The 72,089-nt window shown below is 34.6% G+C and overlaps 5 protein-coding genes and 1 long non-coding RNA gene across 12 annotated transcripts; 3 read left to right on the top strand and 3 right to left on the bottom strand.

The window, feature by feature from the left end:
• The first annotated feature begins 1,181 nt into the window (after nt 1–1,181).
• Nucleotides 1,182–5,800, top strand: LOC108335129 (transcription termination factor MTERF5, chloroplastic). 2 transcript variants are annotated; one of them, XM_017571079.2, is made up of 2 exons: nt 1,182–2,745; nt 3,501–5,800. In XM_017571079.2, exon 1 carries the CDS (start codon nt 1,550–1,552, stop codon nt 2,681–2,683), a length of 1,134 nt encoding a protein of 377 aa, XP_017426568.1. In that variant the 5' UTR covers nt 1,182–1,549; the 3' UTR covers nt 2,684–2,745; nt 3,501–5,800. The 2 variants fall into 2 exon arrangements, with proteins under 2 accessions (XP_017426568.1, XP_017426561.1); XM_017571072.2 differs by having other exon boundaries at nt 1,183–2,745; nt 3,428–3,565.
• Nucleotides 2,121–4,298, bottom strand: LOC128194943 (uncharacterized). The gene is made up of 6 exons (XR_008246408.1): nt 4,171–4,298; nt 3,841–4,030; nt 3,411–3,708; nt 3,112–3,280; nt 2,355–2,547; nt 2,121–2,251 (listed from the first exon to the last, which is right to left on the bottom strand). It is a non-coding gene; the product is annotated as an uncharacterized LOC128194943 (long non-coding RNA).
• Nucleotides 5,801–36,129: 30,329 nt separating the features above from the next.
• On the bottom strand, nt 36,130–47,241 carry LOC108323157 (protein transport protein SEC23). The gene is made up of 12 exons (XM_017555524.2): nt 46,348–47,241; nt 46,062–46,235; nt 45,703–45,864; nt 45,236–45,378; nt 39,552–39,627; nt 39,235–39,407; nt 39,044–39,125; nt 38,261–38,338; nt 37,516–37,677; nt 37,156–37,419; nt 36,794–36,898; nt 36,130–36,611 (listed from the first exon to the last, which is right to left on the bottom strand). Exons 1-12 carry the CDS (start codon nt 47,086–47,088, stop codon nt 36,465–36,467), a joined length of 2,307 nt encoding a protein of 768 aa, XP_017411013.1. The 5' UTR covers nt 47,089–47,241; the 3' UTR covers nt 36,130–36,464.
• A 1,917-nt stretch (nt 47,242–49,158) lies between these two features.
• On the top strand, nt 49,159–50,691 carry LOC128194908 (protein Iojap-related, mitochondrial-like). The gene has a single exon (XM_052871361.1). It carries the CDS (start codon nt 49,359–49,361, stop codon nt 49,812–49,814), a length of 456 nt encoding a protein of 151 aa, XP_052727321.1. The 5' UTR covers nt 49,159–49,358; the 3' UTR covers nt 49,815–50,691.
• A 1,020-nt stretch (nt 50,692–51,711) lies between these two features.
• On the top strand, nt 51,712–54,946 carry LOC108332672 (70 kDa peptidyl-prolyl isomerase). Its single transcript, XM_017567989.2, has 11 exons — nt 51,712–52,094; nt 52,357–52,617; nt 52,706–52,780; nt 52,874–52,954; nt 53,035–53,229; nt 53,348–53,437; nt 53,532–53,707; nt 53,805–53,927; nt 54,044–54,190; nt 54,330–54,457; nt 54,589–54,946. The coding sequence occupies exons 1-11, from the start codon at nt 51,830–51,832 to the stop codon at nt 54,755–54,757; spliced, it is 1,710 nt and encodes a 569-aa protein (XP_017423478.1). The 5' UTR covers nt 51,712–51,829; the 3' UTR covers nt 54,758–54,946.
• Nucleotides 54,947–55,689: 743 nt separating this feature from the next.
• Nucleotides 55,690–63,670, bottom strand: LOC108319190 (pentatricopeptide repeat-containing protein At5g27270). Of its 6 annotated transcripts, none has more exons than XR_008247991.1 (9): nt 63,078–63,670; nt 61,063–62,479; nt 60,664–60,975; nt 58,462–58,566; nt 58,287–58,374; nt 58,078–58,199; nt 57,754–57,818; nt 56,678–57,474; nt 55,690–56,593 (listed from the first exon to the last, which is right to left on the bottom strand). XR_008247991.1 is itself a non-coding variant. In XM_052875260.1 (9 exons), exons 1-9 carry the CDS (start codon nt 63,615–63,617, stop codon nt 56,911–56,913), a joined length of 2,769 nt encoding a protein of 922 aa, XP_052731220.1. In that variant the 5' UTR covers nt 63,618–63,670; the 3' UTR covers nt 55,690–56,910. The 6 variants fall into 6 exon arrangements, 5 of the variants coding, with proteins under 5 accessions (XP_052731220.1, XP_017405721.1, XP_017405728.1 ...); XM_052875260.1 differs by having other exon boundaries at nt 55,690–57,474; nt 61,063–61,594; nt 62,039–62,479; XM_017550232.2 differs by having other exon boundaries at nt 55,690–57,474.
• Between the last annotated feature and the right edge of the window lie 8,419 nt (nt 63,671–72,089).

Below are 72,089 nucleotides of genomic sequence, written 5' to 3'. Positions count from 1 at the left end.
ATTTGTTTATCAATTATAAATTTAAAATTCTACTATATTAACCAAATTATCGAAATATTAACTTGAACATCAGAGTATCTTTGGTCTTGTTCAAGGAGTGTTAAGGACTTAGAAGAACAATATAACCGAAATTAAAGACCACGTTAAGAGGCTCAAAGAAAAGGATGAACGGGTGTTTTGATTATGATTTCTATTCTCACATCTGAAACAATATGTTTTCAGGATGTAGACGGTTCTTTAGTTTCACGAATAGCTAACGGTGGCAGAGCTCATGATTTTATTTCTTCTTCCGGTTTTCTTCCTGCAATTTTCTTCCTTGAATTGCAGGGTTGTCTCACTCTGAGGGGGTTGTCGTGTTGCAGGAAAAAGAAGATATGGAGAACGCTAAGAGCTGTTTTTGTGACATTTTGCCAGAAATTGTGAAAGGGAGAGACTTGAGTAGGTAGTTGTCGGATAAAGGTTGGAAGCCTAGTTTGGCCAGTACCATCTGAAAACTAAATTATGAAATAAAAGATGTGGACGTTTGGAAGTATTTTACTGAGCCGCAGTAGGCTAAAATTTTCCACACTTAAATCTAAAGTAGACTTAGTCTAAAAAATTCAATGTGTTTATTTTTTAAGTGATATTAATGGATTTTTATAGTGACAAAAACAGTTATTTTCTTATTCATTGCTTAGAAGTATTGAGGCAGTGGTATTGTGATTAGGATTTATTGTTATAAATGGATTTCAAATTCAATATCTGGGTCCAAATATTTAACATCATGTACTGGTTTAAAGACCAAAATTACACAATTTCTTATTAACGTACAATTGCGATATCAAAATTTTATGGGGCTGGAGAAAGAAAACAGTAGAGGTGCAGGAAGAAGGATCCAGTGGTATCTTCACTGTTAATGAGTTCTCACGGGACTCTAAGACGCATCTCAAATTTGGAGATATATTTCAGATAAAATTTATAATATATTATTTTATTAGAAAATACATTTTAAATTATATAATCTAGAATGTTTTTTATTTTTTTTATTTTAGAATCTATAATTTGAAATACAAATTTGTGTTCTATAATATAAAATCTGAAATATATATTTGTATTATGAAATATAAAATCTCATGCAATACAAATATGTAAGATTATACATTTTGGAAAAAAGAATTGATGTTTAACATTTTGAATTATATAGCTCAGAAGGTCTTCATATTACAAAATCAAAAAATGGAACTGAAAATCTTAAATAAGAGGATCAATTTAGAATTTTAAAATTCAGGGGGTGTAAGTTGAAATTTCAAGCGTAGAGAACAAAATGCCCTACTCGTCCATGACTGACGGTTATTTGGGTGCAGAGCTGAACTTAGGGTTTTGTTGCTTGTTCCTTCGTCTCCTCTCAATCAAACAAGGCTCTCATCCTCGCATAAACTTGGAAAACTTGGTAATATAGGAGACGGACAACGTTTTGGTCTCTGGAAATTCGAAATAGACAACCTAAGAAATAGTTTGTTTGTTCGTTGACGACAAACAAAACATTCATTCATTCTTGTTCACTAAACTAATGCAATCTCTAAAGTCACACCCTGCTCTTTTATTTTCTCTTTTCAATCAATTCTCTTCTCAGTCTCTGACATCCTTCCTCTCTTTCTCAACCAAATGCCGTTGCCTACACTTCAACGAAACCAGTTCAATAATTGATTACCTAAATTCCAACTTCCAGTTCTCCAAAACCCAATCCCTTTATATCTCCAAACGTGTTTCACAGGCCAAATTCCCTCAAAACCCCTTATCAGTCCTCACTTTCTTCAAACAAATTGGCTTTTCGCAAAGCCAGATTCTCTCCGTGATTCGTCAAAGACCCCAGATACTATTTACAGACGTTGACAAAATCTTAAGATCCAAAATTCAGTTCTTTCAGATGTCTGGATTCCAGGGTCGCGAGTTATGTAGCTTCATTTCAAAGAATCCCTCCATTTTGACTCATAGCTTGAAGAAAACATTGGTCCCCTCAGTTGAAGCTATTAGGAAAATTGTGTGCGACCAGAAAGATTTTATTCTTGTGTTGCACAGATGTGGCTGGATACTCCCAAAGTACAAAAGGTTTATGGACAATGTCTTCTTCTTGGAGAGGTGTGGCATTCTTGGGACTCATTTTGCATTGCTACTCAAACTTCACCCAAGGATTTTCATTGCACAGCAGTCCACTATTGAAAACCTTGTTTCTCGAGCTGTAGACTTGGGCTTCCGTGAAAATTCAAGAATGCTTGTCCATGCAATTCATACATTAAGTTGTTTGAGCAATAAAACATTTGAGAGAAAGCTGAAACTAATTAATAGTTTTGGGTTTTCCAACGATGAGGGCCTACAAATGTTCAAGAGAACCCCGACTTTGTTCAGAACATCAGAGATGAAGTTGAAAGTTGGAATGAAGTTCTTCTTGCATACAGTTGTGCTGCCCAAGTCAGTCCTTATTCACCGGCCTCAGATTTTAATGTACAGCATGGAGGATCGCGTGCTTCCTCGATATAAAGTCTTCCAGCTGTTGAAATCAAAAAATCTCTGCAAGAAAGTCCCCAGTTATATTCATGTGTTGTGCTTGTCTGAGGAGATGTTTTTGGACAAGTATATATCACAGTTCAGGGAAAATGCAGAGGAGTTATTAGTAGCATACAAGGGTCATTATCGGGAGGCATAACCATACCTTCAATTCTGATTTTTCACTCTTCTACGGGAAGCCTGGGCAATTTGGGACCAAAAGTAAGTATTTGAGAATTACTCATAATGTATGCCTCTGTTTCATTTGCTAGGGACAAGTTATGATCCCGTTATGATGTGTGAACCATCCTTTAACACTCCGATCGCATATATCAATCAAAGTAATGTTTTCTTTTTCGTATATGCTCCTACCCAAGGTTTTGAAAACGGTATGCAACTGTGATTTCAGCTGCAACATCAATGTTTTTGGAGTGTATGTGACTGAAATTATAGCCACATTATTATGTAATTTCTCTCAATAAATGCAACGAAACTGCAACTGCAATAATTTAAAACCTTGCTCCTACCAAAGGAGAGGCTACAACGGGGTGGTAGTGATATCTTTCAGAAGCAGACTGCAAATTTTACCCTGTTAACGTTTTCTTCCATTGCATAGTCTTCTGTGCAAATTCTGTTTCGTCTCTTTTCTTCGTTTTTTTTTCCTCGAGGAGAAAATTGTACTACTCTTATGATGTTGGATGGAGATACGGAGAGCAGCAGTTCTTTTTCAGCTCGATCAAGGATAGCTTTAACATTTCTGCAGACGGCCATAGTACTATCATAATCAACAAATTATTTGAATAACATATTTTAACAATTACAACAATTTTGTATACCATATTTATTTTCTTAAATTTTTAAGATTATGTTGATCTTTACAACCTGACCTTGTATTTCAATTCAGCATGAACTTCTGTTGATGCTTTCTCATGTGGCAAGAGCATTGGTTACTGAGTTCTCTAGCCTCTACAAAACAGGTGCTTGGACTGATCCAATTTATACTATCCAGTGGAGAAGAAGAAAATATACTCATGCTATGGTTACATGTTGAGAGCCCAGGCAAGTCTGGTTCTAATCACCCTTGAATCCGCAAATTGAATCTAGACATAATATATGCTTTTTCTGAATGGATAGCATATTAGATCAAAGAAGATGATAATGAGATGCAACAGTGTATTGAGGACTCTGTGGGTAACAACAATACACAAAGAAATAATATTATTTTTAGGAACCATAAACCCAATGGTGTGGAAGTGTTTATCTTAATACAAATTAAAACTTGAGCATATTGTGAATTATGGCTCATATTTCAACAACCTTCATATGAGCAAGATTTTGATTCATATTGTGGATCATCTTTTTGGAATTATGAACTTCCTATGCTGCAAATCTGAACAATGTCAGTAGCAACAATATGCCCACCAGTTGTTGCATCTATTAGCGTTGAACCATCTTTAGAAGATGATAGACCAAATGGTTGAGCAGGATAGAAAATTCGAGAAACAACCTGCTATATGACAAGAACAGAGTTTTTAGTTCTAGCTGCCACAATATTCTAACCAGCTAGTTCAACCACTAAATTCATATGCTCAATAGCCATACTGTGAGCAGTTTCACAACCATGTACTAAACAACCTTTGTTGTCACCTTTGCAAAAATTTCAACACCAACAACCTAAGACATCAAGTGTTGCACCTGTTAACAATAAGTAATATATAAATGATTGAACAGAGAGGGCAAAACCTGCAAAGGCTAGATTAAGACCTGTAGAAAATAAGGCAACAATAGATTGAAGATAACCAACAGAAGGGTGAAGAGTTGATTATAATTTAAGATTAATAAAAGAGAGAGAGAGAGAGAATGTGCTAATTGAGAAAGAAAAAGAAAAAGAATTTGAAGGATGTGTTGAGTTAGCTAAGTGCACATCGTCTGATGATGACCACTGTGATACAGATGTTAATGCAGAACACAGCAAATTGAGTCAAAAGACTCAATTACAAGATGATCTAATAATAGAGGCTGATCTCTTTAAGTCGTTGGGTGATTGTGATGTTGTTGAGATAGATTGTGATGAGAATGCAATGATGAAACCAAGTGTAGTAGTAGAATCACAAAGAGATGGATCTCAATTTCATATAATAAGGGATATTAAGTGATAGGAGAAGTTGTTGCATTGAAAACGTACCATTAGACCAAAAGATATAGTTGCTAATTTAGGTGCAACTCTTATTTATTTTGACTTAGTTAAACTGGTTTATATCACGGGGTTAATTGATGTTACCGACGATAATCAAATTGTTCATGATGAAAATCCCATTTATTTGGACTCTGCTACCCATTGCTGAATGTCCTTATCACTAGGCAAAAAATTATTGATAAGCACAACTTATAATTTAGATAATTTAATTTATGTTATGGAATAATTGATGCAACTTGAAGAATCTTTACATTTGCAAACCATAAATTAGAGTTTAGAAAGAGACATGATAATAAAGAGATTGATTTTTAGCTAATCTTGCCATTAATTGTTTTTTTTATTGCAACCAACCATTAACTTGAACTCGTGATTACATGAATGTGTTGCCTCTAGAAAGGAATAAAGAAAAACATAAGAAGTGTGGTTCTGTCAGACAGAACATAGAAATATGTGAAAATTTGTAGCAGTTGGCGCCTCTTTGACTCTGCCGCTGCCGCTGACACCACCATGGGAGTGGTTGTCGGGAAGGGCCGGAGGGTGGTAGTACTTGCGGCCTGTTTGGGGACAGTTAGAGTGAAACCTTGCGACAACCCTAACCCCTTGGTCAAGGATGCCCACAAGCTTCCCCATACCCCTAACTGCTCCCAATTAAACTCAAGAACCACACACCCCCTTTTCCTTTCTCTTTTCTCTCTAAATTTCTGGCGGGAATAAGAGAAAAAGGGAAGGCTGTGTTACAAAAAGACGAGAGACTTAAAAATAGTTTATATAGAGAGAGAGGTCGCTGTTTGTCGAGGAAGAACAGAGTGGCCTGAGATATTTATAGTTCGTGATTTTCTCACGCACTTTCTTCGGCAGCGGCGGTTCTTTGCTTCTTCGTATTTTTAATATTATTTGGTTTGTGATGGTTGACTTGTTGAATTTGAACCGCGTTTCTATCTTTAAGCATCCTATATTTGACTAATTGCTTCTTCTTTTTTTATTTTCTTTTTAAAGGGGCTTTCCTATTTTTGATTGTTTACTTTATTGTTATTACTATTATTAATGCGCACAGATTGAATCGCCGGTCAAGCCAGGTAAATAAAGCTCACTTATGTTGAAATTAACAAAGGCTTAGTAACTAATGTTGGTTACCTTTTAAGACTTCTAACGTTTTGCACGATTTTTCTGAAAATTTGGTCAAACTGAGTTATAATTCAGAAGTGAAGTTCTTATTAAGTCTTTCATGATTTACAAACTTAGTAGAAGATTCTTTTAGTTTCCTTCGAATACGAGTTTGGGAAAATATGTGTGTCACGCTTTTATTTTTTTATTTGAATATTTGTCACGTTTTTTTTTTCTTAAAAGGGTCCGTTCGCCAAATATGTAGTCTACAGTACGATGATCAAATAAATATATTATTTGTTATTGTTATCTTTCTCTATTATTCTATCATTATTTATATTGTTAGTAAAGAGATTTATAAGCTAATAAATATGCTCTCATTTAGAAATTTTAAATTTTTAAATGATTTTTGTGATTTAAAAAATTGTTTTGATTAAGTTTTATTATAATTATTTTATTAAATATGAGATAAAAAATATGTTTTTAGTTGTATAAATGTTTTTTTAACTATTTTGATATGTATTAATATATTATACATAAGTTAAGCAAACGGAGGTGTGAGAATAAATTGATTAAAGCTTTATAAATCTTATAAATAAACTAAAAAATAACAAATAATCAAGTCAAGTATTTGATTTATAGTGCATTTTTCAATACTAATATGATGTCCATAATGTAGATGAAGTAAGAAGTATTATTGTACAAGTGACAATATGATATCAGCTATTATGTAGCATAACATATGATACATATATTAGTAAATATGCAGGAGAGATAAAAAGTCGTGTGTGTTCTCAAAATAATGCATATTTCACACTATATAATGAATTTTCAAGTGAATTTGTGCTATATGCAACATATGATATGTATTTCATGTTAAACATGTATATTATAACATTTGAAACTTGTCCAGTAGTCCAAACATGCAGTTATAAGCATATAAATCCATATTTAGGCACTTAATCGATTACATTATTAATGTAACAAATTATAAACTACAGTAATGATCAATTAATAGATTATGACATCCATTTAATATGTTAAAATTCGCAGATATGGTCAAAAGCATGGTATATGATCATATAACCTGTTTTTCATCACTTTATAACCTGCAAAAATATTTTTCTCAACATTGTACACTGTTAGTACACATAATCATAATATGAACAACAATTGTATTTCAAAAACTATGATTAATGAATGATATAAACAATAAACATTAAAGTGCATCACAAAGTGAAATTCCAGATTTAACACTCAAAACATAGTCAATACACTCATTCAATGTATTCATCCAAACATTCATGATAACCATTATTAAACTCAGTTATCACATTTCTTGAGCAATAAACATCTATGAATTTAATCAACCAATAAATTAAGATTCAAGGCATTGTTCAACAATCAAAGTAGTTCCAAGAAGACAAATTCTAACAGCTAAAAAACAATAGAATCAGAGTTGTATAAACAAAAAGCCTAATGGCTTGAATTACAAAATTTTTAAAACTAAATTAGACTAAGTTAAGATCCTATTCTAATAAGATATATTTATATATCCTTCATTTTCCATGTCAACCTCATCCTCTATGTCGCTCTCAAAGACCTTTGTATTGTCAAATTCATCATCCAGTTTCCTATGAATTTTGACAATAGACCTCTCGACTTTATCCAATCTAGCATATTGAAGTTTCATCTGCTTGACCATGAATCTCTCAAAATTTGTCTTCGGTTGAAATGACAGTTTAGCATAAGAAGCATTTGACTTGTCCATATTTAGAGGCTCTACTTCTTCTCCTTCCATGGGCAATAGTTGATCCTTGAAGGTCCAACCTATTTCACTTTTCCTTAAAACCATGTGATGAAGAGCATGATTTAATATCATATTGGTCTTGTTGTAGCTCATTGTTACTTCACCAGTAAGGTCTACTCAATAATGGCGCATGAATCAAAAACACTACATATGGATGGCTAGCCATATTTTGCTTGGTGATCTTATCCATGTGATCATAGACAGTAGTTGTCCAATCAGTTTGCAACCTTCCCTTGACAGCATGAATCAAATACATCCTCAGTAGTAAGTTGAGCATGATTGCCCCCCCTAAGCAATAAAATCCAAGCAATGAAAAAGGTGCGCAATTTGTCATCCTTTTTTAGTTCCCCTGATTTAAACAGTGTATGATTGGGTTCATCTGGATTTCTCAGGTAAGCTTTATATATTGCAAGCTTGTTCACATCAGGCACTCCCAAGTAGGACTATGTCCATCAGGCCTGAAGCCAACAATGTTTGTCCAGATTCCTTCATTAAGCTTGATATTCACACCCCTTACTCTGGAGCAAATCATTCCATTTTCAACCCTTAGATTCGCATAGAAATTTTTTATTAGATCAAGTAGAGCTGTCAAAACGGGTCACCCGGCCCGACCTGACTCGGCCCACCACGGGTTGGTCACTTAATGAGCCAACCCAATCCGGCTCATTTATTAGCGGACCAGAAAAATTCGAACCTGCCTCGATACACCACGGGCTGGTGGGTAAACGGGTTGGCTCAGTGGCTCACTTAGTTACATTTTTTTTAAATAAAAAAAAATTACGAACTTTCTATAATACAAATCTAAACAAATTTCACTCCCAACATGGCTTTGATTCTTCACAAAGGATGAACACCTCCTCCGAATACTTCACGAAGGATGAACACCTCCTTCGAATACTTCACGAAGGATGATTCTCTTCCGAACACCTCCTTAGACACACCAAGGATGAACCAGCTATTTCCTCTGTCACCGTAGCAGCACTTCACCAGCTCCACAGACAAGAGTTTCACAAGCCGAACAAGAACACACAAGTCTCAAGAATTTCTGAGTATTTTGAGCACAAGGGAAGAGTTTCTGTGTCTCTGGATTGTTCTTCATGAGAGGAAATGAGAGTCTATTTATAGACTCATCCAAAGACTCTTCCATTTTTCGTTTTCAGCCTTTCTTACTGTGTTAATCGATTAGCTACAGTGGTTAATCGATTAGCACTCCAACGGATAGTCCAACGGCTCTAAAAACGGCTAGTTTTTCAAACGGTCCCTGTGTTAATCGATTAACAGCCCTTGTTAATCGATTAACGTTAATCGATTAGCACCCTGTGTTAATCGATTAACACTGCAATGCTGGGCTTCTTCATTGCGCACTGGAACAATCGATTAACACCCTCTGTTAATCGATTAGCACTGCACAGTTTTTGCTGTTTGGCTTATTTTTACATCTCTTTTGAATGCAAACATAAATCCACTCATAATCTAAGTCCTAGATACTAAACTATAATTATTACAAAAGCTTTCCATAGCAATACAAGTCTTCATAGCATTTTGAATCTTGATTTCTCTTGACTTGATTTGGACATCATCAAAACTTCATCTTCATCATTTTGCTAACAATCTCCCCCTTTTTGATGATGATCAAAACCTTCTTGATTTAAAGCTTTTGATAATAATCTGTATTTAAAATACAACTTAAGGAAGAAACAATTGTTAGTAAACTTAGAAATAAGTTTAAGACTTTAAATATTTCTCCCCCTTTTTGATCATTATTAAAAAGAGATGTATAATTGCTCCCCCTAAATTTATTAGAAAATATACTCCCCCTTAATACAAGCATGTATGCATATTAAGGAAAAACAATATATATTTTATTGAATTTAAAGAGGCAAGCATACAAGGAAATATAAAGGGCATACACTAATAAAAACATAGAACTATAAAGTACCCCTTTAGATATCCCTCCAATTTTGTAATGAGAATCCTCTAGGTTGTTTTCACATTTTGTTTGGATCTTCATCTTGAGGATTGACATCATTCTTCACTTCATTTGTTGTCTTCTACAAATCTTCATCATTGCCTGCAAATAATTTAAATGACTCAAGAGGTTTTGCCTCAAGGTCTACAATTTCATCAAAGACAACATTCACACATTTTTCTATTTCAATTGTTCCATCTTCCTTGGAATAAAAATTAAATAATTCTTCTTTTAGAACAAAACAATATTGTTTTTAAAGAAATTCTAAATTTTAAACAATAAGTACCCAACTATTTTGTATGGGTCCTTTGGGTTAGTTTGAAAATTTGAAATCATTTTACAACCCAAACATATCTACCACTTGGAACACCATAATGCTTAATTTTACATTTGTTTGATGTATGACCCTTTTTCATACAATAAAAGCATGATATAACATTTGTGTTCCTATAAGTTGTTCCTTTTTCTACCCAAGTTCTACGGGTTCTATGATTATGTTTATTTGTAATTCTAGGAACATACTTATTTTTAACAACCTTATTAGTTTTACTACATTCTCCTGAGGTTGTTTGTTCTAGTAGTTTCTTAAAATTTTCACAAGAAGCACATTCATCACTACTAGTAAATTTACCCTTTTCAAGAAATAAAACTCTATTTTTCAAAGTTTTATTTTCATCAATAATAGTTTCAAAATTTGTTTTTAAATTTTGATTTTCTTCAAGAGTATTTTCAAAATTCAATTTTAACTCTTTGAAATCCTTTTTCAATTTCTGATGGGTTTTATCTAATTTTTCAGATTCTACTATTAAAGCAGCATAAATTTCATGCAACTCATTTTCACTAATTTGACTAGAATTATCAGAATCGCTAGATGTACTTACTTGGCTTCCAGCGTCGTCGTTCACTACTAAACAGATGTTTGCTTCTTCATCTGAGTAGCTTGAATCTGAAATGGTCTCATTGTCGTCTTCCCATGCGATGTAGGCTTTCTTTTTCTTGAAGGATTTCTTTTCTTCACCCTTCTTTTGATTTGGGCAGTCTGCTTTTAGATGCCCCTTTTCTCCGCAACCATAGCATCGGTAATTTGAGGAAGATACTGGATTATCTTTCTTTTCGTATCTAAATTTTCCTTTACCTTTAGACTTCATGAACCTGTTGAGCCTTTTTATCATGAGTCTCAATTCTTCTTCTTCGTCTGAGTCTTCATCTTCCGATTTACCTTTGCTTCTTTCAACCTCAGATTTCAAGGCTAGACTCTTTTTCTTAGTTTTTGCTTTTGCTTCTTCTTCATCTAGTCTTCCGAGGTCAAGTTCATGTTCCCTCAACTTTCCAAAAAGTGCCGCCATAATCATGGTGTTGAGATTTTGTGACTCAGAAATTGCAGTCACTTTTGGTTGCCAAGACCTGTCTAAAGATTTCAGAATTTTTATATTAAGCTCATCAGTATCGAAAGATTTACCTAGTCCAATGAGATGATTGACAATGTTGGTGAAGCGTTTTTGAACATCTACTATTGTTTCCCCTTGCTTCATCCTGAACATCTCGTATTCTTGGATTAAGGTATTCTTTCTAGCTCTCTTAACATCATCTGTACCTTCATGGGTTACTCTTAGTACTTCCCACAGACAAGAGTTTCACAAGCCGAACAAGAACACACAAGTCTCAAGAATTTCTGAGTATTTTGAGCACAAGGGAAGAGTTTCTGTGTCTCTGGATTGTTCTTCATGAGAGGAAATGAGAGTCTATTTATAGACTCATCCAAAGACTCTTCCATTTTTCGTTTTCAGCCTTTCTTACTGTGTTAATCGATTAGCTACAGTGGTTAATCGATTAGCACTCCAACGGATAGTCCAACGGCTCTAAAAACGGCTAGTTTTTCAAACGGTCCCTGTGTTAATCGATTAACAGCCCTTGTTAATCGATTAACGTTAATCGATTAACACCCTGTGTTAATCGATTAACGTTAATCGATTAACACCCTGTGTTAATCGATTAACACTGCAATGCTGGGCTTCTTCATTGCGCACTGGAACAATCGATTAACACCCTCTGTTAATCGATTAGCACTGCACAGTTTTTGCTGTTTGGCTTATTTTTACATCTCTTTTGAATGCAAACATAAATCCACTCATAATCTAAGTCCTAGATACTAAACTATAATTATTACAAAAGCTTTCCATAGCAATACAAGTCTTCATAGCATTTTGAATCTTGATTTCTCTTGACTTGATTTGGACATCATCAAAACTTCATCTTCATCATTTTGCTAACACAAATCATTCCATTTTCAACCCTTAGATTCGCATAGAAATTTTTTATTAGATCAAGTAGAGCTGTCAAAACGGGTCACCCGGCCCGACCTGACCCGGCCCACCACGGGTTGGTCACTTAATGAGCCAACCCAATTCGGCTCATTTATTAGCGGACCAGAAAAATTCGAACCTGCCTCGATACACCACGGGCTGGTGGGTAAACGGGTTGGCTCAGTGGCTCACTTAGTTACATTTTTTTTAAATAAAAAAAAATTACGAACTTTCTATAATACAAATCTAAACAAATTTCACTCCCAACATGGCTGTTTAATTAATTCTGAAAATAAGAAACTTAAATAATTTTTTCAAGCAAAAACAAAATAATAAATATTTTTTTATAAAATTAAAATTAAATGTTAATAAAATAAAATTAGGTAGGTGGGTTGGTGGGCCAACCCGGCCCACCACAGGTTCAACCCGCATGAGTCGGGTTTAAACGAGCCGGGTTGAAATCTAACCCGCATAAAAAAATACAATTTTTTCTAACCCAATCCGGCTCAAACCCGTGGTGGGCCGAGTCTGCTCGTGGGTTGTGACCCATTTTGACAGCTCTAAGATCAGGATACCAATCTCCTGACATTTCTATGAACCTCTCAAGTCCCTGATATTTCAGTCGATCCTAAAAGACGAACCCTTCTTGCCTGAAGAAGTTTATACCCATATACTTGTGCGAAATGATCTTCCGAATGTGCCAGAAGCATTCGAAGTTCGTTTGTGCATCTTCGCCACTAATCCACCATGTGGGGCTTACAGACCTAACCTTTTGAACAACTCTCTTGTAGCATTTGGAAGAGGATGCCATGGGAATTGAGGATTTCAGATAATTTTTAGAAAATTAGGGTTGATTCTGGATACAAAGATAGAACAACGCGAGAACAATTTAATTTATTTGTGTTTTACCCTAATTTATTAAGTGTAGAGAGGGAAGCCCATTTGAAAATTGAAAAGTCCATACTGAAGCATATTTAATCGATTAACCTTTTAACATAACATATTAAGTTCATTACAAAACACAATTATACCAAACAGAGAGAACAGTGAGAATAGTCTAATCGATTAGATTACTGACATAATCGATTAAAACACGTAGAAATGGATAATTTTCAAATTTTTATACATTCTTCTCATGTCAAGCAACTAACATAAATCACACACATCCAAATGATTATGCAAAACATGAATGATGCATGTTTTATCAATACCACAACCAATTACCATATTTGATTATCTCAAGGAGTTATAAGCACTTGAAATAGGACTTATGTTTCAGCTTTGTGTTTTTGTTGAACCAGTGTGTAACATCCCAATAATTATAATATTAAACTATAATAGAGTTCTTACATCATTAATACAATAGAACAGTTGACGAAAGGAGGAATAAAAGTTTTCCTCATAAATATACAAACCACAATTAAAATTTTAAACTTAATACAATCCAAACTTAAAATGGAGATAAAAACATAGGTCTTGTCCACATAAACTAAACACCGATCGATTCTCCATCTAACATCTGCTCCACCGACATCTCATCACTTTTTGCTCACACCCACTGGATGAATTGCCGAGAGAAAACACACAACACAAAATATACAACCAGACAATAGACAAAGCAAGGGTGAGCTAATTCAATAGAAAACAACATGGTATATTTTAAAACTATAACATAATTCCAAAATTTACAAGTCAAATAACCCAAACATATCATAATCAACATAAACATCTCTCATTTGGATAATCGTATGAATGTCAAACTCTTAGCGGGTTCTACACTTGTAGTGGTACTTGCTGGCTCAATCCAAGCGACCACTAGAGCTACCTCCTTTCCTACTCTGTCCCAATATTGATCTTCGGATAAGGATTTCTCACTCTCCACCACATAGCTCTTTCTCTCCATCACGTAGCTTATTCTCTATGTGAGATTGAGAATATTGAGAGCATCGAAATGAACCCCTAAGTCAGAGCTTCTACATTCATACATACAACACTTGATACACAATCAACAAGAAGTCCCTCCTTGGAACTCTTTTCCACACTTTCCATACATACCAGATATCTCATCACAATCATCATATCATCAAAAAATATATCACAATCATTAACCATATCTCAAGAACAACTCACTCATACGCAGACATTACATACTATCACATGAAAACATTGCATATTAACATAGATTTCTTTATGACATCTTGATTCTAACACTTAGATAATTCAAACAGCTTGGAGACCTTCACCAATGGCTCCGGAAGGGTCAAAAACCCCCCAAAACAACTTAAAGAATGTCCAAAACGAACATCCAAAACCCCCAAAACATCAAAAACACGCAATTCGCCTCGTGTAACTCGCTCAACGAGTTCTTCACTGGCTCCAACGAGTTCTTCACTGGCTCCAGCGAGTTCTTCACTCGCTCCAGCGAGTGGTTCATTCGCTCAAGCGAATGGACCGTTCCAAAATTGCGAACAATTCATTTTCTGGTTTGTTCCTACGATTCCCTTCATAACCCAGACTTTCCAGACATCTAAAATTCATTCTTAATCATCACAGATATAAAAATACTCTCAAACATCAAGGATTCATATCCTAACTCTACAAATTCTCATTTCCAGTGTCAAAATCACAACCAACTATCATACACATATTTTATCCATGGCATACCAACAGTCCAAGCTTATCAAAATTCTATGAACATCTAAGATCAGCACCAAAATCAACATGCTTAGGAACGACAACGATTAATCGATACTAACAACATCAAATCATAACATACCTTAAAAAACCATCATCGATATCCTAATTCAACCAAAAATGGAATAAAGTTTCATTCTAAAAACATTTACCGGTTCAAAATTCATATTAGAAAACCTATTCTTCTTCTAGATCCATAAACAGACTCAGAATCATCGAGACATACTCATACCTTCATTTCTAAAACTTCCATCGATTAAAACGCCTAACAGAAGCATAATCTCTTCATAAACCCTCAAACAAATGCCAAACCATCAAAACAGAAGCATATCCTCATTCCAAACCGTTTACCGATTCAAAAATATATAATAGTAACAGAATTTCATTCTAAAACCATAAACAGAATCAAAATCGTAAACATAATCAAGAATCAAGAGCATACAAAACCAAAAGACTCAAGGTTAGCTCCCCTTACTGTTTTCTCTTTAGCTAGTTCTTCGAAAACATTGTGTCAACGTTTCCCCAACTTAGAATCCTTCTTCTATGATTCAACGAAGCTCTGAAACTCTTCCACCCCAAGGCTTAATTGTCTCTGGTCTTAAGTTCAGTTTTTGAACCTTTCCCAACCCTATAATGCCTCTTAAATAACCAAAAATGTGTTTAGAACGCGTTCATATCTGGTCAACTTGCTCAAGCTAATCCACTCACTCAAGCCAAAGGGTTAAATCGCTTGAGCTCGCTCAAGCTAATGGGTCAGCTCGGTCGAGCGAATTTCCAAGCGAATATTTAATTTTCGACAACTGTTTGTGCTTTCGATGCCTTTTCAAAGGAATCTTGACTTTCCAGGCTCGCTCCAGCAAATTTCCAAGCTCGCTCAAGCGAAAGAAAAAGTTGAAGACAACTTTTTTCGTGTCTTCGGGCACTTTTCGGAGGGAAAATCGACTTGCCATGTCAGTAGCTCGCTCCAGTGAGTGAAAAGGACTTTGACAACTTTTCCAGTCCAATTGAACCCCTTCCCGAAGTCGAAATTACGCATATGAGTACTACAATCAAAGCTCTTTGAGTCTAGTATCCAATGGAAAAAGAATCAATCAAAAATATAAAGCCTACAAAAAGTTATAAGTAAAATACTAAACCATGTCAAAGTTGACAGCATTATATTTTACACTATAACTTGAACTTGTGTTACAACTTGTAAAACTTTTAGAAATCATGCTAAGATCTCATATAAGCGGCCTCACACGACACTTATACATGTAATTTCATCAAGTGTATGCTACAAATCATACACCACCTATGAGAGATATGAAAATCTTTAAAACTTTGTTTAAACTAAACTCCTTACACCAAATAGAATTTTAATTACAAAGTTTAACCTCTCAATAGAATAGATATAATTTATTTAAAATCAATTTAGTGTTATGAAAACTAATAAGTGACTTATTTTTACCTATATGAACTTTATTTAATGTATCTCCAATCACAAAGATTGGTTTACTATTACTTGTTTATTTGCAAGTAGCTTAATCCTTATTCCTCTCGATGTTTCTAAAATCATGTTTCTTCCAAGGAGTTTTGTAGGAAGATATGTTAGACTCCGTTCTGATTTCACATAATTAATGGCAATAGTTTCATTCTTTAGCATCTGATTTATCAAATTATGATGTGAATCTAACGGGATAGAAGAAAAGGGAAGTGACATGATTTTTAATGAAGTCCAATTGTCATAATTTCAACTCAAAATGAATAACATTTGCTGATTTAGAGAGGCCAACAAGCATGTTTTTGTGTGCACTAATGTTAGTTTATTTTACTTTATTTTGTTGTAAATATGAATGATATGTTACAATACCAAGAATGTGGACAATGATTAACTTTGCAATTGTAAACTGAATTTTATTGGTTGGGTGAGTTTTGGTTGCCACAATTTAAGTCACAATCAACCATTAAGTAGAAACATCATTATATTACAATCAACCATTAAGTAGAAACATCATTATATTAGCTTAAGTGGATCATTATATTAGCTTAAGTGGATCACTATTAGTTTAAGTGAAATCATTATTAGTTTAAGTGAAATCATTATTAACTTAAGTAAAATATAACTGCAATTAATGGATCCTTTGTAATTGTTATGACTAATGTGCTATAAGCTAAATCGTTTTTATCAATAAAAAAAGTGAAGTTTTATTCAGAAATAATTGAGTTTATCTCTTTGTATATTTTGTTTTTCTAAATTAACATGTATGGTTATATAGTTATATAAAGTATTATTCCCCTATGGCTTATGTTTTAGTTTGTATTCTTAATTTTGAAAATGTCTTCGACATTTTATATGTTATATTTATTTGTCTATGAAGTGTCACACAGTATGACCTCATGTACCTACCAAAACTACATAGGTGGCAAACATGGATGACAGTTGTGAGGACAAACATGGACCTCAAAATGCCAGGTTATGTTTCATTTTCTTTTCGGTGTGGAGAGATGAGGAAATGAGTGTTACAAATTTTGAAGCTTGGTTCTCTATATCAGTAACAGAATTTCAGTGAGAATGCAACACTATTAGTCATCTATTTCTGCTTCAATTCTATGACATTACCTACCCTGCTATACTTATTTCCCTGACAATTTTATCTAATGCATGCAAAATGCAAACAGGTATGATTCTATTAAATGGATACTCAAAATTAGACATTAATCAACTTCACAATAACAATGTCAAGAAAAAATGGACCTAAACTACAAACAATGTGAGGGTTTAGCTGGCTTAGCCACAAAAGTTCAGTGTTGTATGGATATAGAGGTACTGCATTCAGATATCTATGTCGAAGTTTAAAATCAAATTGCCTGCAAGAAAATTGAGTAAAGAGAATGTGGGAGATGCTTCTTATATTATCATAATAAATGCAAAAGCTACAATATCACAGGTAAAAATGAGATTATTAATGAAAGTTCTCAAACAATGAAATGACCTTGTTCTGAGGAACTTCAGCTAATTCTGGGTTCGCAGGGGCTGGAGTGTTTTGAAATATCAAACATCAAGGTCTGTCATGCAAAAAATTGAAGACCATTTCAACAGTATTTTTGCCACGCTCGTCATGTTTGTGCAATGGTACAACCTTTGAAGAAAACAAATCAATAACCGCTAGACTAGTAGACACTAGGGACACACAAAAACACCCTCGGGGAGAAGATTCCACTGCGTTTATCATGTTGAACAGAGACATGGAGTTGCAAGAGAAGCAGTTAAATGAATTTTCAACATATTTTAACAATTGCAACAATGTGGTATTTATTTTATTTTATAAAACTTTAAGCTAATATTGACCATCACAACCTGAGCTTATATTTCAATTCAGCAGGAAAATGTTTCAACTTTAAGAAGCCTTGATCTGGGTTCAAATCTAGGTGTGATTATGGAAAAATTGTACTGAATTAATATCTATTACACAAGGTTTGGTATTCCTTTGAGAATACTGATCAACAAAATTTTGTCGTTGTCTTTATTAGGTCTATTGACCTGTTTACAGATTTTATAGAACAATTCTTGATGTCAAAATAAAATGAATAGGAATGAGTATGTAATTCAGATAAAGGGTACTGAAGTGTCAAAATTGTTACACGGAATTAACTTGAACTACATGAATGTATTGGCTGGCTACAAAGGAACAATAAAAAAAATAAAAAAGCATGCTTCTGTCAAACAGAACAAAGAATTATGTCAAAATTTCTAGCAGTTGCAACCTCTTTGACTCCGGCGGCATCGTTGGCACCGCCATGGGAGTGGTGGGCGTGGTTGTCGGAGAGAGACGGAGGGTGGTAGTACTTGCGGCCTGTTTGGGGGCAATTAGAGTGAAACCTAGCGGCAATCCTGACCCCTTGGTCAATAATCTCCACGAGCTTTCCCATGCCCCTGACTACTCTGGATCAATCTCAAAGGCTCACACCCTCTTTTCCTTTCTCTTTTCTCTGAATTTCTTGATTGTAGAGAAATTCGAACAACGAAGAGAGAGAGAGAGAGAGAGGGATTTTTTTTTGTTCGATATGGGAAAACAGAGTGGCATTCATATATATATATATATATGCTTTCTCAACTCTCTGGGGCAGTGTGTTTCTTTGTTTCTTCCTTTTATATTTATTATTTTGGTTGGCATACTTGAGAGTTGTTCAGACCGCGTTTTGGTCTGCTTCCTATGACTAGTTCACAAAAGACGATTCTTTTCTTCTCATTTAATTTTTCATTGAAATTATTATTAAAAATTAGTGATGAGAATTGATTAGTATATATTGTAAAACAAAATGTGGAGTAAAAGTTAAATAATAAATCTTTATATTAAATAGTATGACATTCAATATTATAACGCTGTGAAAATTTATATTTATTTCCTAATTTAGAAAAGTCATATTAATTTATGCTAGAAAATAATTTCGAATATAAATAGAAAAAAATTATTATGTATCTATAACTATATACAAAAAATTTCTTCGTACATATTTTATTTTTAAAGTAAAATATATAAAATCATTTGTTTTATTTTCTTATAGACTTAAACTGGTTATTTGTCATCATTTTATTTGTTTTTTATAACTTAAAACTTTGGTTTTGTAATATCCTATCCTAATTTAGTGGGATAAAATTAGTAAAGTAAAACGTAATAGATAAGAACTTATAAGAAAGTTGAGACTATTAGAATAATAGTTTATTATAATATTCCAGATTATATAGAAGCATATAATATAATAAGTCCACATTTTAATAGAAGAGAACAGTTAGAGTAGACTGTAAATAATAAAGTAGTTAAGCTTACAGTCATCCAAAATTGAATCATAATTTAAAAACTTTCTACTTAACAGAGTATTTCAAAATGAGAATGAACAATTAAGAGTCCTAACTAGACTAAGCAGCAACATCATCTTCCTCCAAAGCCTGCTCCAGAGGGACCTCTTCCACCTCTGCTCACATCCAAGTGGATGATCATTACAAAAGAAAAACATACCCAAGCAAAACACAAACACAGAAGCAAGGGTGAGCTAGATATACAAAAATCATGTTATAACAGTCACAGGCAACATGCAAGTAAAGACAGCTACACTCCACTACACAAACATGACTTGTTGTACTTAAACTTGACTCATCCGGACTTAGAATGATTGCCGAGCTATGACGGGTTATGCACTCGTGGTGGCCTCTACTGCTTTGCAAAGCCATTGCCAATGGGTTTCACCCTACCACACTCACGAGGTTAGTCCGTTATCACTCACCTTGGGCCATACTGGAAGAACCCAACACTAGGACCTCCTGCTACTCCTCACCACATGGATCAATCCTCTCTACTTGAGAATGAAAGACCATTGGAGCGTCAGGAAAACCCCCAAGATTGAGCTTTCATGCAAATCATTCTAAACACACTGAAAGAGCACCACCATGTATCCCCCTTGAGGATCATGGAATTACGTCCAATACTGATACTTTTCACTTTAACACCAACATGACAATGCACACATAAGCCCTTAAAGCAACTGGAACAATTAATTAAAATAGCATACTGTAATAAATAGGAATATATGCCGAACAGAAAACATCAACACATAATAAGCAAGACCGAACACCTTGGGAATGGTGGAGACCGAACAATATCTCTCTTCCCAAAGATAGGACCGAACGGTCCATAAAAGGTAAGACTGAAGAAGTGACCGAACACTATTTAGGACCGACCACTAAGAGAGACTGAATGCTACTACGACCGAACGCTACTTAAGAGACTGAGTGCTAATAAGACCGAACACTACCAATACCACCCACTAAGACCGAACGCTACCAAGACCACCCACTAAGACCGAACGCTACTTAAGACCACCCACTAAGACCGAACGCTACCAAGACCACCCACTAAGACCGAACGCTACTTAAGACCACCCACTAAGACTGAACGCTACCAAGACCACCCACTAAGACCGAACACTACTTAAGATCATCCACTAAGACCGAACACTACTTAAGACCACCCACTAAGACCGAACGGTTATTAGTTAACGTTCGTCGAAACTGCATAATTCTACAGAATTTCTGCAAAATTATAAACAGCACCTAACATAACCATTTCTAACCATTTTTACTAACTTCTAACACCCTTAATTCTTGTTTTATACTTGATTAAACTTATCTAAATGATTCTAAACATTCCTACTACTATTCTAACGTGATTAAAAGCCAATTTCAACTCTAAAACACCAATTTTCCCCAACTTAGGGACCCAGAATCCAATCCCACAGCTTTGCACCTATTTTGATCAATTTAGTGACTCAAACAAGTCACAATCCACTTGCTAAGACTGTCCCAACAGCCTAATTATACCTAGAATTCCTAACTCTCAAATTCACTACCTCACTTCCTCTCAAAATGACCTAAAAACTACTAAAACTCCAAAAATTTTATCCAACCAAAGTTATAATAGATTCGACACTTCAATCACCTCCAATTAATCAATTATAGCAGTTCAACTCATCCAAAACAATTCCAAACATCACAACACAGATTCATGGATTTCATTTTCAGCATAAACCAGACCATATACTTAAGACCCAAAATACCACTCTAAAACAGCACACCAAGTCAAATTTCAACATAAATATATATATATATATATATATATATATATATATATATATATATATATATATATATATATATATATATATATCATACCACAAATTTAAAGAGTATTCTAGCTCCCCTTACCTTAGGGTTTCACAGCTAAGCTCACAACTTGATTCAACAGTGCCCGACTCAGCAAGAACTCAACCAAACCCTACAAACCACCCAATGGTGATAGAACAACTCTTTAGATCTAAGTTTTGACAAGAGATTGAAGGAGAAGGTTTCTAGTTACATGAAATTAGTAGAATAACATGCCCTAGGTTCCAAAACAAAGGAGGAAAAGGGGAAAATTACTTACCGGTCTGAATGAAGGAAGTAATCGGTTCAAAATAGAGCCCTTTACGCTGTGGACGCTTGGGCACATCTTAAACGGACATGCACTGAGTCAGTGAGAGTGAAGGTTAGAGAGAAGGCAGAGGAACTTGGAGTTCTGAGTTTTAGAGAGAGGTTAGGTGTTTATGCTAATGAACCAGGATATATTTAAAATCCATTTATATTAAAATAAAATCTGGTCTCATTAGTATAATACACATATTTACTCTTTTAACCCATTTTCCAAGTTCTCACATTCTCCCACACATAAAAAAATTTTGACCTCGAAAATTAGACTTACCAGAGAACAAGTGAGGATAAGACTCCCTCATGACTCCCTCTAACTCCCAAGTGGAGTAACCGGTCCTACCATCCCAAACAACCTTGACTAGACTGATGGTTTTGCCTCTAAGTTGCTTATTCTGGCTCTACTCAATTCTGATAGGCTACACCTCCACAGACAGATCTTCTCTAACTTGAACATTCTCAGCTTCTAGTACATGAGACAGATCAGACACATACTTCCTAAGCTGTGAGACATGGAACACTGGATGAAGGTTTGCAAGCTGGGGTGACATGGCTATCTCATAGGCAACTGATCCTATACGTCTCAAGATCTGATAAGGACCAAGGTACCTAGGAGATAACTTCCTAGCACAAATAACTCTTCCCACACCAGTAGTAGGAGTCACTCGGAGGAAGACATGATCCCCAACTTCAAACTCCAAGGGTCTACGTCTCTGATCAGCATAGGACTTCTGCCGACTTTGAGATGCCTGCATCCTTTCTTGAATCAGCTTCACCTTCTTTGTAGTATGTTGTATCAACTCTGGCCCCGTCAACATTGCTTCTCCATCTTGAAACCAACACAATGGCGTTCTACAGCGTCTTCCATACAAGGCTTCAAACGACGCCATACCAATATTGGCTTGATAACTGTTGTTATAAGTGAACTCCACCAAAGGCAACACCTCATCCCAGACTCCCAAGTGATCCAAAATACACGTCCTCAGCAAATCCTCAACTGGTGGTGACAAACTCGTGGGCGTGAAACCCTTACTTTATGGAATGGGCGTGAAGCTTTTTTCTAAAGGTGGGGGACCCACAATTGTCAATATATTAATAATAAATAAGAAAGAATAAAATACCTACATAATGAGAATTGTTGATAAACTTCTTGATCCTCTAGAGGAGGTTTTTGTGAGTATGATAAGCCATTAAGAATAGAACTACTGCAGCTTGCTACCTTGCTTCTTAAATATCTTTATAATGATATTATCCATCATAGGAAGGAATTGATAAAGTTTGGGTGGAATCATCTTAAGCGAGAAGGCACAACCAGCAAACAATGGGCATTTGTGAATGTTTGCCATTTCTTGGAGGCATATCAAGCCCCAGAAAAAATAATACTCCAGGTTTTTGTTGCTCTTCTCAGGACTTGCCAACCGGAAAATAAAATGTTGGTCAAGCAAGCTCTTGACATTCTAATGCCAGCACTACCATGACGTTTGCCCCTTGGTGATTCTTGAATGCCTATATGGATAAGATACACTAAGAAAATCCTTATAGAAGAAGGTCATTCAATTCTCAATCTTATTCACATATTCCAACTTATAGTCCAACATTTCGATCTCTTCTATAGCTGCAGAGATTACTGAAAAGCACAAATAGGCATAGGTTACCATGTTCTTAATATTTTTAACAAACATTAATCATAAATTACCAAAGGTAGTTGAATCAAATTAAAGGGTATTGAAACCTTTGTCACAGTTCTTAGTTTTTGCATTTTGATAGTTACTCTTCTGGTACTTCTTTAGTCTTACATCTTTTTACAGATCAGAAGGACTCTTAAAATTGAATGTCATTACTTCAGCAAGAAAATCACCGGAAGTGATTTGGAGACTGTCTCTCTACTATTAGGGTTCATAAATTGGGGGTGAACGAAGGGAAGAAACTTTTAATTTCATAAACGGGTCAAGGAGTGGAAGACGATGAAGGTGTCGACGTTGGCGTGGTGGAGGAGGTTAGTGTTGGTAAGGATGGTGAGGTAGAAGACGAGTGCATAACCCACCACCACCCCCTTTCGCAAACCTTCCATGTGAAAAAAGTAGAGAGAGTTGACACGTTTGAGAAAAATAAAAAGTGACATGGCACACCGTTAGCCAGCTCAGCCTATTTTTAATGGTGTTGGTTTTGGAGGACGAAAAATTATAGTTTCCTTAAGGACAAGGATCAAAGTGTATCAAAGTTTGAAAGAGAGACGAAAAATAAAATCGCTTGATAGTTGACGGACTAAAAACATATTTAACCATATTCTTCACGGACCAAAGACTAGCTCATACCATTTAGGTTATCATTGCAAAAGAAAAAACATACCCAAAGACAAACAACACAAAAGCAAGGGTAAACTAGTGGATAAAGAATTCATCTTAATCAAAGAAAATTTCATCATACATTATATTACACACACAAGATAAACCTTCATCCTAAACATGTCACAGACAGAGACTTGACCATCTAGATATAGTATGAATGTCAAACTATTGGTAGTTTGTGCACTTGTAATGATAATACAGCTGGCTGCAACCAAGCTACCATACAAGGTTAATCCAGTTCAGTTGCCTATGGCTTTGACCGGTGTCAATAAATAAGGACCTCCCGCTACTCTCACCACATGTCTCACTCCTCTCTACTTGAGAATGGGTGATCATTAGAGTGTCGGAATAGACTGCCAGTTCAAAGCTTCATATATTCATACAACAACAACAATATTGGAAACCACCATGTAACCCCTCCACAAAGATCATGGAATTATATCCATCAATACCATTCACATAATCAACCACATATTCATTATCATCATATACCTCTCATAATCATATATATAATCCTATGCATAATCATATACATAATCTTGTTTCCAATTCATATTATAAATGAATTCATACTCCACATTAAGTAGTATAAACCAATCATTCAAACACTCACATACATTGAACACACTTTAAGAAAATATACAAAAACTTAGTAGAAAATCTGATATTTTTGCTCAGCCACCAAGTCTACTCGCTCAACTAAAAGTGTTTGTCAGCCCACTCGCTTATCTAGAAGTGTTCTGCTCGCTCAGCTATAAGTGTTTTGTTCGCTCTACTATAATACACTCGCTCAGCGATATTGCATAATTTCGCAACATCGAAACTGGAGAATTTGCACCCTTCAACCACTCATGACCTATTTTATGCATCTTTCTCAACTTCTAACACTCCTAGATTGTATTTTAAACTAAAATGGACCTAAACAAATATGTATCATCCAACTTAAACTAGTTATTAACTATTTTACAACAAGATTTTAACTTAAAAATAACAAAAACCTCACCTTAGAAACCAAAATTTCATTCTACTCATTCTAGTTCAATTTTAAGTAACTTAAGTACTCTAACAAGTCAGAAATGACTTACTAACACACCCCAAACCTTATATTTGGGCACAAAACCTTTGATTCAAAATATCACTAGTCCAAACCCTCAAAATGAATCTTAAAACTAACCAAAATAATACCAACTTAATACTAATTATTTCTATACCAAATTTAAACACATTCACCACTCTAACAAGTCTTAAACAACACCAAACCAACCTTTGAAAATCATATTACTCTAACCAACCCCAATCTCACTTATTTGCCCCTTGAAACCTCCAACTTATACCAAAATTAACCTATAATTCTCCTCACACCTTTACTCTTAAGCTTTTAATCAAAATTAACACCAACACAATCATACCAACCATATTCACAAGATTACTCTAAATTCACACAAAACTCACATAAGGAATGAAGCATCCTGCTACTTATTCTTCTGAATCAAACACAATTAACACTAAAGTGATTATTTTAGACATAGCCAACAATATACAATAACATACATACTAGTAGTCACATTTTCATACATTATAATCCAATTTAAAGACTAACACTAGATTCCCTTACCTTACACTTAAACTACCAAGCTCTATACACATCAAACCCTTGCTTAGAGCTCAAGGAACTCTAAAAACGCTTATAAACACCGAACAGATATCAGAGAGAGTCCTTAGGACCTCTGATTAACAGAAAACTAAGAAAAGACATTATAACTCACATGCGACAAGAGATCATCAAGCACGATCTCAATTAAGAACAAAAAGAGAAAAATTAGCCAAAACTTACTTTATTGAAGAAACTGATCGAGTAGAAATATAGACATTGTTGTCGTAGTCGATTAGGTACCTCCTAATCATCAAAGAGATGACTTAAGAGTTAGAACTCTCAGAGAAAAGGTGGAAAACTCTAGAAAAGTGGTTTCTAAAGAGATGGTACATTTTAAAATAATTAAACTCTTTTATAACAAAACTATTTATAAATAAATCATTTAATATTAAAATAATCTAGTCTTACTATTTTTAAACTACTATCACATCTAAAAGACTATTTTCTAGAATTTTACAATATTAACTTTTGTATCAAATTCTTTTAATCTTAAATTTCATTTTGGTTAAATACCATCTCAAATCTAAATAAATCAATATAAAAATTAGATAAACTGTATAAATATATATATATATATATAAATATATATATATATATATATAAATATATATATATATATATATATATATATATAAATATATATATATATATAAATATATATAAATATATATATATAGGGGTTTGCTAACGCGCGTACGTCAGTTGGTACATTTTAGCAATGTGTACCGGATTTTAATAGACAAAAATATCCTTATATATCATGGATTCTAAGTTTTAAGTAAGGGTATTTTAATAATTTTCATTCTCAAAACTAAAAAAAAAAAGAAACCCCCAAACCCTTACTCACCTCTCTCATTCCTCTAAACCCTTTCTCTTTCATCTTTCTCACTCCAATCTTTTCTCTGTCATCCCTACTGTAGTCCCAATTGAAAAAATCATAAATTTCTCTCAACCCTTTCTCTTTCATCTTTTTCACTCCAATCTTTTCTCTGTCATCCCTACTGTAGCCCCAATTGAAAAAAATCAAAAACACTTGCCGTTAAACAATCTTACAAAAAAATGATTTCATAATGAGTTTTCATCTTATAATTTTTGTCTTATGTAATTTTATCCAATTTTTACAAACATAAAGGAATTGGTAATTGACCTGGAAAAAATCAGAAATACTTGTTGTTAAACAATTTCTTACAAAAAATGATTTCATAATGAGTTTTTATTTTATAATTTTTGTCTTATCTAATTTTATCTAATTTTCACAAGCATAATGACATCAAAGGAATTGGTAATTGGCTTGGAAAAAATCAGAAACACTCATTGTTAAACAATTTCTTACAAAAATGACTTTATAATGAGTTTTCATTTTATAATTTTTGTCGTATATAATTTTATCTAATTTTCACAAGCATAATGACATCCAAAAGAATTGGTAATTGGCCTGGAGGGTTTTTTTAGAGATGATGATTCAACATATGCAGATGATGAAATTAGAGAGGTTAGTGAAGATGGTGAAATTGAAGAGATCTTGAATGAACCTTTGCCTGAAGGTGAATATGTCAATGACTCAACTCTTTACAAATGCAAATTGTTTAAAGGCAAATGTTTCTGATATTTTCAATTCAAACTACAGTAAGGATGACAGAGAAAAGATTGGAGTGAGAGAGATGAAAGAGAAATGATTGATAAGTTTTGAGAATGAAAATTATTAAAATACCCTTAACCTTAAAACTTAGAATCCATGATATATAAGGATATTTTTGTCTACTAAAATCCGGTACACATTGCTAAAATGTACCAACTGAAAAACAAGCGTACGCGCATTAGCAAACCCCATATATATATATATATATATATATATATATATATATATATATATATATATATATATATATATATATATATATATATATATATATATATATATATAATTTAAAGTTAATATACACATAAATATGAAGATAATAATAATAATAATTAAAGTTTAATTTAATAAAGTAAAACATCATAATAAATAGAGAACACATACGCAATAAGGAATGTGTTTTTGTTTATAAGTTTATCATATTTAATATTTATATTAATAATAATCATTGCAAATTAAAAAAATGATAACAAAATATTATAATATATTAATATTTTAATAACAAGTTCATGATATTTGTTGAGTGAATCTTATTGGATTTATTTGTATCCAATTTTATTGTTGAATGTAAACAATATATAGTAACGGTAATTTTAACGTTTCATATGCTCATTATCATTAATCAAATTTTAAATTGTTGAATGTAAACAAAATAAAACGGTAATCTTAACTTTTCCATATGCTCATTTTTATATATCATTAATCAAATTCCAAATAAAGTAGAAACTAACTGAGAAAAATTTACATTAATTAATTTCAAGAAATACTTTTCAACTATATGTTTAATATATATTTTTAAACTACTATTAATTAATTTACTTATATCTTAAACACTGTTAATAATCATAGTATATCATTAGTACTTTTATTTTTTATTATTAATTTTGGAAGGAAAGTATATTTATTTATTATTTATTTAATCAGAATCTTAAATATTTTTATATAATAATAGTAATAATTTAGTTTTTAGTCATCATTATTAATTTTTTTTGCATGTTTTCAATGGTCAAGGATAAAATATTTTTATTGAAATTTTATTAAATAAAATGTAAATAGACCCAATTACTAAATTAAAAAGCTTAAGACTAATCGTAGTAGCTATTTTGAAAAAATGACATTTTTATTGAATATCTTAGTTGCAAAACGAACATAAAATAATTATGTAGATTGATCATATAGGTTTCCAGACAAGATTTTAAATTCCTACAATATACAAATTTGTTTAAATTTTATATTTTTATTATTTAGTATCTTTTAAAAAAAAGATACGTGCTTAACTGTTATTAAATTTAAAATTATTATGTAGAGTATTACATTTAATCGCATTACAATTAAATAAGAAATCCAAAAGAAATAACTATAACCATTCATATGACTAACATAAGAAAAATTGTACAAATATTTAATAAGGACTCGAGCACTGAATAACATTCAACCATATATTTGTATAAGATGTAATAGATATAATTAACAGCATTAGATGAATGCATGACAAATGTCAAAAGAATAAATTTTCTCCATAAGTCATATAACTTAACTTTACAAATGTCAAAAGAATAAATACTACGAGACTTTACAAACCAAAAATAAATTTTCTAAGTCATATAACTTAACTTTCTCTAAAATTTCATTTATTTTAACTCATATTCGAGACTATATTTCTAAGTTCATCATTAACAATATTAGCATATCTGAATCTCCACAAATTGAAACTCGCATGTAGGTTTGTTTTATCATGTGTGTAAAATCAATTAATGGATTTTTTTAAAATCCCATTAGAGAGCTTAATTGTTATCTAAAAAACAATTTTATTGTAATTCTCTTTTCGATAAAAAAAATCTTAAATAACCCCTTTCTAGATCTTTTTATTCCAAATTATCTTGAGTCAATCTATCTTTGGTTAATTAAGTCTTCTTGAGTATACTACGGGATTGCGACGAAAACATGGTTTCTTTCAAACCCTTCTCAATTTTCTTGTCTTACATCCCATGCTTCTCTTAAACCTCATTTAAAAAAAAAAACTCGAAATCAAGACCCAACATGGATTTTTCACCTTTTTGTTTTTCCTCCAACACTATCTAGGCCTAAAATCATGATTTATTACCATTATGATTTTGATCATTATTGTTCTCAAGGTTACTTTTTCGCAACATAGTGATGATCAACGGATCTCTAAGGAATATTGCACTAAAATTAGTTTATTTAAATGAAAATTATATTTTTATTTCAATCTTATAAAAAGTAAAATAGCATAAATTATACATTTTTGTTGTGAATATCAAGAATTATTTTGAAAATAAAATATTTTGAAAGTATTTTCCTTGTCATTTCTAAAATGTTATGTTAAAAGCATCGTATAGTAAAAATAGTTATATTGTTCACTTCTCGATCCTTCTTCCACATTGTTCTTTTTTATTATATTTACTTTTTTTAGAAATCTTTTTGCTTGTTTTCGTGCTTTTCATAATGACCTATGGTTTCATTTATACGCTTTCCGATGAGCTTTTGAATGTTAGTGACCGCAAGTTCGTTCTAGAGTTGAGTTTGAAAGAAGTGCTCAAAAATAGTGTCAACACCGGTAATCCTTCACTTTTTTCCATTGGTATCATATGCTTTTGTGGATCTCTTAGATGTAGATCTCTTATATGTATACTTATTAAATCATAAGATCATTCAGTCCAATTTGTATTCAAATATTAAATTAAGATTCAATCGATTCTTAATTTGAATTATATCTCAAAAAGCAAAACCAAAATAAATAAAAAAAGATAGAAACAAACTCAAATCGATGTACATTAAAAATGTAATAAAAATTGAAAACAAAAAAAAATTGAAAATCAAATGTCAATATTTACATATTTAAGATTTATACAATTTTTTTTATCATAGTTTATGTTGACGTTAAAGGGTTGAAAGAATATCGATCAATTAAAAAAAAGTGTTTGAAAACTCAACTTTTTGGAAGAACCCACAAATCTTGTTGAAGCATGTATTTATGGCAATTAATATTTGCAGTCTGGAAAATCCATGTAAAAACAATAACAATTAAGAAAATAAAATAAAAGATTGATTGAGAAAAATATGGGTAGAACATACCACCTTTATAGAAAACACCAAAAAAATAATAATAGAAAAGTACCATGAGAATTTACTTAGAAACCTTTTCCAGATAAAAATCAAACTAAGAGAAGAACTTGCTGAAAAATAGAAAGTTCAAGAGGGGACAAGTGAATTGAACTTTGTAAAAATTTCTAGGTTTTTTAAAAATATAAAACACTTATCCGACTTTCTTTGAATCAATCAATTCAAGAAGTAAATCTTAAACCTGGTTTTAAAGTGTTACATCAAATTTTTATACTTAAATCAAAGAAACAATATATTTAAAATTGAACATGTATGTAAATAATAATAGGAAAAAAAACATGTTATTTATGTTGTAGAAAAATTGACAAAATCACAACAAAATTTTTTGAAGCATGTAGATTCATTGTCCTTAAGAAACTTATCTGCAGTATATTGTGCAACTCTTCCAAAATACAACATAAATTTATCGAAATATTTCTAGCAAGAAACTCTATAAGAGTTTATATCCAAAATATAAGAGTTAGAAATAAGAAAAGAAGAGAATAAATAAATTAAGAGAGAGAGCTAGAAATTGGAAGGTGTTTTGTGCTTCTAAATGTTAATGAGAAAATAAAAACTCTTCATGTTTAAAAGTAACGTTTCTTTTACAATAAATTCATATTTTACAACAATTTATACTAGTTCACTTTTTAGAGAAAGTTACATCCATTTGCCCATTTACACTAATCAAGTCACCTACTAAATTCAAGCTTTATGCACTCTACATAAAAAAATACAAACACTTGATTTTAAATACTACAAGACAAATAGTCACTTGTAAAACCCTTTCACAAGCTAACCTTAATCACCTTAAAATCGTTATTTGGAATTCTAAGCATGTGCTTAATTTGTTATACTGATTTATTTCTTCTGTTAGATATATTATTTTTATCTTATCTTTATATTTTATCTTTAGTTAGTTTGTTATTATTTTTTATTTGTATTTTGGGTTTAGCTTATATTTCTTTTGTTATAAATAAAGTACTTTATATGTATATTCAACCTAGGGGAGATTAATCTCATGCATAGTTTTTCACTATATTCAACATGGTATCTAGAGCCTAAGGTTCTTTAAGGAAAAAAATTATGTTCTCTATATCACTACACTCGTCGTTGTCGACGACGACGCCATCTACCGCTTTTGGCATGCCATCATCTATCGTTGTTGTTTACCGTTGTCACTAACGGAGTTTCAGTTTCAGTCAACGATTACACAGTTTTGATCATCTTGGCCAGGCGATCATCGTGTTGTCAATGACATCTTCATCGGAGTTCCTACGCGCTCTTAGCACCTTTTGAAGTTATGGATATGCTCCTTTTTTTGTTATGCATGATGGCACATCTCAGGTAGTGATTTAGAGCGTCGAGGTCACTCTTTTACCTCTTTCAGGTTCATCATGCATGATTGCACGTTTTGTCTCCTATCAGGCAGCTATTCAGAGCATCGAGGTTGCTCTTTTTCCTTTTTCAGGTGTCTTGATTGAATAATCTTGAATTTTTAAGGTTTCTCTCTCCTGTTCATCCATGACTTCTTCTGTTGTTGTCTCTTTTGACCCCCTTTTGTCACCATTGTGTTTGACCCGTCCACATATGCTTTTTCTCCCATGGCAAAGATGGCTTTTGTTAGTTTATATATAACCATGGTGGCTCTTCAACAATGACCTATTTATCCACAAGATGTCAACAATGTATTCATTAACGACGATTTGCAAGAAGAGATTTACATGGAGCAACCATCCAGACGGGGGAGTTTTCTAGATTTTTGTCTTCTATATCATCTTCACAAATAATTAATAATTTGGTGTAATTCGAGTGCAGAAGCAAATATTTTCACTAAGTCTTTATTGATTATATTAGTAACAAGCTTGGTACATATGATTTGTATGCACAAGCTTGAAGGGAGTGTTAGATATATTATCTTTATCTTTTATCTTTAGTTAGTTTGTTATTATTTTATTTTTTTTTTTGGTTTAGCCCATATTTCTTCTATTATAAATAGAGTGTCCTATGTGTATTTTTAAGAGAAGGGAGATTATTCTCATACACATATGATTTGTATGCACCAGCTTGAGGGGAGTGTTAGATATATTATTTTTATCTTTTATCTTTAGTTAGTTTGTTATTATATTTATTTTTTGTTTAGCCCATATTTCTTCTATTATAAATAGAGTGTCCTATGTCTATATTTAACATAAGGGAGATTAATCTCATACATAGTTTTTCACTATATTCAATAGCTTAAAAAATGTGTAAGTATTCAAATGTCATGTTGTTCTATGTTGTAGAGTTAGGTTTTACGTGTTTCATGTATGTGCGCTAATATATTGATGTCTTAAGTGTCATTGTGTTCCATATATACATACATACATATACATATATATATATATATATATATATATATATATATATTAATGCTCAAAGATGTTGTTATGCTAGTATGTGTAAATGTTTATCGAGTTGTTCTTGTGTTTGCCGAGCTATGGGTTGGAATGCCCATTTCTTGTGGTAATTGTCATGTTGTTATTGTGATGTGTTGGGTGATATGTTATCTTGCCATACCATGTAAAGCCGGAGTTGCACCTTTCGTCTGTGAATGTGGTTCTCTTCATCTATGAGAGGTGGTCGAAGAGAAGGTGTTTGAGTGTTGTACCTTTCCCTTGAAAGGCAGTGGAAAGGGAAGGATGTTTCGCCTGTAGGTTTTCGGTTCATGCTTAGTATAAAGCTCAGTGTGAGTCACATTGAAGTTTTTACTCCTAAGTCCTTGAGAAGCAAGAGAGATAGATCCTTGTTGTGATGGCAGGACGACTTGAATTGTCCTATTTTCGTAAACAGGTTTTGTACGATGGGATATGGGAGAATGACATACGTTTTGGAATCACTTGGATGTTATGTGATTTGGTTGGTTTTGATTGATGTGACATTGATTTTTTTTCTTTTGGTACATTGGTGATGCTATCTTAATGTTTGAGATGGGCGTTTGGTGTAGAGTGCGTTAGTATGACTTGTATATTTTATCTAATGTTGTTTCTGTTTGCTCATCGTTGCTTTTTTGTTTGTATTGTCCAATGATCATATAAATTGTTTTGTTATACAAAAGTAGATGATAATACAGATGTTGCTGGTTCCGAGTAGAGCGAGGAGATGTGTGAGAATCTTTTGGGAAAAATTTATGTTTTAAGACAATCTTTATTTTTTATTATAATGTAATGTTTATGAATTATTAATTGAAGGTTTTGAACTAGGTTTAATATGATGTTCGCCTAGTTTATTTAAGTTGTGTGGTACATAAGTAAAGCTTTGTTAATTTCGTTTGTCCACGATGGTATCAGAGTTATGATTTTGAAAAATAATGAACATTTTATAACTTATAACTCACGCGTAACATCCTGAAATGGGTGTTACAAAGTGGTTCTCTATGCTCTAGCTCGAGTGGGCCAGAAGTCAAAAGCCTTTTTTTCCTTTTTCAAGTGAGTGAGCGTGAGTGTGAAAATTTTTGATGGAGAGAGCAGCGCTAAACTTTAGTTTTAATTTTTAGTAATTAATTATTTTCAAATGCGTTTGTAAAATCAGTACGTAAACTTTTTTTCACTTACTTACGAATTTGTACTATTAGTTACAAATAATATCCTTCGTAAAAATTTTCACTCTAACGTGTCAAATGTATATACGGATTTAACATACGGAAAATAAGTGAAAAATATTTTTTTCATTACCTATGAAAAAATCTGTATATAACTCAACTTTACTTACATATCCAAATTCGTATATAATTATATGTAGGTAACTCACAATTTTATAGTAGTGGTTGATTAGTAGAATAGTAGTTTATTAGTAGAATATCTTAAGTGCGTAGATTAAGAGATTAAATGTAGCTCTTGGAGTATAAATTTTTGTGTCTGCTTTCTATCTTTCACATTTATATTTTATTGTTCATATTTGTGCAAAATATTTAAATAGTCTACAAGTTTTAATCATCTCACCCCTTCTAGAGTCACCTTGTACCAATAGACTATGGATGAAGGTTAGATTAAGAAGTTTGTCTCAGAGGTCTTCCTCCTAAACAAATACTTTGGTGTGCTTTCTAGGGTTACCAAAGGAGGCCATGGCTTTTTGAATAAAAGGAGAAAAGATACGAAACTCAGACACAATCAAATTATATGAATAAATCATAGAATGCTGGTGATTTTATAGGATAACAGATTTTAGAAATTAAGGAATTAGTATAAAAAATAATTCATATGTTGATATGCATAGTAAATGATAGGAATAACAATTGTAGTAAAGAATAAATGCTTAAGGATTTCCTATGCAATAGAGATATGAAGGGAGCAAGATAATCAATTAATTAAAGATTGCAAGGTTTTCTTAGAGAGAGAAGGGAAGTATGTGTGTTCTTTTGCATATAAGATGAAATAGGAGTCAAGATTCTTAACCAATTGATTTGCAACAACTTGGGTGAAATTAAAAATATAATATGAATAACATCAAATAAAATCAACAATTGAATCGTTTGGTTGATTTTATTGATTGATTATGTCATTGAATTACAAAGAAATTATAATTTGATAGAATCAATTGATTAATTTTCGAGTTAGCAAAATGAATATGCACAAAATGTAACATTTTCTGGAATAATTTAGGTAAGTCAATCAATTGTTTCTATACTTCAATCAACTAAATTAGAAAGAAAGAAGGCATGACACTTATCAATTAATTGCTTTTGCGAATCAATTGATGAACCATAAAGGATTGCAAGATTTGATGTGTTTTAAGTGAAATCAATCGGTTATTTCATGATTCAATCTATTGAACCTTAGAGAAATTGGCTTGTTGACACAACATGAGAAGATTAAACTTGTGTTTGTGCATCAATCAATTTATCATATGATTAAGATATATTGGAGTTTGGTTTAACAAAATGAAATAAGACACAACATAGTATAAATCAATCATATCAAAATCCATTTGACACATCAACAACACCTAATTCATTTTTCAAGGGATAAAATCTATCATTTGCATGAGGTTTGGTGAAAATATCTACTAATTAGTTATGTTTTTCCACAAATACAATCATCTTTTGTATATAATTTCTAATAAAATGATGTCTTATCTTTATGTTTTATCTTAGTGTAGAATTGAAATTTTAGTGAGATTAATTTCAATTGTGTTTGTCACATTTAAGAGGAATGTGATCCAATTTCAAACCATAGATTGAAATTTCTTTCTTAACTGCAGTGATTGTAGCTTCAGTTGTGTATTTCTTCTGTTATTTAAACCAAAATTAAGGGCTAGGTGACCAAGAGAAAGAGTGTGATTAACTTTTCATGGGAGCAAAGGGGGGGAAAAAGAAATCATGTGTTAAAATTTATCAAGGAAAAATGACCAAGACAAGCTCCTTGCCTTCTCATCTTGAGCCAAACTTTGCAAAGGACTTCAAATTTTGAATTTCAAATTGTTCCCCGTTTCCTTTTAAATTAGCATTTATTTAATGATTATTTGACTCTAGATATTTGTATTAGAATTTATTTTATTATTCCACATATTTATTCCAGATGTATTTATATTTTCATTCTGATAAAATCTTTCTATCAGAAGAGATGGATATATTTAAACTTATTTATGAATATTCATATCTTAATATCTCTAGTCGGTCTTGAACTATTAGGCTTGCTTGAAGTAGATCTTGCTTAAGATAGATCGGCATTCTACCTACCACTACAATGCACATCACATTTTGAGGTCAGCTGGAGAGACTATGGAAATAAAAAGAAAAAGTAAGCCAACTAACTATATCAATTTATAAAACAATAGAAAAAATGCTATATAAAACTAACTTTCTCCCTCATTTGCTTTGCTGCATTCACGCAAGTAGCTCTTTAACCTACATTTCATTATCCTTAGTTTCCGCAACACCCAAACTCAACACCTTCGGGGCCCTTATTTCTCCATTAAAAAAATCCGACCGTAGCCCTAAAGAATAACACTTCACAACTTTCTTTGTTCCACAACTGATATGGCCACGACCTGCTCTCCTTTAAAAACAGAAAATTACTGAATGGAACAGCCAAAGTCAAAAATCTGTCAGTTACTACTATTATCAGGATTGGACAGCCAGCCTCTGCAGATGGTCAAAGAAAACTTGGAGGCTCACGTCGTCAGTGAAGATTACGTCTGAACCAGCAGCCATTTCATGTGCATTATTGTATGTTGCTGACGGGTTCAGCTTTGCTAATAAAAATCTAGCCTGTTCAACATCAATGAAACCCACTAAGGTTCCCATCAAGAAAGTCTAAGCCTACCAAGCAAAATGGATTAATGAAACATAATTCTCCGAATACATTGTGAAAGTGGTAAACATCAGCAACACTCAGTAATAAATGAACTTCATACTTCATGAAAAGTGAACAATAAAATACATGTACTTACTTGGGAACCATGTTGATCACACACTACCAATCTAGGGACAGGGAAACGTTCCCTAATTATGATTTGGGCATCATCTTGGGGTGCTTGTAATAGTTGTGCAAAAGCCTGCCATGTATTAAAGCTATTAGCAAAGCCAGAACAGGAACCAATGACAAATCCAACACATGACTTTAGTCATAAAAAAGGCTCCAAATAAAATAATTTCCATCATAAACTGGCAGAAAGCTATAATGCGCCCAATAGAAGACTATACATATTGTATTAAACAATCTAAATGTTTAATCGTCAACCATTTTGAGAGCAGATATCACATGTTGACAGTAACTTGTTTAGCAGGAAATCTATGAGAAGTGTGTACATGCCTGGTGCTCTGGCTGGTTATGGTATCCCATGTTGCGCCATTGGGCTATTGTCATTCCATGAAAAATAACCACACTAAAATATGAATCAAGCAACAAAATCCGGTCTGCTGAAATGGAAGCCACATCTAACAATGCTGGTGCAGGCAACGAATTAAATGAATATGATATTAGGGATGGCTGAATCATGACGACGGCATTACTTATATTTTCCCTATTTAACAACATGCGGAAGTATGCAGTCTCATCCGGACTGTTATTAAAAACCTGCCAATAAATTTTAACACCCAAACTCCACAATTTTAAAATAAGTTTGGAAAGCAATGGTAGGTAATACAGAAAGAAAAATACAAGAAATGGCACCTGTACAAACTGTGATCTTCGCAGATTGAACATAAATTGGGGGAATAAGGAAAATGATGGATTTAACGTAAAAGATGACGGGTCATCCTTGCGGTAGTCACCAAATTTAGAGCAGAGGCGAATCAGTAAACGGTCCAACCATCGTGTGGCATCAAATGCTTCCTGATTGAACACATGACACCATCTAAAGTCCGAAAGAGTATGTAAAACAACATTTTCCACAACTACAACTGTAATTTACAGCTTGTTATTTATTAGCATAAAAATATCAATTGAAATAAGCTGCCATTGAACAAAGGGGAAATCTACTCGCAAATCTGAAAAGATGAAAAAGAAGTTCAAAGATAAATCATAAAAGTCATTTTGCTAAAGTATTAAATAAGTCCAAACAAAGAAATTAAAAATAAATCTTAGATGACAAAAAAATATGAATAGTCAATCCATCAGTTCTTGGTCACATGAATATAAGATTAAAGATAAATCCTTCACCCACTTTGAACAAAATAGAACTTATCATAAAAATATAACGAAGAAATACCAGATCAAATAGAACGCATTGCCACTCTTAAGGAACCTAGTCTAACCAGATTAAACAAGTGAAAAGTTCATAAAAGCTGTCACTTTGGAAGACATCAATAATCACCCATTTGGAGTAAGAAAAACTTTATAGCCACTACAAATAAATCTAGTAGTGGTAAATATATTTACGAAATAGTGGAGAATAAAAAAAAAACTTGAGATATACCTCTGTCTCCATTTTTATAGACGCAAGCCTTGCCATTACTACTGCACCAGTTTCTTGGTCAAATCCTTGGACCAATTCCTGAAGATAAAATATATTACCTTTTTGAGTAAAGGCCCTCTTAAATAATGAAAAAGCATTAATGGAGACAAAAATAAAGCCACATACCAACAATGTAGAAAAGCATAACCCTAAACTACTACTTTCATCAAATATACTACTGTAGTCATCAATTTTTGGTTCATCCTTCCCCTTTTGTAGTGGGCTCTGAACTAGGATAAAGCACAAACTTGTGTGCTAAAGGATGCCTACCAAAACCCACAGATTGGAGTACATTTTACTTGGCTACTGTACTTTCAGAGACCAATATTCCCATTGTTTCTGCCAATCCCAGACTTGAGCAAAAGCCTCACAAACCATCATCACCTCCTCTTAATATCAACCAACATAGGACCCAAGTAACTAAAATATGGGTACGAAATAGTTGTTTTGAAATACTTCCGGTTGTACCTATGAGTTGTACCTACTTCAGTACCTAGGAGTCTAGTGCAGTATTTTGATTTTTCATCTTCTCATTTTATCAAATTTATATCATTATATATAGAAGATCATAAAAGGGGTCTTTAAAGCACTCTAAAATATCTTTTTCTCACTTTTTTTAATCTTAAGTATTCCTAACTAACACTATATTTTTTTTATAAAGCATTTCAATTTCTCTTAAAAAATGAATTACCCTCTTAAAACTTTCCATCTAGCCACAAATGTAAAAACAAAAACTGAAACTACCTCAGAGCTGATAGCAACATCTACCCATCTTCTAGTTATAGTGGTGACCCGTAGCACTGATTGACCGTTTGGACTCTGGTAACTGCAATATGAACATGACCAATATATTCAGTGACCAGCAATGAAGGAAGGGAAAAGTGGCACAACATGGTAAATATGATTTCCTATTCATGAAAATTTTCAAACATAACCTTGTAAGAAATTGCAGGTACAACTGTGGGTTAGTAATAGTTGGAGTGTTTGAATGGTCACTTGACGAAAGATCAAACAGCACAGTCAAGCATGTACTCTTGTCAAGGCCACACAGTTTCCAAGTTGTTGTGTTTCCCTCCCCTATGACACTATCAGCAACAGAAGGCCCTTTCTGCAATTTGTGATTGATTGTAACCATCAAACTCCAAATATAATAGGTTTAGTTCAGTTGTAATTTTTATGGTAAGTCCCAATTTTAGTGCTACTACACAGCAGAAAATTAAGGTTTCAAACCTAAACATGATCCAAATCCAACCTTTTCCAATGATGTGCAAGGTCCAATTATACCCTGAATTTTGATTTCCTTGGAGCAATTAATCTCAAGTGTTCCACTGTTAAATAAACAGAATAGGTAGTGAGCATGTTTGCTAGAGGAAAAAAGAGGACAAAAAAGAAATTAAGATGTAAAGTGGCAATTAGAAAATCTTTTTAGCAGTAACATGATAAGAAATGAAAGATCAAATCAATAATCATACATATAGATACACAAAATGGTAGGATATAAGGAGAAATTAGTTAAGATAATTACAATATTAATGGGTTAGTTAGTTAACTAGAGGCTTAGTTAGATATAAAAAGGGGGAGAAGTTAGGAGGAAAAGGGAGATTTTTGTGATTGTAAATTCAGCATGGACTCTTTGACAAAGGCAAAATCCTTTGTGAAGGGGGAAACCCTAGGAGGAGAGAGTGATCTTGTAAGATACGTAGAAGAGAAATTAGTTAAGATAGTTAGAATATTAATAAGTTAGTTACTTGAGGTGTTAGTTAGATATAAATAGAAAAGAAGGAGAGCAAAGGAGAAAAGGAGGTGAACTTTCATAGATTGAACCTTAGCTCTATGTGAAGAAAGCCCTTGAAGGAGAGAGTGCTCTCCTATTTTGTTCTTTTCAATCTATTCAATCGCAAAACCTTTTTTTCTCTCTCTTTTCGATTCTTGGTTCCTTACAAATTGGTCTGACCTAGTGGATCTCCTGCAGAGGGGCATTATGGAAAGTCATGGGCCAGTGAACAATGGAAGGTGGTTGCAGAACTAAAATCTGATATGGCTATTATTAAAGAAAGTTTGCAAGACAAGAAAGAAATCAAAGAACTGTTACAAGAGATCAAGAAAAGCAAGAAACTGTCTGAAGGAGGAAAAAAGATATCTACATAGTAGTAGATTGGATGAGGAGGGAGAAGAATTGTTGAGGCCTTGGATTAAAACAGTGGAGTGTCCCGTGTTTGAAGGGAATGACTCCTCAAGGTTAGTATCACAAGCAAATCAAACATCAAAAGATCAATTGCAAGGATATTTCTTTCTAGGACTGCAATCTAACATTCAAAATCAGATCCCACCCCAGGATCCAAAGGACTTGATTATAGCTATGGAAATTGCTCGAGATATGGGAGAAGGTTCACCAATGAAGAAACGCACCCTCTATAGAGTAGGAAAAACCAAAAATTAGAGATTTTCAAGAGATAGAAAAATTATGATGGAGGAAAAAGTGGATGCATCAATAAAGAGAGTGAAGATTATGGGCTATGAAGATTAGTTTCTTGATAACCCAATTACAGATTTAAATAGGAAAGTTCAAGGCTATGTAGCACGGATACTAACACGGACATTACACACAACATAAATCTATATATTAGATCCAAAATGTAGGACACGGGAACACGGATCTATATATTAGATCATTATGTATTTACATTCTCAAAATCATCTATAAACAAGATTAGTCAAATATAATAATCTAAACACATTGTCGGCTAACATAAAAATGAATCTAATCTGTCTATCTAATATCCAAAAAGCAAAATATAGTGATCATATAAGATTTGTTCCTTAGTTCTATAATCATAATAGAAACTTATATAATAAGTTTATAAGTTTATGGATTTTTTAAAAAAATTATTGTATTTGTGGTTAACATTGTGTTAGAGCCATGTCAAAATTATGTCGGAGACAAAAAAAGTATCATTCAAATTGGACACTTCACGAATCCATGTGCCGTACAAGTATAGTGTGTCAGAGTCTGAAACGTATTGGACACATGACACGCCATTTATGAGGCGTGTCTGAGCTTCATAGGTTGAAGGTGAAGATGCTGCCAAGAATTAATTTTTCCCAGATTCAGATTTACTTAATGTGAATAAGAAATTATTGTTGGATTTAGATTTGATAATGAAGGTGGTTGGAACATCAATGACATTGGAATATTGGAATTTGAACTTACTGGATTCAGAGACTTTTATACAAAAACCACTCTCATACCACCCAAGCCTCTAGACCTGAATTTACATGCAGTAGCCACAAGCGGGTTCCCTCCCTATGATATAACAGTATCACAATGGTTTCAAGAAAGTTAGATAACAATCACATTGATGGAGATGAGCCATGACATCAAGTGTCAAAATATATTTTAGGAAACTTTAGATATTATTCCCATGCATTTAATTTGTTATATTCTCTTTATCTTGCTATTATTATTAGTATAACAATCCCACAATTTTAGGGATTTGTTCCATAGAATAGGCTGCTCATTCAATAAGCTCTTGTATATATATCCAATGCATGTAAGGAGACAAATATATAAAAAATATATTATCTCTTCTAAATTTAAGATGGTATCAGAGACATGGTTAGAGTCTATCCTAACGAGTTCTAAGTGGGCATTCTATTCTTCTATTACACCTGCTATCGGGCCGTTATCGGACCACCCATTAATTTCTACTATCACACACGAGATGTTTATACCTCGGCGTGAAGGGAGTGTGTTGGAAGTCCAACATCGACTAGAGATAAGGTCAAATTATAATATATAAGTGAGGTGTAAACCTCACCTTACAAGTCGGTTTTGTGGGGTTGAGTTAGGCATAAAAAACTCACTTTCTAATAATCTCTTCTAAATTTAAGATGGTATCAGAGCTCCTGAACCTTGGGAGCCTCTGACCGTGTGATTTGATTGCAGCTTTCATTGCTGCCCAACCCTAGAGTTCGATCACAGCCTTCATTGTTGCCCAACCCTAGAGTTCCATCACAGCCTTCATTGTTGCCCAACCCTATAGTTTCATCGCAACCTTCATTGTTGGCCAACCCTAGAATTTCATCGTAGAATTCATTCCTGCATGATCTCAAACACTCAACATCAGTCTTTGTTTTTGTGCCTTAATTGCACATTTTTGTAATGGCTGAAATGGAAAATGTAGACAAGTTCCAGAGTACGGGAGAATTGCATAATGTTCATCCATCTTATCAATTGAATGGAAAAAATTATCTTAAATGGTCTCAACTCATTAAGACCATTCTAAAAGGGAAAGGAAAGGTTAGTCATCTCACTGATGATGCCCTTGTGAAAGAAGACGCCAGATTCAAGTCATGGGAAGAAGAAGACTCCATGATCATGGCATGGCTATGGAACTCAATGCCTCACTTCTACAAAGGCTATATGGATTGCAATAGAGCAAACCTACTCTAAGGCAAAGGATGTGCCCAAATTTATGAGGTGAAAGTAAAAACAATGGCAGCCAAACAGGGCACTAAAACTGTCACGAAGTATGCTAATCAACTCAAATCTTTATGAATGGAATTAGATCATTACAAGGTCATAAAGGCCAAGTGTTCTGAAGATTCAGCAATTCTAAGAGAATACATTGAACAAGATCGGGTGTATGATTTCTTGGTAGGCCTAAACCAAGAATATGATCAAGTTAGAATCCAAATATTAAGCAAGGAGAAGGTTCCTGGACTCAATGAAGTAATGGCGATTATTTGGAGTGAAGAAAGCATGAGTCTAATGCTAGAGACCCCAATTGCGGATAATTCAGCTATGATTGTTTAAGGAGCAATAGCCATGGTTGCAGAACAAAAAAAAAGTAAGCCCTCTTCCAAGAAGAGAGAAGAAAAATGAAGGAGTTTGGTGCACCTATTGCAACAAGTTGCGTCACACAAGGGATAAATGTTGGACGTTACATGGAAAACCTCAAAGCAAAGATTGAGGACACAAAGGAGGCCTTCCAAGGAGAAGGGGGCAAGCTCATGTTGTTGCTGGTCCTGAAAGTCAAGAAGGATCTGTACAACTCAACCATGAGGAGTTAGAAAGAGCAAGGTCCTTTCTTAATAAATTGGAAAAACCCACAGGTATTTGTTCATTTACATACTCTGGTAAGTTACCATTTTCTTGTGAATTTAATGTCTCAAATACCCCATTTATAAGTGGGTGCAAATGTTAGAAGTGGACTTTAAGCCTAACTCAACCCCACAAAACTGGCTTGTAAGGTGAGGTTTGCACCTCACTTATATATTATAAATTGGCTTTATCTCTAGTCGATGTGGGACTTCCAACACACCCCCTTCCCCCCTTCACACCGAGGTATAGACATCTCGTGCGTGATAGTAGAAATTAATGGGTGGTCCGATAGCGGCCTGACAACGGGTGGAAACAGAAATGCCCACTTAGAACTCGCTATGATAGGCTCTAATCATAGCTCTGATACCATATTAGAAGTGGACTATAAGCCTAACTCAACCTCACAAAACCGGCTTAGAGGGTGAGATTTGCACCTACTTATAAACTATGAATTGGCCTTATCTCTAGTCGATGTGGGACTTCCAACACCCATTATTGGATACTAGACTCTGGAGCCACAAACCATATGACATCATTCCCTAAACACTTCTTCATATATTCCCCATGTCCCAACAGCAAGAAAATTCATGCAGCTGATGGAAGCCTCATAACTATAGCTGGACAAGGAGATGTCCAAATAACCCCAACCATAATACTAAAAAATGTTCATGTCCCTAAGTTATCCACAAGTCTGATATCTATACAAAAACTTACCAAGGACCTCTTATGTAATGTAGTTTTTCATAGCAACTCCTGTATATTGCAAGACAAGAAGTTAGGAAGGACGATTGTACATGCTAGAGAATGGAATGACCTTTACTACATGGAAGATTTGAGTCTGCCCATTGAGAGTCACTCTCTAATATCTGAATCCTCCATGGCCAACAAAGAAAATCCAATTGTTTCATTGTCGTTTGGGACATCCTTCATTTTGGGTCATAAAGTTAATATTTCTTTCCTTGTTTAAAAATCTAAATCTAGAAGATCTTCATTGTGAGGTGTGTGAGCTTGCCAAACACAAGCGTGTACCTTTTCCTATCAGCAATAAAGAGCTCTCCTATTTTTTGTTCTTTTCATTCTATTCAATAAAAAAAAATTTCTTTTCTTTCACTGTTCACTTCTGAGTTCCTACCAGACCTCCTACTTTTTTTTTTGTTCATTCTATTCAATAAAAGTCTTTCTCATTTGTTTCTTTTCAATTCTTGATTCGTACTAAAACTCATTAGGAAGCTTTAAATTTCTGGCAATTGAATGACATTCAAACTAGAAGTCTTTCAAAACCCAAATTTACTTCAAAACGATTAAAATGTTTCCTAAAGTGCAACTTAAACCCAATTTCCCCCATACATGGATCATTAGACAAGACTAAATTTACTTGCCCACACCATCCTTTTCTCTCTCATGAGTCCATATTTTACAATACATCTATAGAAAAATTATAGTTCTCTCCTTAGTCATAATAGAGACACCAAACTAAGCCACATAATTAAGGGTTTTTAACAAGTTCCACTAGGATCAACACATGTTGGAATAATGTCAAAAGTTTCTAATAAAACAATAAATAACCCCTTGACCAGTAGGTACTAAAACACCGGGTGGATATAGATTTTATGCTAAAGAATACAGAACGAAAAGCATAGCAATTCAAAATCTCCCAACAAAAAATTCCAGGCATCAATTATGATTCATACTGAAATGGGGAGACAGGGGAGCAATAAGTTTATACAAAATTAATGTGGATGAGAATATAAACAAACCAAAATAAATAACTTCCTCGGGTGAATTGAATTTAAAATTGAAGTATTGAACAAAAGATTGAAATGAAGACCCACTTGAAACAAAGACCAAGAGATTGCTCCCCATCCTCAAAAACACGCTTAAAAGAGTCCTTGAAGACCGAATGACCAAAACTTTCAGACAGGACAACAAGGCCACCAGTTTTTTCAACTGCAACTTTGATTTCTGCTACTCCAACCTATAGATTCAAATTTCAAAACAATAATGTCTATCAAACAGAAGAAGATCAATTGAGCACACACAGGTTGTTCTTAAGTGTCACAGTTGCAACATGATCTGATAACAATATCAACTGTATTCTAAAATCCTCACAGGATAAATAAGAACTTCACTATGTATACAGAAGAAAATTCCCAGGTAAGAATTACGATAGTAATAGCTTAAACTAAGCAGGTGAAAGAAAATGACAATCATAAGGACATTAACATGACATGACTAACAACATATCAAGAAGAAAAATACGCAGCGAAATGTGTACAAAAATTTGCAAGCTCCCACATACCTGATCAAGGGCTGATGCAAAAAGATCTAAAACGTGACCCTGGATAACCAGCTGTTTCGCAAGACCCTCATAAAACTTAACTGCTTTCTTGAAGTATGGTGCTGCATCCTTATCAAGATCTTTATGAGAACGCAAAGGATCAGATAGATCTTTTGACACAATCTACAGAGAAAGTATAAAATCAATATCTACAGCATAAAAAATACTCTATGCAAGTCCTTCACAAAAATATTTTTTTATGAAAATCCCCATAATCCCTCGCCAAAACATAAATTCCTTCGACCCCATTAGTAATAAAATCTACCATCACCAATGAACAATGCCCAAAGCAGTATAGCGAAGAACATAAATTCATTTACCGAACCAGGTCCTTCAGTGCAGGGACCACCAACCAAAGCAATGATCCTAGCCCCAGTCCCGGGATTACAAGCACCAAGCAACCCCGTTGCTACGCTCAACGCCACGCCGGTACACCGTGCAGGGCGCTTCCCGATCGAAACCGGCCACTGGTCAGTTTGCAATTCATCCAACACCTGAAGAGTAACCCATAAGTCAACAACAACCAAAGCTGAGAGTAGTTAGTTACTATTGTTATCATTACTACATTGAGACAATGCAATTTGCAAGCATTCTCCCGAAACGCACCGAATTGAGAGTGTATTCACAATCAGAAGCAGGCAGCAAGAACCTGGTGACAGCAGCAGAAGGTGGCTGAGCCTGCGTCGTCCCCACCTTGGGATAGGCACTCCTGGCGGCGGTGAGACCTAACTGTTCCAAAATCTGATCTTTGGGAATGTCCTTGCTCCCACGGAACACGTAAACCTTGGAAATATCCGAGAAGCCCAGCTCATGCACCTGGACCTGCGTGCCAAATGACACGAAGCCAACAAGCGCGTTGTCGGGAAGAAGCCCGAGGGCCTGGCGGAGCGCGGATTTGAGAAAGTGGAGCTCTTCGGCAATGACGCAGGTGTCGAGGAGGAAGAGGAAGACAGGGGGATGGGTAAGGTTAGGGTTGATGTTGTTGTTGTTGTTGAGTTGGTATTCCAGAGTGGTGTATTGGGGATAGAGTTCGGCAGGGAGATTCGTTTCCGAAATTTGGGCGTAGTGAGGGGGAAAGTGGTTACGGTTGTAGCAGAAGGGACAGATCCAGATCTTGGCGGTCAAGTCGACGCGCGAGAAGGGGTTGAGGACGGAGAAGCAGGTCTTACAGCGGAGAGGCGCGTAAGGTAGCGTTGGGGGAATGTCTGGATGGGGACGGAGGAGGGCAATGGTTGCGGCGAGGGGTATGACGCACTTGCTCGCCTCCACCTTGGTGCGCGGCCACAGATTCCACGTCATGCGCACTCCGTCCACGCCTTCGGGATCCGTCTGAGCCATCTCCGACATTGAATTCAATCGGCTCAATCAATGCCCGACTCGGAGTGAAGATTGAGGAAGCGTTCTTTCTCTGACTCTCTCTTGCCACCAAGGGGACCACCGTTACCCAAGTAAAAGTAAAGGAAAATAAGGTTTCACCACCTCGGCTTACCTCCATTTCTTTTCCTTCAAATTTTGCAAGGTTTAAACAAATAAAGTTATACTTAAAAAAAATCATTTTTTTCCCTTTTCCAATAACTTTTCTATTATCTATTTAATTTTGATTAAATCATGTTTTATTTTTATTTTTTAATACTGAAGAAAGAAGGAGGAGAAAAAAAGTTCACAAAATTAAAATGTTCTCTATTGTAAAAGTTATAAAAATAAAATATTCACAAAAGTTTTTAAACTACAAAGTCATGAGTTTTCTTTTTAATATATGAGAATATTAGAAATCTAAATGTGAAAAAATTAAATAAAATATTATATAAAAATGAAAAATTTATTAATTTATTGTTTTAAAATTTATAAGATTTGAAGAAATGAATAATGTTAATTCATTATATAAATCTCATAAATGTTTGTCTTTCTATCTATGTCTTTTAAGTTGTTCTTAAGTATTTATATCACCTACATACACATTATTATTTTCTTGGTTCATACATAAATGTTTCTGCATTTTAGTACAAGTTTATATAATTCAGTAACTGAAGATTTTTTAAACAGAATTTTCAAATAGATAAAAGATATTGTTGTCTTAAGGTAAAGTTTTTGGTTTTTACAATGTTTTTTTTTTGTTTTATTTGCAAACTTAAATTCAAACTCAATATTGTATATAAACATACTTATGCTTTGTTCAAGTGAGAATATTTGAAAGACATGATTTAAGAGAGAGTGGTTGAATGAATTTGAGAGAATTTGAGGGTAAATTTTTTGTTGTTTGTTTGAGTAGATTTGGAGGTAATTGAGAGTGAATTTGAAAGTAAAGTTTGTGAGAATTAGTCTAGAATTTGATTGATGTGACAAAATAAAAAAATTTGTTTAATGGATAGAAATTGAAGATTACCAAAATGCCCCTAGTTATTAAAGTAATATAAAATGGTAATTGTTAATGTTATATTTAATTGTAAAAATGTTTAGTAAGAGTAAAAAATTAACATTAATTATTAAAATTAATTTTAATATTGTACAAAAATTTTATTTTAGTAAAATGAATTTATTTATCCACTAAACAAGTTACTACCGATTTAATTAAAGAATCATAAAAAAAAATTAGAAGATTACAATACAATGTATTGTAGAGCTTTCAAAACGGGTAACTCGGTCCGACCTGACCCACCACGGGTTGGCCACTTAGTAAGTCAACCCAACCCGACTCATTTATTAGCGAGTTAAAAAAATTCGAACCTAACCCGACCCACCACGGGTTGGTGGATTAAACGGGTTGGCTCATTGGCTCACTGGCTCACTTAATTAACTTTTTTTTTACTCTCTTCTTCTCAGATTCTTATAACATATTACTTTGATCGATCAAATTGAAACAGTAATAATTGGACCAATTGATATAATAGAAAATGAAACAAAAGAAATATATTGTTATATATATATTATAAGCTATCAAGTATTAAAATTTGCCAATTTAATTTAATGAGACATACACAACTGTTTGACCAAGAAACTACATATAGCCGTTAAGAAACTACATATAGCCGTTAACAAAAATATATATCACAAGATAAAACTGTCATGCTTGTAGATAGATCTAAAAACAGCATAAAACAAATGATATATTCCTGAATTATCCAATCTATAATATTATCCATCTATTAAATTGGAGTCCTGAATGGATAAATCCACAGTATTATGCTCTCTTAAAGCATCTTCTTTTTTATCTCCATCTATAATATTATCCAATCTATAATCTTAGGGTTTTATTTATAGAGGGGTAAAGGTTGTACATTTTGAATAATTAATTTGATTTCAATAAAAAAATAGGATTTGAATAATTAATTTAATTTAATTAAAAAATAGGTGGGTTGGTGAGCCAACCCGACTCACCACGGGTTCAACCCGTGTGAGCCGGGTCAAAATTGGCTTGCATAAAAAATTTTGCATTTTTTCCCAACCCAACCCAGCTCAAACCCATGGTGAGTCGGGTTGGCTCACGGGTTTCAACCCATTTTGACGGCACTATAATACATAATTTGATAATATGAACAAAATGGTATTAGATGATTTAAATATTTAATCAAATTCAACCCAAAATACAACATAGAAAAATTGCAAATGTGAATAGATCAATGGCAGTGGAAAAGAAAACTAGAAATGAAAACGGCGTCGTGCGTTACCAAGGGGTTATTCACAAACTCACTTGTACTGCTCTAGTTTTCTTTGAGCATGCAACTCGAATGTGGGAGCTTCTTCAAACTAGAATGTGTTTGCGATATTCAGAGGCCCTTCTTCTTCATCAACCATGGAAGAAGAAGGTAGGGTTCTGTTCATTGTCCATCGTTGATGGCCGTAATTGCCTTCTAAATCTGTTAGAGATCGAGAAGGTTCTGACGAATATCAAAGTTAATGACGTTAAGGTGATACCGATTCCCAAGCACTGTGATTGGGATGATTTCATGGTTCTCGCCACTGGCGGGTCCACTTGGCATGTCAAGAACATAGCCCAAGCCCTAATTTACAAGGCACCACACCCTCCTTTCTTCGCCCCCTTTATTGCTATATTTTCATTATCGATTTTCGATTGAAACTTGAAAGTGGTTTTCATTTTTGTTTTTCTTCCGACTTATGTATATTTGTTTTTGTCCATGCAATTGTCTCTGTCGGTTCTCCAACCTCCTCGTTATCTCCGAAACCCCTTCAATTCTTGTTCCCACACCATTGGGACTTGACCCCGGAGGCTGCGATCGTGAGTGGCTGCGTTTCAGGAGGAAGACATTGTATACAACCAACACTATGGCGGCGGTTCCCACCACCACAAGACCGTAGTACAACATGGCATGTTGTTGTTGTTGTTGTCAAAAGAGGAAGAGGGCGGAGGAAGGGATGAAATTGTGAAAGGGCTTAGAACACATAGTAGAACCGAATACGACGCGCAGAACTGAATACACGATGTATGCAATTTCTTGTAAGCACTGGAACCAGATACGTGATATCTGGAACCGAATACACGTGCTTTGCAATTTCTACTAAAAGCTGGAACCGGATATGCCATAGATAGAGAACCGAATACACGACCATCTTCTTGAAGAACTGAAACTGAATACATGAAGAACAACTTAACTCTTCTTCAACCGCTGCTTCAAGCTCCTTCTTCATCTGCTGCTTCAAGTTCCTTCTTCATCATCCATGAACCCCTTTCTTCGTCATCTCAGCTCCAACATGCAACAACCACATCAAAATCTCAAAGAAAGATTACCTACATGACTTTTACAAATAAATTAGTGCAAATCTACGCACTTAAGCGAGACAGTTAAATTGGTTATATCTTGCAAATCAGCAGTTTTCTTCCCTCGCAAATCAGCACAAACAAACAAGAAAAATCACTCAAATCATTCTTCAATTTTTTTATAAATAGTACTTTCCCTTCAAGTAAACACGGTCTTTAAATGAACACATTTTACTCCAAAATTTCTTACAACTATGAATTAAATATCAATTACAACTATGAATTAATCATCAATTACAACTATGAATTAATCATCAATTATACCTATGAATACATCGATAAAACAAAATGGTTGAGGGATTTCATCTATCTCACAAATTATTATTTTTAAATCAAGAAGTGAATCTTTCCTTTAATTTCGCATTCATAATAAATAATCATAAATATGTTTACATTAAAAAAAATCCAAATTAATGAATACTAGAATGAGAAACTGTGCTAATAAATTATAATTGAGAGGAAAGAATAATAACTAATTTAATTTAGAAGTCATCTCATCTTAACTTTGTCTTAAATCATTTTATGAGACTTTAGAAGTTAACATTTTAGAAAAGTTTTATATTAAGTGAACCAAACAAATAAACTTAATTTTATAAGGGAAGACATCAATCATGGTCATTAGACAACTTAAGTTATATAATAATAGGTATTTTTCTTTTGGATAAAAGTAATTTTATTTTGGATAAAAGTAAGATCACTAGCAAAAGCAATTTTTTTTTGGTTTAAAGGTTAGAAAATTTTTAGAAGCAGATTTGTTCCAAGTGAATAATTACTGATTGTGCATTCCCATACAAGGAATTCAATTATTTATTAACTGAAGTTTTTTTAACAAAGAAATAATTGAATAAATCCCTTCTCATTTGTCTCTTATAGATAAACATACCAAATTACATTTGAATAAATAAAGAAAGAACAGTTCAATGTTTAGTTAGTTTCCCTTTTGAAACTAACGAACAACTGCTTTATTGTCGGATCCGTTAGATTTTCTTTTTAAAAATAAATAAAAACCTTGGTTTCAAATGTTGAATGTTAGACTTGTTTCCTCATTCTCACATTCATAACCACAACAAAAATAATAAAAATGAAAAATTAGATGGAATTGACGTGATAATTCTGGAACCATCTTGATACCTTTGGTTTATAGAAATCTCTAGACACATTCTCTTCTTTCATTTCTACCTCTATATATATATATATACATAACTTTCTGTGCGATCGTGTCGAAACATAGAAAATCGTTTCTTGTGGTCGTGTGATATCTGAGTTATAAGGTCTGACTTCTTTAGTAGGCATTTGTTAGCTTGTTGGTAAGTTATGGATGAGGATTTCGAATTCCCAAATGCTGGCAACATGGAATTGGCTGAGGAGGAAATGGAGAGTTCCAACCTTAAGGTTGGGGAGGAGAAGGAGATTGGGAAAATGGGACTGAAGAAGAAGCTGCTGAAGGAAGGTGAAGGTTGGGACAGCCCCAACAATGGAGATCAAGTTGAAGTGCATTATACAGGAACCTTGCTTGATGGAACCCAATTTGATTCTAGCCGTGATACGGGTACACCTTTCAAGTTCAACCTTGGCCAAGGTACAGATTCATTTACCAATGATTCACTTTTATCCTCTAATTTTTGTTTTTAAAATTATTAGAGTTTAATTATCTATCTTTGCCATAATTGTGTTAGGTTTTATATTTAGAATGACTGTTAGAGAATATCTTCAGTTAATTCAATCACTTTTATCTTCGTCATAATGCTATGAGCCAAACCTTTGGTAATGCATGAGAATTAATGTTAAATGAGTTTGATGATAATTATGATAATGAATGCTTTGTGACATGATTAACGCAGGGCAAGTGATCAAGGGATGGGATGAAGGTATTAAAACTATGAAGAAAGGTGAGAATGCCCTTTTCACCATACCCCCAGAATTGGCATATGGAGAGTCTGGATCTCCTCCCACTATTCCCCCAAAGGCAACTCTGCAGTTTGATGTGGAATTGCTGTCTTGGACAAGTGTGAAAGACATATGCAAGGATGGAGGAATTTTGAAGAACATAATTACTGAAGGGGAGAAATGGGATTATCCTAAGGACCTGGATGAAGTGTTTGGTATGGGACTATATCCACTTTTGTCTGAGGTTCACCTGTTTGAGAATTACAGTTCTAAAAGTTGCCTAACTTTTTCTGCATTCTGCAGTCAAGTATGAAGCTCGGCTTGAAGATGGAACAGTCATTTCAAAATCTGATGGGGTGGAGTTCATTGTGGAAGAGGGTCAGTCTCACTCTTTGTCAATTTCAATTTTTTTTCTTGATCATGTTGTTAGATTCTGATGGAAGTAACAATCTAACGACTATTTTCATACAGGGTATTTCTGTCGTGCCTTGGCTGAGGCTGTGAAAACAATGAGGAAGGGAGAGAAAGTTCTCTTGAATGTGAAGCCACAATGTGAGTTAAAGTTCTATCATCAGCAATATCTGAGTTCCAATTTTGCTTGTGCAAGTTTATTGACATTCAAAATTTAACAGATGCATTTGGTGAGAGTGGAAGGCCAGCATCAGGAGAAGAAGGTGGCGTACCTCCAAATGCTTCGCTTCAAGTGGATTTTGAGTTGGTCTCGTGGAAGAACGTGTCTGACATTACTAAAGATAGGAAGGTTCTCAAGAAAACTTTGAAGGAAGGAGAGGGATATGAACGGCCAAACGATGGAGCTGTAGTTCAAGGTATGGTTTTGTGGGAACCTTACATTTCTGATATAATTTTATCAAATCCTCTTCCTTGGTTAAATGTTTTGTATGTTGGATGGGAAATTGAAGATATGCAATAATTCCTTTGCTGCAGTGAAACTGATTGGCAAGCTACAAGATGGAACTGTTTTCACTAAGAAGGGCTATGACGATGAACAGCCATTGGAGTTCAAAATTGACGAAGGTGACTGAAACAATCATATTAACCTCTTGAATCGCAAGTCCCTTTTTGCTTACATTGATATTTACTAAGCTGTATATTTTGATCGACCATTTAGAGCAAGTAATTGATGGACTTGAAAAAGCTGTGAAGAACATGAAGAAAGGTGAAATTGCATTGCTGATCATACAACCTGACTATGCTTTTGGTCCATCTGGGTCCCCTCAGGAATATGCTAGTGTTCCTCCCAATTCAGTTGTGTATTATGAAGTTGAGCTGCTTTCCTTTGTAAAGGTGAGAGAGCTATGTCTTCACCTTTTTAAAGGATCTTTTAGGTTCGAATAAGTTTGAAATATAGACTTTAATTACTGAAAACGGGGGTGCAATGTAGGAGAAGGAATCATGGGATCTGAATACACCAGAGAAGATTGAGGCAGCTGGGAAGAAAAAGGAAGAAGGGAATGCTTTATTTAAGGTTGGAAAATATGAAAGAGCGTCAAAGAGATATGAAAAGGTATCGCTATAAGGGCCAACAGATTTTATTTATGTTATTTATGTTACTTGGCTATTGACAGTTATGCTATGGCAATAATGAACTAACGACAGCTGTTCGCGCTCTGTTGGTGACAGGCCATGAAATTTATTGAATATGATTCTTCCTTCAGTGATGAGGAGAAACAGCAATCCAAGGCATTGAAAATCACATGCAATCTCAACAATGCAGCCTGCAAGCTGAAGCTAAAGGAGTACAAACAAGCAGAAAAGTTGTGTACGAAGGTAATTTTTTTATTCGGACTAAAGCTGTTTCTTCTTTTTTGCATCGCTGAATTCAAGAAAATGAATTCAAGAAAATGAATAAGGAATAGTGTGAATTGTCAACTGGTGACATCTCTGAGAATTTCGTTTTATCATGTAGGTGTTGGAGCTTGATAGTAGAAATGTAAAAGCATTGTACCGGAGGGCACAAGCATATCTTCATCTTGTGGACTTGGATCTAGCTGAGAGGGACATTAAGAAAGCCCTGGAGATTGAGCCAGAAAACAGGTATGTCTTTGTTTCGAGTGTGATCAACTTGAATATGCAGTTATATGCTTAGTTCCAGATACAACACTGTAATAGTTGTCTTAATGTATGGAATTTCTTTTTGTATTTACTCTGTTGGATGATATTATCAGGGATGTAAAGATGGAGTACAAAATTTTGAAGCAGAAAGTTAGAGAATTCAACAAGAAGGACGCACAGTTCTATGGCAGCATGTTTGCTAAACTGAATAGACTAGAACAAGCAAGAACAGCAACATCAAAACAGGAGCCTGTGCCAATGACTATTGACAGTAAAGCTTAATCTGGAGCTATCTTTGTCTGTGGCCGTTTACGATTACTAATACGATATTCTAATTAATGTGGTGTCTCCCATAAGTAGCTTTGCTCATGTCTTGTGTGATTTTCATATCTCTCTGCCGTCAGGTGTCCTTCTTCAAATATATGTACACCGATGATTAATAAGAAATGAAATAAACCAAGTTTTGGTAAATTTTAAATGTTTCCTTCCCAGAAACACACATAGAAATTAGAGTTTACTTTTTAAACTTCCAAAATAGTATCAATAGTCCTTTCCAGTACGAAACGTGAAACTCTCGGTGGACGCAATAATCCGTCCTAGCTACGCATCACTTGTAAATTTAACTGAACATCAACTTTTGGAGTAATTGTTTACAAACTCGTCCTTGTCATCCAAATTGCATATCTTCGTAAGAACCAAAGCAGAACTTGTGAAAAAAGGAACCCGTAATTGACTTTTGCTTCTGTCTCCCTTGGTGATTTTTATCTCCTAATGATGCTCGTAATTTCGAACATTTCGTTTCATATATTTATTTTATCTTCAGAACACACTGATAATAGGTGATTGAAAAAGTTAGAAAAGGAAATTGAAACTTTTTTATGGTGGAGCTGGTTAATGGGTAGAGTGCAACGTTAATTGTGTAACATACCATCCAGTATGTCCTGCACCTAAATAAATGTTGGGTTTACTCTGAAATGGAATTTTCAGAGTAAAGAGTATTTTTGATACAGTCAAGTTAGATGGCATAGGATCTTTTGGCGACTCCGAGCCCTACCGACCATGTTCATAAACAAATTTACAGCAGAAGCAATATATGTTTTGCATTTGCGATGAGAAACGCATGAGCATAAGTGGTTCAATTATGTGAAACAAGACCAAGCTACGTGAAAAATCTAAAACATACATTACCATAAACAATGTAGTAGTTGGAAGTCTTCCATTTTAAGTGTTAATCTATATAAAACAGGAGTAAACATCCAATAATACAGCAGCCTCCAAAATAAGATAAATATGTTCGTTTAAAATAACTAATAGACAAGTCCGTGAGGGCTCTCTACCAATATTTGTCTTTATATTTTCAAGCTCTATTTTATACCTGTAGTCTCTGCAAGATCAATACAAGTCAACCTCACAATCTTTAATTTTGTTCTTCAACCTCGTCGTCGGTATCTTCAAAACTGGTTTCTGTTGAGCTTCATCCACATAATTCCCTGCTGCTCAAATTTTGGAAACCATAGTAATGGCTACCTCATTCAAGATAAAATCAACTGATAATTGGAGAGATTTTAGGGATTGACGTGACTAGCAGAAAAAAATACAGATTTAATTACAACAGCAGCCTTCTCCAGATTGGTATTAAGGGTAGATGATGTACAACTTAGGGCCATTTGAGAGCGCCAGTAAACAATAAAACAACCCTTTGCCACTCCAACTAACCTCCTATTTATCCTACTAGTCACAGTTTAGTTAGTTACAACTGTACTGTGTTAGCTACAAGTGTATATAATCCCTATTCTTATCTCTACTCTTCTGTCTTTGCACAAACACCTGGGGTCTCATCACTTCAATAATGCCATTTCATCAGTTATAGAAACGGCTTGGAAGGAACATAGAACGCTCAAAAACTCTTTGTGCCTGGAGTCTACAATATCTTTAAGTCCACCTGATAGACTCACACCTTTCATAGGAAGGTTCGGCAAGAAGGAGCAGTCAAAAGGCGAAGGTTGCATAAAACAGACATGGATCAGGTTCCCCTCATTACTTTCCTCTCATTACTTGGTAAAAGTACTTCCCCTCATTACTTGATAAAAGTACTTATCATCGTTGCAGCAAAGACATCTACATCAACAAAACCATTACCAGGTTGATTCGATTTCTATGTTTTAATTATTCTTTGTTCCATTATCAGAATGCTTAACTTACACTTTCAAAGGAAGTTAGGTAGGAAGAGCAGTCAAAAGGCAAAGGTTGCATTCCAACAAACGTGGGTCACGTCCCCCTCACAACTTGGTAAATGTACCTGAACCAAGAGTTCAACCATCGTTGCCAGTAAAAGCATACATGCAGCATGCATAATAACCATTACCAGGTTGATTAGATTTATAAAACATATTTTTTCCATCATCAGAACGCTTCTCAAAGTACACACAAGTATCTCATGGAGTTTTCAATCTCTCTTCTGATCCAACTTCAAGATTCTTCAGGAATGGGATCCCCTTGTTGTTCATTGAATTTAATATTTCTTTAGCTTTGCTTTCCTTTCCAGAAGATCTGTAAAAATGCACAGCTGCACTCATGATAAACCTGTCTCCTTTTGTTGATTCGTGTATACTTTCAAAAAAGTTTATTCCCTCTTCCACATATCCATATTTCAGGTAACCATTTAGCATTGTACGGTAACATACTAGATCAGGAACTAAACCAAAAGTTGATAGCTCCTCATAAACCCTCTTCGCTTCCTCAATCAACCCAGCTTTTGTAAAAGCATTAACCAAAATATTAAAATGGACACAAGATGGTGGAATGCCTTTACTCTGCATATCATGTAAAGTTTCTTCAGCTTTATGATAGTTCCTATTCCTCGTGTACCCTTGGATAAGGGAAAGATACGTGAAAGAATCAGGCAAACAACCTTGCCTCTGCATGGCCTGGAAAATTTTATCTGTTTGGCGAAGATCTCCAGCACTAGCATATACATTGATCATGATATTGTAACTTACCTGCATTCACAAGCAAAGGCAAGGAATTAGCACTAAACTATATGATGCCTGAAATGCAACATATTCCTTGTTGTAGAATGTTGGAAGTATGATAATGCACAACCAATGAACTATAAATAACCATTAACAGCGTCTGACTGCAATCAACATACAAATTGTACTTGGAGTTTCTTTCGAGCAAAATATGATTTATTTAGCAAAACTATCTCATACAAAAAATAAAAAATGGAAGGACTGGAAGATTTTGGGATGAAAATCTGGCAAAAGTATCAAATTTACCTTTCCAGGCTTTATACCTTCTTTCTGCATTTTACTGAACAATTGGGAAGCTTCAAGAATCATACCTACAAAATTAAATAATTACAGTTGCAAAACCCTAGGAAATACCAAACATGAAAAAGTAAACAAAATAATAATCATACAGACTTTGGAATATCGAAGTGTTAATCTCATCATGTTTGTGCTCTCCATTTTATTTTGAATCATACATTCATATCAGATACTATTAGTGAAGATGAGTTATGGACATGAATTCTAGCCAGATACAACGTTGCATTCATAATTATCAGAACTCATCTAGGTTCAGGTGAAAAGGTCAAATACCAGCTTTCCCATAATAGCCTATCAAATTCATGTATGTTTTTTCATCCAGCGGGACATCAAATGAGCTAGCTTTGTTGAACATCTCTACTGCTCTATCCAACTTCTGATCTTGTCCATAGACACTGTCATCAGTTTAACATTACGTCAAAAAACCAGTATAACCAAGATATGAAACTTCCAATTCGAAAACAGCCTATCAAAACTATAACCTTATCATTGTGTTGAATGTTTCAATTGATGGAGCAACACCAGAGGAATTCATGCGGTCAAAAATACTGGATGCAAATTGCAATTTGCCTGCAACACCAAAAAAATAAACATATAAATAAGCAAGCCTCCAGTTTCATTTACCTCTCCTATTCATGCAGGATGCTTGATATCAACCTGCTTGAAGCATGGCCTTGATAAAGGTGTTGTAAGCCACAGTGTCAAGCTCCAGGTTGTTTTTAAGACTGCTGTAGATAAAATTCTCAGCCTCCAGATGTTTTCCTGGAAAAGAACTAGGCATGAAATTATTTACCAAATGCCAAATAACAAAAAGTGCATCACTTCCACATTTTCAGAAAATAACAGATATGTATGATTTCTAACAATTCCATGTGATATAATAGACATCTTAAAAATAAAATCCAATTCTCATGCACTAAATGCAACAGGACGCCAGCATCCCCTTAAATGCAGTAAACTACTGTAGGAATTGCTGAAAGGAAGTCAATTAAATTTGAAAACACAACTTCAGTAAACAAGGGAAGCAATCTTTAAATTTGTGGATAAAAGAAGAAATTCACAGTGCACTTGATTTGAGGAAAATGAAGTGGAAAAACCCTTTCCTACAACTTTTGTCTCTTGTCCAATACTGGGGAGATGTGCAGGGGAGGGCAAAGTGATCTAAAATTTTGGAATGTGCTGCAAAATCTATCCTTGAGATTTTAGTTAACCTCCTTTCTTCTCTAATATTGCTATCAATTTCTGTCCCATCCACTCATACCCTCTGTTCTTATCCCCTCCTTTGAAACAAAGGCATTGTAAGATAAAAGGATAAGAACGATAAGAAAATAAGACTACAAAGAAAAACTCAACCAAAAGAAAAATAAAAAAAAAATCAATGGAAGAAAGCTACCCAGTCATTAAACATATTTACAAGTAAAACCCCTTTAAAAATACCATGATCCTTAATTGGATGAAAACAAAATGGTCACTCATCTCATTAAGCTTTTCCTAATGAAACATCAATCAAGTTCCAATCAAATGCATCAAACAACAGAACAAGCATCAGATCACCAAAAAGCTTCTCAGTTCTACCAGACCCTGCAAAACTGATCATACTGGTCCAAGGACCTAGGACATACCCAAAACACTCAGAAGACGATAACCAAATGATTTCCATCAAGAAGCAGATACACAGGACAATGCAAAAACATAAAGACTGAGCTTGCCTCATAACAGACATATTAGACAAAGTAGTCTCATGCACCCTACAACATGTCACTCATTTTAATTTTATTAAGCTTGCCTGTCAAAATAACGGAATTTTTCCTGGAGGGGATGAGTGCATGATTGAAAATAATTAGTATTAGTTATTAGAGAATAAAAATACTTTGTAATCTGTAGACTAGAATTTACTTACTGTATGTTTCTTTTATTTGCAATCAAAGATTGTATTTTCTTATATTTGAAATTGTAGTTTGGTTGAAATTGAACTTCAATTGATAACTCAATCAAGCCCTTCAAAGTCCAGGCAAAAGAGATGGAAGAGAAGAGTTCGAAAAAGCATGGTTTCTCAAGGAGCTCAGAAAGGATGACCAAGAAAGATCAAACCTCCCATCTCAACCAAATAGAGGAATATTCTAGATCTAGGATTTGAATTTAAATTTTGAATTTCCCTCTTCATTTGAATTTTGACACCTGTGGCTAATATAGTAATCTTGCTTCTTTCTAAAACAATAGAGCATATGTCTTTTAAGAAACTGATTATCTTTCGTTTGAGTCTTATCATGAGATGCTTGGAATTCAAGTGGTGAATCTCCCTTGTACTTATAGAGTTAATGTCAAGTGGAGTGTTCTTCATTTCTAGTTGTCCTCCATCTTTTCTATTTCCTTTTGTTACATTCATGTTCTAATTGTTTTTATGCTTTTATATTCTCACCACTTATGCTCTTGATTTTGGTTCATATATTTGTTCATTTGTTCTTATCATGATCTAAATGCATTCCACGTTCTTGTGTTGCTTGAATATATGGATTAAAGCCTCTGATGACTCCTTCATGTTTTAAGTCAACGATGAGATTCACTCTATGGTGTGATCTTGCAAGGATATCGAAAAGTTATGAAAGCTCCCAAGCATATTCATCCTCTATCATTTGGTTTCAAAGCATGCAGGCCATGCCTTTATGCCAACTCTATCGGTTTCACACAAAGTTTAGATGAGTATTTTAAAGACATGGAAACTACCATGTTCAAAGCTCTATCCAAAATCACTACAGTATTTTACAGCACTTTGCTAACATACGAATTATAGATTGTAAAAAAATTATTTTGTTGATTCATGGGTCACACTCAAGTTAATTTACTTTTGAAGGGCCATACCTGCATTGGTCAAAGAATTTACAGCAATGCTCATTCCAACAGCACCTAGATCATGTCCTTCCTCAGTCACTTGCTTGTATAGCAAATATGCTTTCTCTTGTTTACCACATTTAGCATATGCATTGATCATAGAGTTATACAGTTGTTTGCTAGATGTGGAGGGATTTACATATTCTGCAAAGATATCTTCAGCTTGTTTCAGCATTTGTCGTTTGCCATAATGGCTAATTAGAGATGCTACAGTGGCTTCTTCCATTCTGCAGCCAAGCTTAATTAATTGATCATTAAGCAATTCTGCTTTACTGATTTCTCCTGGAAAAATAAAACTTTATGCTGGAAATGGAAATTTCAAAAAACATATAAAAGAATGTGGTATACGTCAATTTTACATAGACATACCTTCTTTACACAAATTGATGATGAGTTGACAAACAACCTTTGATCCTCCAGCCGCATAACCCAACAACAGTTTTAGTAATAATTTTGTTCCGCTGAAGTTGTCATTTGTCAGAAATAAACTGAGCATCAGCCCAAGAGCTGTGGCATCAAGTTTGTCAATGGGCTCAATGGCCACAAGTTCATCATTAGATTGTGCATCCCCCTTATGTTCATAGAGAATCCAATAGAATGTCTTGAAGAATTTATCACTTTGAAATGATTCATTCTCAACCATCTGATTTGTAAACTGCTCAGCTTCTGGCAGCATGCCCTCCTTACAGTAAACCTTCATAACTGTTCTATAAAGCTCTTTGTCAAAAAGCTTCCCATCCTCCCTTATTTGGATAATGAACTCCTTCGCCTTATTCATCAAATTAAGACCCACATACAAACTGAGCATATCATTACAGGAACCAGCATCAGGTGGACCTGTTTTGGAGAGAGCTAGAAATGTTCGTTCAGCAGATACTACATCTTCTTTCATCACATAGCACTGCAGCAGCACAATATATGCAAATCGTGAGAACCATATGTTGCTAGACTTCATGCGTTCAATAACTTGTAAGGCTTTGTCTACATTTCCTGAAGTAAGATGGACTTGAGCCATTGCCAAATATGTTTTCTCACTGGTGAGTTGACCACGCTGATTTGTCTCTTCAAATGCTTTGTGAGCATCCTCATATAGGCCAAGTTTTCCATAAATTCTTATAAGTAAACCATATATGACTTCATCAGCAGGAATTTTGTTGCTTACCATTTGTGAAAAAATGGACAGGGCTCTAGGGTAGTCCTCATATTTGTAATATAAAGATAAAAGTGAAGCACAAGTGTAATTACTAGGAACTATCCCTCGAAAAATCATATCCTCATACAGTCTTTGCACTTCATCTCTGTTGCCACTTTTAGCACTTAAATTTATAAGCAGATTATATGTTACCTCCTCAGGAACAACTCCATTATTCCTCATCTCATCAAAAGTCTTGAAAGCATCTTCATACAGCCCTTCTTTGACAAGTGAGCTGATGGATACTGTATAAGTAAAACTATTAGGTATCACCCCTTTTTCCAACATATCCTTCCACATCTGTACAACCTCTCTATGGAGTGATTTCTTTTGCAAAGAAGACATCATAAAGTTGAAGACAGAAACAGAGAGAATTGTTCCCCTTTCTTTTACAGCAGAATAAAAAGACAGCATAGCCCTGTGGCGTCCCCATCTGGCATACGAACAAAGCATTGTACCACAAGCAACTTCATCTGGCTCACAATCCACATCGAGCATCTCCAAGAAGATCTCTTCTGCCAGTTTCAGCTTTCCAACTTGCCCATATAAGCGCAATACTATTGTGTAGACAACTACACTTGGTCTGTAGCTCAGCTGTCGAGGCACCAAACTATCAATTCGCTATATCAATCTCTACAGTTTGGAGGAAAACAATATAAAATGAAACAATATTTTATTACACTCTTTATCCTTTACTATATTATGATTTTTCGAATTTAGTCCCCAATTGATTTTTCTGTCAGGTTTGGTTCTAACTTTTTAATCATGTAATTTTTAACTTGCATCCAATATTTAATGGAAAAGCAGATGTGTTAGTAGAGTGATGAGGTGGATGTGCATTACACTGTCACATTTTGAACTGTTTCTATTTCCCATAAGAAGAGGTGAGTATCTCATATTTCAACAAGATGGAAGTTATTATTTACAATAATAACAACCTATTCACTCTGCATTCTTCTATATTTCTTTTTTACTTAAATTTTCAATTTTTTAATAAAACAAATTTAAACTTTTTTCTAAAATTATTAACTGCCAACCAAGCATGTCTATAGGAATAACATTTTTTAGCATAACATCCCAAGGGGTATGGTTAGAGAATACAAAATCGGGCATTGTTATTACATTACGGTTTACACTTTCAGTATATGGCCTATTTTTTACAATTTATTAGTAAACAAAGAGAAGGAGGAACCTGCAATTTCATCCAAGAAAAGAAGTCTCTGACTTGCCTCCACCCCTTTTGCTCCTTGAGCACGACGCACATCTCCTTGAAGCTGAGTTTTCCGACAAAGGAAGCCATTTCCATCCTCATGTCGTAGTCGCCGTCAACTTTCTGGGAGAGAGAGCGCACTTTCTTTATTGCGGCCACGACGTGCTTGCCGTAGAGGTGACCGTTGCGGTCGTCTTGCAAGTACAGGAGCATCTGCTCGGGGGTCCTCTTTATCCACCTCGGCGTCTGCGCCTGCGGGCCCTGGTTCCGCCGCAGAATGCTCTGGTACGCCGCCTTCTTCTTTATGATGCGCCGCGCGTTGTCGTCGGACAGAGGCGTCTTCGGGTTCCTCGTTCGCGGCTTCGGCCGCGTGGGGTCGCCGAAACTCGGGGACCACGGGTCGCGCTGGATGGAGCAGCGAATGAGAAGGGGAGGGAGTCTCTTCTTCTTTTTCTTTTCCATAAGGGAATGGGGTTTTGAAGGTAGACTCATGTAGAGGAAAGGGGATTTCAAACACTCCATCAATGTGCAGCTGCTCCCTCAAACCTTAGCCTGGCATTAAAATTCTGGATAAACACGCGCGCACGCACACATATCCATTATGAATTTCATATTATCTTACAAAAGTTTATTAAAATTAATAATAATAATAAAGTTAACAAATTTATCATATTTTAATATATCTTAAATTAATAAATTATTTTAATTCAGGTATATCTATTATTTGTGAAAGAGAACTCAATTTTAAAAGTAATATTATTTATAAAAATATTAAACAACACTAAATTTAAAAGTTATACCAATTTAATCTAAAGGTGTTTAGTGTTTTTGCATATGGTTCTAGAAAGGAGATAAAAGCGAGTTTAGTCTCGTTTTTGCACGTAGTATAATCTAAAATGAAATAATGTTCACTGATAACCCTTGAATGATAACTCAATTTTTATAATATCATAGTGAAGCTTATTCCATTACTTTAGCATTTTTGTTTCTTTTATGTTTCAAATTTAATTTAAATTTGTTTAAACGGATAAAAATAGGTTTTAAATATAATTGGTTTTTTAAAGAATTGTATTTTTCCGTTTTAGAAAAAATCAGAAAATAAAAATAACAAAAATCTGTTTTTGTTAGATTAGGCTCTCCTTTCTCTTAATTACTTTTTAACCCCTTTTTAAATTTTCTCTTTTTACAGGTTGGCCCCTGGTCAAATGAGTTGACCATGTTCGACCCAGGCTCTTGGAGCCAAAATGCACAGCAAGGACGCAGGCTCGAAAGGGGATTCAGTTTTCCCAAATCTCGTGGCTACAATGATTAGGTAAGATTAAGGTTAGGCAAAGGAACATTGGTCTGGAATCACGAATGCTTCAGGCACGACTCTACTTTGCTGCTGAAGGGATAAGTCAAAATAGAGGCTGACTGCATCTTTGCTTGAAGAGAAGCCTTGGTTCGAGGAGGGGTCTCTGTTTCTGCATCAGAACGTGGCTCGTGGCTCCAGGCTCGAGTTTCCCTCGTTTTCCTTTATTCTTTCTCTTATAAAAGACTTTCATGGCAGCAAGAGAGGGATGTAGAGGCATAACCCATAGATAGAGATTAGAAGATTGGGATACATTGTAGGGAAACCAAGTGACATTGAGTGACACAGTGACATTTGGGATTCTTCTTGTACCATTGATACAAACTTTTTCTTTCATCTTTTCTTTAGTTTCTTGTATCATTAGGCATAGAATAAAGTTTACTAAGTTATAGCGAGGACATCCTGAAACGCAGAAAGGGTCTTTTGTTCCACGAGTGCAAAGTAACTGTGGGAAGTGGCTTGGATTTATAGTGTAGATAAGAGCATTGAGGGTTCTCGTGAGTACATAACAACCTTGTGATCCTTCTTTGTAAAACTCTGCTTACCTTAACTCAATACAATGAAAGTTTTCTTTCCAATTCTGATTTACGTTTCTGTTCTTTTTTTTTTCATTCTTCTTGTTTACTAGTTATGAATGCTACTTTTAAATCTTTCGCACCTTTATGATTTACTGCCCATTTAGTCTCATGAATTTTCATTCTAAGCTTTACATTTTGTTTCATTCTTGCATGGATTTTAATGTTCTTGGCTAGTTAATGTTTGATTTTGACTTTACTTCTAATTCTTGCACCGTTCTTTCCTTTTTCTTGCTCTGGTTATTTCCATTTTGCTTTTTTTTTTTGAGTTTGTATGATTTCCGGCATCTTAGAATTAGTTCTCTAGATTTCCACTTGTTGGTATTGTTTGCATAGTCAGATAGTAGTGAATAGAGCATATGGATTGAATCAGTAGATGAAATATACACCAGACAGAGAAGACTCGATAACTATACTATACCAATTATCCATTGAGAGAAGTAAAGATGCCATACCTGACAGGAGAGCTTCTGCAGATCTTCCCTAGCACGGTGATGCGGAAGGATGGAAGGGTAAAAGATATGCACACAATGAAAAATGAATTACAGAGAAGGAGAGAGTAACAAAGTGCAAGAGAACTATCCAGAGAAACGAAAACAATTATTGATGTGATATGTTTTCAGTTAGTACAAAAGAAAGAAATAAAAAGAGAAAAGGGAAAAAGAGTTGGGCCGTGAGCCAGAAGGCCCACCCAACAGTATACATTATCATCCCCCCTCAAGCTGGGAGTAGATGTTTGTCATGCCCAGCTTGGTGTGAAGATACTTGAAAATGGCAGGGGCAAGAGGTTTAGTGAAGAGGTCGGCAGCTTGTTCAGTGGTTGATATTGGGAGCAGCTTGAGGAGGCCAGTGTTGAGTTTGTCCCGAACAATGTGACAGTCGATTTCAATATGTTTGGTACGTTCATGGAAGACTTGATTAGAAGCAATCTGGATAGCTGAGCGATTGTCACAATAGACTATGGCAGGTTGAGTGGTGACAATGCGAAGATAATGGAGAATATAGGTCAACCATTGTAGTTCACAAGTGACAGCAGCTAAAGCCCGGTATTCAGCTTCGGAAGAGCTTCTGGAAACAGTTTGCTGCTTTTTTGATTTCCATGAAATGATAGAATTGCCATAATAAATGGAGTAACCAGTGACAGATTTTCTGGATTCGGGACAGGTGGCCCAGTCTGAATCACTGTAGGCTTTAAGCTGAGAGTTGTTGTTGCTTTGGAGGAAGATGCCATGGCCAGGGCTTCCTTTGAGGTATCGGAGAATGCGGTGAGCAGCTTGTTGATGTAAGGTGGTAGGAGAAGAAATAAATTGGCTAAGGTTATTGACAGAGAAGGTGATGTCGGGTCTAGTAGTGGTGAGGTAGATGAGGCGACCAATCAGTCGTCGGTAGGAGGAGGCATCTGCATCATTAAGGAGATCGCCTTGACTAGTAAGACGTGAAGAATGGGCCATAGGAGTAGGCATAGGGGCACAGTTGATCATTCCAGCTTCTGTGAGAAGATCGAGAGTGTACTTGCGTTGACAAAGGTGGATTCCAGAATTGTTTCTAGCGACTTCTATCCCGAGAAAATAGGTGAGATCACCCAAGTTTTTGATGTGAAAAAGGCTATCTAGAGAAGCAGTGATTTGTTGTATCTCAGTGGCGTTGTTTCCCGCAAGGACAATGTCGTCAACATAGATAAGAATGGCAGTGGTGTAGCAAGTATCATGTTTCAAGAAAAGGGAATGATCAGCATTAGATCTAGTGTATTGGTTAGATAAAAGAAAAGTGGAAAGTTTATCATACCATTGTCGTCCAGCTTGTTTGAGCCCATATAGAGAGCGTTGAAGTTTACATACTTGATTGGGGTTGTGATGATTGAATCTAGGAGGAATTTGCATATAAACTTCTTCTTGTAGGTCACCATGAAGAAAAGCGTTGTTGACATCAAGTTGTTTTAGAATCCAGTGATGCGAGGCAGCAATGGCGAGAAGAATACGTAAGGTAGTTAATTTTGCAACAGGAGCAAAGGTTTCGAGGTAGTCTAAGCCTTCAAGTTGGGTGTATCCCTTAACAACAAGGCGGGCTTTAAAACGATCAATAGATCCATCAGACTTATGTTTGACTTTGTATATCCAACGGCATCCTATAGCAGTTTTGCCAGGGGGAAGGTCAGTGATGATCCAGGTGTTGTTGTTGGTTAAGGCGTGGAGTTCATCTTGCATAGCTTGCGTCCACTGTAGTATTTTAGATGCTTCCTTGTATGTGCGAGGTTCAGTGGTAGACGAAATAGAGAGGATGGTGTGCCTGAAATCAGAAGATAACCTGTCATAAGAAAGAAAATTAGTAATAGGATATTTACTAATGTGATTTGCGTGAAAGTCTGAAAGATATGCAGGAGGACGTTTGGGTCTAGTAGAACGCCTAACAGTGCCAATATGCTCATCGATATTGGAGTCACTATCAATGTGAGTCCCGGTTAGAGGAGTATTAGCAGTGTTGGGAAGACGAGTGGTGTCGTTGGTGCTAGTGACAATATCACTAGCAACGTTAGTTTCAGTAACAACAGGCACATAAGCATTATGATCAGGAAAAGTAATATCATCATAATTATGACTATAATTGTGAGGAATAGGCAAAGAAAGAGAGTTAGAACCAGATTTATTGATAGAAGTATAAGGAAAACAGTTTTCATGGAACAATACATTGCGGGACATATCAATCTTATGGTTTTGTAAGTTAAGAAACCGATAACCTTTGGTGTGTTGTGGGAAGCCGAGGAAAATGCCAGGGACAGCCCTTGCATCAAATTTCTTCCTGTGAGCAGTTAAAGTGCTAATGTAGCATAAACAACCAAAAACACGCAGAATAGAAATATCATAGAGATTTCCAAATAATTTTTCATGTGGAGTAGCATCATCAAGTAAGGGAGTAGCCATGCAATTAATCAATAAGGTAGCATGTTCAGCAGCAAAACACCAAAAAATAGTGGGCAAATTAGCTTGAAACAAGAGAGAGCGAGTAACATATAATAAATGTTGGTGTTTACGTTCAACTATGCCATTTTGTTGAGGGGTTTCATTACAAGTTGTTTGATGGTTGATACCTTTAATGGAGAAAAATTCGTGCATAGCAAACTCAATACCATTATCGGTACGTATGGTTTTGATAGTAGTAGAAAACTGGTTTTCTATGTTTGTAATGAAATCAATGGTTATTTTCCTAACAGCAGATTTATCAGTCATAAGTATTAACCAGGTGTAACGAGAAAAGTCATCAACAATAGTGAGAAAGTACTTGAAACCACGCATATAAAGAATGCTGTAGGGACCCCATATATCCATGTGAATGAGATCAAAGATTTTTAAACTTTTAGAAGTACTGTTAGGAAAAGGTAACTTTCTTTGTTTAGCACGATGACAGGCATCACATATGTAGGTAGAATTGTGAACAATGAATGGATATTTAAGTTTCAAAGAATTCAGTCTAATATCTGAAGGATGTCCTAGTCTAAGATGCCATAGACCAGTTTTATTTACAACAGTATTTGCAATCTGAGTAGCAGAGGAAAGTATGTTGAGAGAACAGTCTAAAATGTACAAGCCACCGATGAGTTTAGCTATAAAAGTCTTCTTTCTGGTTTGGGTGTCCTGTATAGTACAACCATGAGAGGAAAAGGTTAATTCATAATTTTTAAAAGAAACCAACTGAGATATAGAGACGAGATTAAAAGAAAATTGTGGAACATAAAGGACATTCTGAAGGTGAATATTGTTCTTAAGAACAACGGTTCCAGAATACTCAGAACAGACAATTTCACCATTAGGTAAAACAATCGAAATTGGTGTGATTCTTTTATATGATGAAAATTTTTGAAGAGAAATACTGATGTGGTCTGTTGCTCCAGAGTCAAGAATCCAATTGAGCTTAGTATGTTTAGGAGTAAAAGTAGGATTGATATTACCTAGAAAAGATTGGTTGACCGAGGCAGAGCCAATGTGATGAATTTGAGCAGTAGAAGCATCATTTAAATTGTGGTTTTTGAAGAGCTCTGCCAGGATTTGAAATTGTTGAGATGTGAGGAGTATGTCATCAGCAGTGCCAAGATTATTACTTTTGACATTCGCACTGTCTTCTTGAGCAGACGTATGGTGAATCTGGACTTGCTTGTTATGAAGCTTATGTCCTGGGGGATAACCGTGCTTCTTATAGCAAACCTCAATAGTATGGCCACTTCTGTTGCAATGAGTGCAATGCTTTCTGCCATTCGGTGCGCTTTTGAATCCTCTGTCTTGATTTGGGAACCCATTCTTGCGATAGCAGACAGCTTCAATATGCCCATGTTTTCCACAATAGTTACAGACGATGGAAGAGGTGGAAGCGGCGCAAGCGGTGGCAGTTTCTTGAGTCTTGACAGCAGCAATTAAATTTCCACTAGATAATTGTCTTTCTTGTTGTGCCACCAAAGAAAACACTTTAGTGATGTCTGGAATAGGATCCAGAAGAAGCACGTGTGAGGTGACATTACCGAATTGATCATTCAGACCTCATAAAAATTGCATAACCTTGTCTTCTTGCCTCCTTTGTTTCACAACAGTTAAGACTTGACAATCGCATTTGGGTTCACATGTGCAAAGGGGTTCAGGTCGGAAATTCTCAATCTCATCCCAAAGAATGCGAAGTTTAGTGAAATATTCTGAAACAGTAAGATCACCTTGATGAAGGGTAGCAACCTCAAGTTGAAGGCTAGAGATCCGAGAGAGACTTCCTTGGAAAAATCTATTCTTAAGATCGTTCCAGATCTCTACGGCTTTACTCATCCAAATAATGCTTTGTCTGATGGAGACAGAAACTGAATGAACGATCCAAGACACGACCATATTATTTCCGCGAATCCAAGCGGCATACTCCGGCTTGTCTTCGTTAGGTGGGCGAACATTACCAAGAACGAACTCGATCTTGTTCTTGGCACTAAGTGCCGTTAACATGGAGCGACTCCAAGAATGGTAATTGTTATCATCAAGAATCGGTGAAACAAGAGCTGTCGCTGGGTTTTCGCCGGGATGGAGATACAGGTAACTGCTGATGAAGCTGTCTTCCGCCATGACTGAAGGAAGAAAAGAAGAGGTACAAGAAAGGGGAACAGAGTAACGCAGCAGAGCTCTTCAAAAGAAGAGCTCTGATACCATATTGAATTAGTAGATGAAATATACACCAGATAGAGAAGACTCGATAACTATACTATACCAATTATCCATTGAGAGAAGTAAAGGTGCCATACCTGACAGGAGAGCTTCTGCAGATCTTCCCTAGCACGGTGATGCGGAAGGATGGAAGGGTAAAAGATATGAACACAATGAAAAATGAATTACAGAGAAGGAGAGAGTAACAAAGTGCAAGAGAACTATCCAGAGAAACAAAAACAATTATTGATGTGATATGTTTTCAGTTAGTACAAAAGAAAGAAATAAAAAGTGAAAAGGGAAAAAGAGTTGGGCCGTGAGCCAGAAGGCCCACCCAACAGTATACATTATCAATATGTAGTTATCCTTTTCGTTCTTGACATATATTCTGTTGATAATTGAGCATAACATCCATGTCTATTCATATTTGTACGCGTAATTCATGTTTAGATGTTGCATTAGTTGGTGGTTTGAGTGAGAATTGCCAGTTTTAAGTTTCTGAATATGAACTAAAAGATCTGGACTTAATTTTTACAAAATGTCTTTATGAAGAGTGATTGAGACTCTTTTCACCAACCCAATGCACGTTTACTACTGAATTTGCCTTTGCCTATTTCTTTACCTTAGGTGTTTCTGCTTTGATAATCATAGGGTAGTTGGTTTAAATTCAATTTGTGTTTTAGTTTAGATTTTTATCTTGTCTATACTTTTTTATATTGTTCTGTTCACTTGAGATTTTCTTTCTGGCATTGCATTTCTAAATTTCCAGTTCATGCATATAATTTAGTTTCATTTCTTGCACGTCACTTTCATTTCATGCTTAAGTTTTTTTTACCATTCTGTTCTAATTCTGCGAATATTTGGTACCCATTTAGCCCAGTTGGGTTCTGATTTTGTTTTCCTTGCATAAGTAGTCATATCATATAGCTTTTCAATTTTGAGCATATTAAAGAATACACATATTTGCCATTTTAGGTCCTACATATTTCCAATTGATCCTTGTGCATTAACTAGTTTTGAGCATCAATTCCAGATTAGTTAAGCACTGCATCTGCATTTTACATGCATATCATAGATTCATGCATATTTTTTGTTAGGTGTTCTTTTAATCTCATTCATTTTCTTTCCCCCGCCTTGTTTTAGTTTTTAGTTAGGATCAATTATACATATCAAAGCTTAACACGCACCAAATTCCATGGGTTCGATACCTTGGTTGCCACTTTATTACATTAGTGGGAAATCAAGAATTTATTGTAAAATCCTAGCGCAACATAAGGTCAAATAGTGATCCAAAACTTGATTGAACTTTTTTTTTATATTACTTGTTTGCTTGCACTCTTAAGAGGATCTAGGCCATTTATTTTTGTATATCAACCACTTAGCCAAACACCCTTCCCTTGCATTATTCTCCATTGCACCCACTTAGCCAAACACCCTTCCCTTGCATTATTATCTATTGCACCCTTCTTTCCCTTCCCTTGCATTATTCTCCATTGCACCCACTTAGCCAAACACCCTTCCCTTGCATTATTATCTATTGCACCCTTCTTTCCCTTCCCTTGCATTATTCTCCATTGCACCCACTTAGCCAAACACCCTTCCCTTGCATTATTATCTATTGCACCCTTCTTTGAGCCTAATTGACCTATTTCCTTGTGATTTCTAAGCTCGTTACATGCCATGGACCTTAAAACCATGATCAACCCAACCTTAGAGTTGTGAGGAACCTTGATACTATTTTGAGCCCTGTTGAGAAGCGTATGTGTGGAGGAAGAGGTGTAGAATATGATGAATTGTGAAAATTTGGAAGGGTGTATGAATGAAAAAAAATTAAAAAATCTGAAAAAAAATGGTCTACATTAAAATACAAAAGAGAAAAATGTAGAAAGAAGAAAGAAAAGTGGAA

This window comes from Vigna angularis, chromosome 1 (assembly GCF_016808095.1).
Source record: "Vigna angularis cultivar LongXiaoDou No.4 chromosome 1, ASM1680809v1, whole genome shotgun sequence".
In the NCBI taxonomy this organism is placed as follows: Eukaryota; Viridiplantae; Streptophyta; class Magnoliopsida; order Fabales; family Fabaceae; genus Vigna; species Vigna angularis.
The sequence above is the reverse complement of the archived record's forward strand: the minus strand, read 5'-3'. Positions and strand labels throughout refer to the sequence as shown.

What these genes read in the sequence shown, in the direction of transcription:
- LOC108335129 (XM_017571079.2), top strand. Translation starts at nt 1,550, where the DNA reads ATGCAATCTCTAAAGTCACACCCTGCTCTTTTATTTTCTCTTTTCAAT.
- LOC108323157 (XM_017555524.2), bottom strand. Translation starts at nt 47,088, where the DNA reads ATGTCGGAGATGGCTCAGACGGATCCCGAAGGCGTGGACGGAGTGCGC. An exon ending in GCACTGAAGGACCTGGTTCG is followed by an intron (nt 45,865 to 46,061) that starts GTAAATGAATTT and finishes CTTTCTCTGTAG; the next exon opens with ATTGTGTCAAAAGATCTATC. An exon ending in CTTGCACATCATTGGAAAAG is followed by an intron (nt 39,408 to 39,551) that starts GTTGGATTTGGA and finishes CACAAATTGCAG; the next exon opens with AAAGGGCCTTCTGTTGCTGA.
- LOC128194908 (XM_052871361.1), top strand. Translation starts at nt 49,359, where the DNA reads ATGGCAGTGGAAAAGAAAACTAGAAATGAAAACGGCGTCGTGCGTTAC.
- LOC108332672 (XM_017567989.2), top strand. Translation starts at nt 51,830, where the DNA reads ATGGATGAGGATTTCGAATTCCCAAATGCTGGCAACATGGAATTGGCT. An exon ending in GGAGTTCAAAATTGACGAAG is followed by an intron (nt 53,438 to 53,531) that starts GTGACTGAAACA and finishes TCGACCATTTAG; the next exon opens with AGCAAGTAATTGATGGACTT. An exon ending in CAGAAAAGTTGTGTACGAAG is followed by an intron (nt 54,191 to 54,329) that starts GTAATTTTTTTA and finishes TTTATCATGTAG; the next exon opens with GTGTTGGAGCTTGATAGTAG.
- LOC108319190 (XM_017550232.2), bottom strand. Translation starts at nt 63,617, where the DNA reads ATGGAGTGTTTGAAATCCCCTTTCCTCTACATGAGTCTACCTTCAAAA. An exon ending in CATCAATTTGTGTAAAGAAG is followed by an intron (nt 60,976 to 61,062) that starts GTATGTCTATGT and finishes TTATTTTTCCAG; the next exon opens with GAGAAATCAGTAAAGCAGAA. An exon ending in AAGGTATAAAGCCTGGAAAG is followed by an intron (nt 57,475 to 57,753) that starts GTAAATTTGATA and finishes TTGTGAATGCAG; the next exon opens with GTAAGTTACAATATCATGAT.